The following is a 72,089-nucleotide window of genomic DNA, read 5'->3' as shown; positions in this document are numbered from 1 at the left end:
TAGACATATGAACAACTCAGATAAACTGCATCCTAGAAAAGCCTTTTCTTCTCTGTTTGGTATGAAAGAGTGATGATCTCACATGTAAATATTTATGAATAACTATAGCACTCTTAATGGTCTGTTACCATTTGAATCACATCCAAAATGTTTTTAGAAGGCAATGGGGCATCTATTGAAAGACTATCATAAAACTCAAACAGGTACCAGCATTGCTCAGAGCTGACAGTGCCAGTGAGGTAGCTGGGCGCTCTGTCAGATGGGCTAAGATATTGTCAAGCCCTAGATTAATTACAGATTAACCCTGCCTATCCCTGGTCAAAATATTAAGGAAGTCCAGGTTCCAGCAATATATATTCTTGCTTGTTCATATCTTTTTGGAAGATTAATGTAATTATAAATTACTTGAGAAACTCATGAGACACTAAGCCTGTATTTGTTACTTGTACTGCCAGACTATGTCACTATCTTAGATCTCTTCATGTCCATTAATAAGTCAGCAGGAAGTTTTCACAGCTATTCCAAGAGGAGCATTGGAGTAAAATACCTGTGAAGATAGAGCACTCTCAATATTGCTCTGAGAGCATCTGTCACCAAGAGGACAGGTTATCACAAACATAATTAAAATAGAAACAGCACAGTTTTGTAAAAAGAGCCAATCTACTGCTGAATGCAGTAATTAACAACTAGAAGTGCTGTGCCACTAGAGGACAGTGGGCCTTTCCCTGACCTCATTTAAACTGTGGAGTAATTGCACTGGAATAAATGCAGCCACAGCAGCAGCAAAGGTCTTGTAAGAACATGGATACCATTAGCTAGTCTTGCTATCACCTCTGCAGGTTTACTCAGAAAATGTAAGGGGTGTATTTCAGACAGCTGAGCTACTGAAGAAAAAAGAATCAATTAGAACAAGATACTAATAGACCTACTTAGCAGAGGGATCCGTATGATCCTTGGATATTTTGGTTTATTCATTTCTTTCTATCATCGTATCTAGGATTATTTATCACACAATAAAATATAGTAATGGTGACATAATTATTTCCTGTAAAATCTTCTACTTGGTAAAGAAAACATTTTATGTTGATATGGCAGCAAGGAGAAATCTCTAAAAATGCAATTTTACAGTTAATATTCTGTTAGTTTTGGTATTGTACCAGTTCTAACTTCCCTATTGATGGCAGTGTTCTACTCCCAGCTGCACTTAAAGTAAAAGAATAATTGTTTAAAACAAGAGGATGGAGAAATCTATCATATAAACAAAGATGAAAAAAAATTGGGACCATTTCAACTGGAGAGAGAATGGAGAGGGCATGATTTGTATATATAATATGCAGAAAGGAGATTGGAAACCTCTTCCTGTCTCCCTGTGCAAGAGCAATAGGATTAATTCATTATCCAAGAACAAAAGAACTGTCAGTCTGGAGCCTTCTAAGAACATTATATCCATTTCCAAAAATTGTTTTGAGTCTTAAGTCCAATCTTATAGCTGCTAATATATGTCATTTTGTATGATTTTGCACCTGTTTATTTATGTAAAACGTCCACGTCAAAGGAATTTACAACCCTGGATCCAGGTTCCCTATTTTGGGATGCATTTCCTTTATTCTTTACTCAAAAAGGGAAATAGTAAAAATGACTCATCTGATACAATATACACTTGCTACAGCACTCCTGTAGAGACAAACATTTCTTCTGCACTAAAGTGTTACAAACAAGGGAAATCACTCTGCCTGTCTGTATATAGGCAGTGCAATGTGCAACTTCAGAAGGTTTTACAAAGGCATCCGGAATTGCCTTAGGGTTTTTAGAAACTGTGTAGCAAATAGCAGATACAGCTCATTTCAGCAGAAATATTAGTTCAACTGCAACCAATTTCCTGCCCTTTGCCATGGGAGACTATTTTGCATGAATCTATTTTTTCCTTGGGTTATTTCTTTACTATGTTGTGACAGCTACAGAAGTACAGTTTTCAGTTTGCCAAAGTAAATGTCAGCTACAGAAAAAAGATCTATTCAGACAGTATGAAAGGGCAGAAATAATACTCCTGCCACTTACTTGAGAAACAGAAATCATAGCAAAAGATATATTGAAAATACAGGTGCAAAACCTATTGAAATGAAGATCTTATGGACCAACGAGGAAAACAAAACTAGAGAAGGACCATCTGTCTGCAAACCACTATGGAAGACATAACCTGCTGTGTTAACCACTTCAGCAACTATCAGCTTAAATGGAAGTCTTTCAGCTGAGCTCCTGATTTTACGTGGGGTGGATGAGAGGATACTTGCAACGAGTGCTCCTTTGGCCCTAATTTCAGCGGAGGGGCAGTAGGAGACTGGCACTGATGGTGGTTGAGGTCCCGCAAGCACTGCTGAAGTGTTCTTGTGACATTTTAAGTTGGAAGGTCGAAAAACCTTCTCTGAAATCAGCCTCTTGGAGCTCACACATCTTCAGATCTGCAGTTTCTCAGCACTATGTTTTGCCTCTAGAAGCAAACAGGAACACAGTACGTCTATACAGAGTTGTTTTAAGGAGGAGTAGATTTATCCAAACCAGGCTAGGAGGCCAGGTCTCCTTATCCTACACCAGCTGATACACCTGTATGAATGTCTTATGAATACCTTTCTAAAAGAGCTTCCCAGACTGCTGATGAGAACAATCAGAGGTATGGGAGAGGGAAAGGGTGGCAATATCCAAAATAACAAGGGATACAGGGTTCAGAAAATCTTGTACATCTATTGTTGCAGTTAGAGCATAGAGAAAGGAATATAAGATGAAATCTTAAAGCAGCAGATTAAAAACTGGTCAAAGATGCTTTAAAAAATGTATGAGCATAATTATACCATGGATTTCACTTTCTCTAAATATTGCAGAACCATATCAACTGAGCAAACATTTTAGTCTCAAAAAGGTGATCGAACCAATTTTAGGATGATTGAGAACAAATATATTTAAGAATAGATGGGATAAGTTTTTAAAATTAGAAGACACATGGAACCCTTTAACAGCTATCACAGGCCATTCTTCCACTGACTGCAATATTCATTAGGATCATAAGCATATTAACTGAGCAAGTTTAGTAAGAATTTCACTCTACTTGACTGAATATCCAGTGAAGTCATTTGGGTTGAAGAGCTCACTGACTTGAATATGGAGAAAACTTGAAATGTTCTTCTATATAAACAGTGCAAAAGCTTCCAGGAACTGAACAGCCTTATAATGAATATTCATATCAAAAAAGGTGGGTGAAAGCAAAGATCCTACAAAAAGAGAATATGTTTATTACCAGGTTCAGCTGTATTTTAGGTGTCAAGAGGCATAAGGATGAAATGAGAATGACTCCAAATCAAGCTGTGTTGGATATTGCAAAAGATTAAGACTAATAACAGGTAGCTCTTAAGCTGTACGGATAGAAAAGGAAAAAAGCAGCATGGCCCTTATGTATAATTGCCTCCATTAGAACTGCATAATGTAGTAACTAAATCAATACCTTGTCTCAGTTTTCTAGGAGGCTGATGATGTAACATATAGAAGAAAGATAGAATTACAAAAGGGACAGAAAGCATGGAAATGGAAATGACAACAGTCAAAGAGCTTGTGGGTTCAGCTCATATAATCTCTGTTCCAGAAAGGAAATGACATGTGCAATTCTGCCCAGAGGCAGCCAGTCTGAGATGCTCTGGATGCATGAGAGCATGTGATACGGTTTAGTTGGCAGAAAATAGAAATTATGAATAATTTTGGATGTGAAGGAACAGAAGTGACTCCATCTTATGTACTGGTGTGCATAGTTGAGGTGATCTTAGATTTATTTTACTGAATTCGTGGCAAGTGTAAGAAGAATAAGGAAAAAGTGTAATTAACATTCAGTTTGATAATCAATAAATTAATTTAATGAATTCTTCCTATATCAGCAAGAATTGAATTTTAAATCTCCAGGTTAAATAAAGTGAACCTTTCAATATATCCAGGGAATTTGTTTAAGGTTTCTGAGCAAATTTTCCCTGTTTGATGTTCTGTTGAAGCCAGTGGACTTATCCCAGGGAGAAACTTGACCTGCAAATCCAGAAAACAAATATATTAACTGATGTATACAAGACAGCAGGATCACCTCTGCCAGCGTAATATGTTTACAGACATTTCAGAATTAAATCTGTAGCTTCTTTAAATTCAGGCAGTGTATTGACCATATATGCAGTTCTTGTGTAAAGTTAGTGATTCATGACACTACTACATATGCCAGTACATCTTGCTACTACATATAAAGCAGATGTTCAGCTCAGAAATCATTATTTCATTGTTACCTTTATGCAGTACTGGAGCTCTTTTAGGACCAGTAATTTATAAATTACATACATATAAATACAAAATCGTAAATGACACAACACAGAGAATGTGTAGAGCACACAACATGACTTGTAAAGATTCAGTTGTGATTTGAAATATATTTTTCTAAGAAATGCTCCTATTTGATAGATACCCATCCCTTCGTTTTCTGCTATAGTTATACTTAGCGAGGTGGTGTAATGTGTAGGTTTTCTAAACACTTCTCTAAGGTTAATATTTTTTGTGTTAGTCTTTTACCTCAGTTGGCTGCTGTCTTCTCTTACGTCAGTTTGTAGTGATGCAAACTGCCTCTGTGCAAAATGTTGATCTGTGTATTCACAGAGGAAGTGAAGAGACTCCTAAGCAGCAAATAAAAGTAGCAATGGCTACGCAACCTGTAACCCCTATTCCATCCAAAGCAGTAAGAGTCATTTGAAGCAGAGAAGCTTTTCATGAATCTCTTTAGAACTGAGCATTGATCTTTTTCCTCTGCTGAGGGAAAAACTGTTAGTTAAAAAGATGAGTGAGAAACAAGAAAACAGAGAGCAAAATTTTTTTATTTTCTCTAAATGTACTTTCTCCACTAAAACAACTCAAAATTGAAATCCCTTGTCAGTTTTTGGGGAACTGGTTATGACTTATACAGAGTAAAGTGGGCCACAGGGAACAACATTTTGTAAAGTACTTTTTAAAAATTAACTTTCAAATTGAAGTAATGGAGTTTTTCTGTTGAATATAAATATTTTTTGCAGAAAGAGTGAGTATGGAAATTTAAACCATTATATGGTGTTTTTTTAATGCATTTATTAAAGCCTTGCTTTAACAGTATAACTGCTGTTTGACAATAGAGCTGTGACTAGACTTTCTGTATTGTGTAACTGCATGCGTATAGACATGCCTTAGGCTTACGAACACTGTTTGTCTTTTTATATTATTTATGTTAAAATACCAACAAACTATTTTCTTTTTCTGAACAGATTCCACCCTATCCTTCCTTTTCCCCCTTTCAAGATCAATATTCTTAAATCATACAGCATTTGAAAATGCTGGCAACTCTCCAATCAATTATGTTTAAAGAATTTTCTTATTAGCATCTGATTTCTGTTTGCTAGTGAGATGCTTGGCCTCCAGCCAAATACCAATACTTTGCTGAGACATAAGTTCGATGGGACAGTTTCTAAGCTACACGGAGGCTTTTCTGGATTCACGTTCTCCTTTTTTTTTTTTTTTTTTTTTTTTTCTGAGAATTTCTATGGCTTAGTGCATTTACAAGCGGATTCTGATGGAAACAAGCATTCCACTACTGCCCAAAAGTGAATATAGAACTTAAAGTCCATGAACCATAAAAATAAGTTTCCTACTTTAACAGCAAATTTTAGAGCATGGAGAAAATGTACTTACAGACAGTGTGGAGCTTGGAATAGGAATTTTTTCTGAAATTATATAATCACTTATTTTTAAATGATAAGCCTTTTTCCCTCCAGAATTAGAATAGTTGCTATACTTAGATGATGGAAAAACATTCACATTTTGGAGTAAGCTTTTTGTTGAGGGCATTTTGGAACAAGGACAATTGCCCTTGGCAATTTGATTAACGAAGAGATGTGTTTAAATCTCACTAAAACATACAGATAAGCATTACTGGGGGAGGGGGTCACCTTTAATTACAATTTTATCAAAGCACTTTCTTTGCAGAACATTTTGGGAAAGACCAAAGAATTCAGAAGAAGCTACACATGTCCATCTCTTCTTGGGATAATCTAGTCCATCTTCATGCCATTGGTACCAATACCAGCTCTCCAAAGTAAGTATCTATCAGAACTTCATTCCAGGGACAAAAACACTGATAAAGACTCCTTCCCAAGTCCAAACTCAAACTAGCTTTTGATACTCTAGGAAATGACATAATTCTGAGTTTGGAGCAAAGTCAGAAAGCTGTTGGATGATCCTTCTTTCACATTTTCTTTCTCATGCTTGTATCCCTTAATGTTTACTTGAGGGAGTTAAAGATGCTTTATAGAATCACAGAACAGTTGGGGTTGGAAGGGACCTCTGGAGGTCATCTGGTCCAACTCACCTGTTTAAGAAGGGACAACAGGTGCTGGCTGCCCAGTACCATGTCCAGTCAGGGTGGAGATTCTGCAACCTCTCTGGGCAGCCTGGTCCAGTGTTAAACCACCACCAAAGTGAAGTCTTCTTGGGTTCAGGTGGAATATCTCCAGGCTAAACAATCCCAGCTCTCTCAGCCTCTTTTCATATGAGAGATGCTCCAATCCCTTAATCATCTTTGTGCTCCTTCACTAGATTTGCTCCAGCAAATCCATGCCTCTCTTGTAATGGGGAGCCCAGAATTGGACACAGCACTCCAGATAAGACCTCTCTAGTACTGAATAGAGGGGAAAGATCAGCTCCCTTGACCTGCTGGATGCACTCTGCCTAATGCAGCCCAGGATAACATTGGCCATCTTTGCCATGAGGAGAACTTGCTGAACCATGCTCAATTTGGTCTACAAGGACCTCCAGGTTTTCCTCTGTTAAACTTCTCCAGCAGGTTGTTCCTGTCCCTGATGCTTCCAGTAGGTTATATCATGTAATGGTGCATAGGGTTACTTCTCCCTAGGTGCAGGACTTTACGCTTCCCATTTTTGAACTCATGCCTCAAGCATGTCGAGGTCCCTCTGAATGGCACCACAACCCTCTAGTGTATCAGCTGCTTCTCCCAGTCTTGTAATATCTGCAGACTTGCTAAGCGTGCATTCAATCCCATCATCCAGATCATTAATGAAGATATTAAACAATATAGTCCCTAGTATTGATCTCTGGGGTACATCGGTAGTGACTGGCCTCCAGCTGGACTTTGTGTCACTGATCACAACCCTCTGAGCCTGGCTATTCAGCCAGTTTTTAATCCACCACACTGACCACTTATCTAGCTTGTACATCATCAGCTTGTCTATGAGGATGTTATGGGAAACAGTGTCAAAAGCTTTACTTAAAGTGAATGATATCTACTGCTCTCCTTTCCCCCACCAAACCATCCAGAAGGCTGTCAGTTTGGTTAAGCATAAATTCCCCTTCATAAGTCCTCCTGACTCCTGATCCCCTTCCTGTCCTTCATATGTCTAGAGATAGTTTCTAGGATTAGTTGCTCCATCACCTCCCCAGGGACTGAGATGATGCTGATTGGCCTGTAATTCCATGGATCCCCCTCCTAGCGTTTCTTAAACATAGGAATGTCATTTTCTTTTTTTCCCAGTCCTCAGGAACCTCTCCTGATCACCATGACCTTTCAAAGGTAATCAAGAGTGTCTTTGCAAAGACAATGACTAGCCCCCTTAACACTCATGGGTGCATCCTGCTAAGGCCCGTGGACTTGTGTAAGTCCAGTAGGTTTAAGTATTCCCTAACCTGGTCCTCCTCCATGAAGCATAGTTCTTCCTTTCTCTAGACTTCCCCACTGGCCCACAGAACTTGGTACACCTCAAAGCCAGTCTTTCCACTAAGGCTGAGGTGATGAAGGCATGAAGCACCCTTGCCTTTTCTGTGTCCTTTGTCACCTGGGCCTGTGCACCATTTAGCGGTAGGTACACATTTTCCCCAGCTTTCCTTTTACTGCTGATTTACTTGTAGAAACCTTTCCTGCTTTTTCCTGCTGCCTCCTCACAAGATCCTGAACTGCATCATCTCATAGCTTCTGCAGCCAAGCTTCCCTCTGACTTCCATATCCCCAACCAATTCTTCCTTGTTTGTATGAGGTTTAGCAGAGCGCCTCCTCTCTTTGGTTTCTCAGCTATCTGTGTCAGGAAGTTGTCATCAATGCACTCCAGAAGCCTTCTAGACTGCTTGTGCCTTGCTATGTTGTCCCTCCAGTAGATACCAGTATATTTAGAGTCCATCATGAGGACCAGAGCTTGTAAACATGAATCTTCTTCCCGTTCTCTGAAGGTCATCTTCTTCCTGATGGGGTAATTTATAGCAGACACCCAATGCAATGTCACCTGTGTTCATGTGCCCACTAATCCTGACCCTCAAGCTCTCAGCTAACCTGTCACCATCCCCAGACAGAGCTCCATACATTCCAGTTGCTCTCTAACATAAAGGGCAGCTCTCCCTCTGTGCCTTCCCTTGCTAAAGAGCCTACAGCACTCTGGTTGTGTGAGCTGCCCTGCCACATCTCCATGATCCCAAAGAGATTATAGCCCTGTAACACAGACTTTTAATTCCTCCTGTTTGTTTCTAATGCTGTGTTAGCATAAAGGCACTTCAGAGAGGCATCCCAAGGGCACAAGAGCTTTCCTTGTAATGTGGTCCAGCAGATACTTCCTTATTTACCTGTGTAGGTTTCAGCCCTATTTTAACGATTAAGAGGTTCCTTCCCTTTACATCATCCTTTGAATGCTGACCCATCCACTACTTCCTTACTTGATCTTTGGTCATTCTCTCCTTCCTCCTGGCACTTATTTTACTTGCTTGTTCCCCACAACTGATGATTGGATGTGTTAGCTGATGGCTTCCCACGTAATGCTGTGATGGCCAGTTTTTATCAAGGATACATGCATCAGAAAGAAATGAAGGAGCAGACATTAAGTGTTTCTCTGGCCCACATCAATTTGTCATTGCATCCTGAAAGTCACTCTAAGAAGTCACTTTGACTTTAAAAAGCCAAGATTATCTGCAGAATTTATGAATAAAGTGTTGTAAGTTGACTAATATTTTATACAGAAATATAGGCCATTTGCAATATACCCTTCTAACCTGTCTTTGCTTCATGATGGTTGATCATCTAAGCTGTATGTAACACTAGTTCCTAAAACGGTGACTCAGTTTATAATTAAGATCAAGCACTTCCAGTTTGGATATGGCTTTTAAACCTGCATGTCTGGATTCACAAAAACAATCAATATGTCAGGGCTGTAGAAAACATTCAGTTAAATGCAGTAATTTAATTTTTAGAAAGAAAACCTGATGCCACAGGTGTACTGATATACAGTTTAAACAACAGCAGTCACTGATTTGCTGAAGTCTTCTCTTGACTGTGGAAAAAAAATATTGAGTGATTTACTTATTTATTTAAGAAAACACTATCTTTCTAGAGCAGAATCTCCTCAATGGGATTTTTTGCATTGCTGTGTAGAAAAGCTACTCTCCTTCTAGAGACAACATTTGCTTCAGCTGGAGCTCTATTTTCTCAGTCAAATACTAGCGAATGCATCAACTACCACTTCTCCCAAGACAACAGTGACTGTGATCACATTGGAAATTCAGTCTCCTTACAGACCTTTCCTTCTCTGCCTTTGTGACAAAGGATATTTAGAATGTGTGACCTTATTTAGATTGGTTTTTTTTTACAGATGGCTGATTTAGATGCTACAAAGTTAAAATTCATCAGTGCAATTAAACTTGAATAGACCTTGTTTTATTCCAAGAAAGAGGTAAAATAGTAGGAAAAAAAAAAAAAAGTTTAGATGATCTCTTCTCTTTTCTTCCCAGGTTTCTCTAGTGGGATAAGAAAGAAAACCAGTGTCTTCTGGTTACAATACCTAATCTTATAAGCTTTCTGCTACATTTCGGCATGGCCACATGGTGCTAGATAAATTGCTTTACTTGTTCACAGAAACTGCTTCCAGTGGAACTGAAATAATCAGAAATAGTTTCACTGAAAGAAGGCTTAAAAATACCGTTAGTGCTATCAAAATTGGGGATTGAACTTGACTTAACAGTGCCTCTGAAATACTTGAGCACATTGTATTTCAGGAACTCAATTTATCCTCTTGCATTAAACTGCACAGTTTCAGGTACAATTATGGGAATAGGAAAAGATCACTGGGAGCTAATAACAGTTATTGAACCAAATACCCAGCCAGAATCATTATTTTGGCCATGTAGTAGGCAGGCAGCTTTAGTTAGAAGCAAACCTTAAAACACTTAAACCATGCCACCCTAAATCAGAAAAGATGAGAGAGCAATGTAATGGCAAATAAAAAAAAAGAAGTAAAATCACCTGTTTATTGTTCACATCCAGGCAAAAAGAAGCAGATAAATTCTTTAATGCCCACATTAGAAGGAGCTAGATATCACTTGTCTGCATTTACTTTCAGCTATGTCACCAGTAAGTGAGCTCTCACTGGGAGAATAATCACAGCAACCTCAATTGCCTTGCAGGGAAATTCATCCATTATATGCACATGCATGAAATGCCCAACATGCCCTTATGGCAGCTCATTTGCTCAACCTGCTGTGTGCCAGATTTTCACACTCCTCTCTGAATGAGAAGCCAAGAACTAATTAGTTCACAGTTGTCTTGAACACCACAAAAGCACTCCTAGTACCCTTTCTGAAGTTGCCTCCAACACACGATGTGATTTACAGGACATGTCAGGGCAACTTATAGAGGTCTGTTCTGTCCACAAGCCCAAGCATTAACTATTTCCTTCATAGCATCTCACTTACCCTCCCAGTGCACAGGCTTATTGAAAAAATAGATGTAGCAATAAAGTTACTTGTGTGGTCTAAATTTTGTCAAATTGAAAGAAATGGGTCTGGCAAATCAAGTGATCTAAAAGCACCGTGTGATCAGTGATGATAAGAAGTGACCTAATGTATAATTTTTCTAAATTGCTAACTCTTCTACTACCTCACAGGCTAAGAAATCTGGAGCCTGTAACATTTTTGTGTTTGTTCTCCTTCCATTATCTGCCAACCAAAGATAATGAAAAAAAAGTGACATTTCTTTGGCCACTGAAATATCTATTTTGAGAGATTTTATAAAAGTGGGAGTGCTTCAGCAAAGGAGATTTGAAGATGACAGGATTTTTTCATACATGAGACATAAGTTTAGTATTACAATTCACCTTGTTCTTCAGGGAAAAAAAAAGTGTATGTAAGTTGGATGCCTGTGGTCTGAGTTAAGATTGATCTCAATGGCTCCCGCAGGATGGAAGGAGGGGGAGGCATGCACAGCAGTGCTGTCATCCTGTGGGAGAAAAAACAGAAAACCAAAAGCAGGCCTGAAGCATGTTTGCTTTATATTTTATAAATGACCATACTCCGAGGCCTTTCTATTAAAAACAAGCAAATAAAAAATATTATACAATTGTAGATAAGGGTAAGGCTTGCCAGATATACTGAAGTACAGAAGGGGCACATGGTGGCCTGGTGGAGGCCTTGCAGCCTACCAAGACAAGGGAGGGGAGCTGTAAGAAAGGAGGCTGCCTTTACAATTACCCCTCCAAGAAGTTAAAATGGAGGACTTTAAATGGTAAATGCCATACTTTAAGAAAATAATAGTTGGTTGTTGGGTATCTCTTGTGGTCTTTTCTCCCTTTGAAGTCCTGCTACCTTATTCAATTTAGTTGGGGTAGGGGGATATAATGCAATGAGTAGCTGGATTTTTCCATACTTTTATTTGGGAAGGGTGTCAAGCTCATAATTATTCTGAATTCCTAAATCGTTCTCCCTTTAACTCTTTGTTCTTAAAAATCAGAAGAAGAACATCTAGGGAAGCCATGTGTGCTGCTGAGCTAGGTAGTCTAAATACAGCTGACAGGCACCGCACAGGCAAGTGTGTGACTCCGAATGGCGTAACCCGTAGAAGAGAGGTTTGCTCCAGGGTGCGCACCAAGTGTTAACAAGCCACGGGTGCACCACTGCTAGTGCTGTCATGCTGTGGGGTTGCTCCAACCCCACAACTGACAAGTCCAGACAAAGGAGAAGTGATACCGCAGACCCACACCGTAGACATCCAGGTGCTGTGGAGCCATTCCCCACAGAACGACCTGTTCATGGGCGCGTTGTTACCAGCCAAGCAATGTTGTGGGCTGAGCGCTGGGTCACCTGCTGATGTGCACGCTGGTATTGACTGGAGCTGCACAGGTTTTGTGTGACTGTGGGCTGGCCTTGTTTTCACTGGCTATAAAAGAGAGTCAGCCATATACGTTTGTTGTGGACTTGGACCTGCAGTCAGGGGGCCCTCAGACCTGAGGACTCACCTGTCAGTGGGGATGTCCCTGATGTCAGCAACGTGGTGAGGAGAAACTGGGGAAAATTAGACCAGAAGGGTGGCCCATAAGGGGTGCGAGCAGTCACTGTACCATGAACCTGTAATTTAACTGTAGAGCTCTGATATGTATATATATTTTCAATTCTATTATGTTTCTAGCTATACTACACTTCTAGCTTTGTTATAATCTCTTATCTCGAATAAATTTTCATACTTGACAAATGATGATCTCTTGAGTTTAGTATAACTAATCCCAGAACCTATCACAAGAGAGTGTTTTTGCTACAATTGATAGTTCATACAAATCGAAATCTCTCTTTAAAAAAAAAGTGATGTATGTCTTAAAGCGGGTTTATTGCAGAAGTGTGATTTCTCTGCAATTTTTACTGTGCAAAGAAAATAGGTCATTCATAGGCGATACTATAAACTTGTTTCTTAAGGGCAAGTTATCCAAGAACTTCTTTATCTAGCAGCTTTGCTAGTTTGCAGAGGCTGGATCTGAGAGAGTAGCAGTGTGCTATCGCAACACCATGCAACACACATTTGTATTATTACTAATGCAGCTAAAAATACTCCAGAAGAATAAACAATTTATGCAACGTTTCTGTGCCGATAGATGTCACTGTTGCATGCGTTATGCAGCCTTATTTCTGGCAAACGGATGTAGCTATGCTAGAAAAGGTCATATATGTGTCCCATTCTCTAGACTTTTGTCAAAGTTTTATACATACATACATATATATATATATATATAAGCCTCTCTGCATGACACGGAGCAAGTAAACTGGAGCATTTACTAGCTACTGCTTAATCAGGAATTCTTAAAATGAGTTTTACCTTTTGCATAATGGAAAAAAATAGACCTTTACCACTGATCCTTTTGAATTTACAAGCTTGGCAATTAGTAATATCATTTCTGGTACAGTTGAAAATTAGATTTCACAGAGATAATAAAGGTGAAACAAATGAGATACAGAACAGCACGTAACAGCTGACAGCCTCCCCAGTGTCTCAGTTAGTGCTGAAATAGCATCTGCTCACATGCTGTGTTTCTGTGGGCACATGTAGCTGAGAGCAATGCTTGGCACCAAACACTTTGGCAACCTCTGTATCTGACTTATGCTCAGAAAAAAAGCTACCAGAATACTTCTGTTAAAGTACTAGGAAACTTGCATCTTCCTCATTCAGGTTATCAACTGGAGGCTTCACTTTACTGAGAAGAGACTTTTTTTTGAGGGGAGTTTATTCTCTCCCTAGAGGCTTACTTTCCTTTACTTGCAAGATCATTCTGGCCATCTCATTTCCCACGGTGTCCCCCTTCGTGCTGCTGCATCTCTGGTTACGTAGCAGGGGAATCCCAATGTTTCTATAATTAACGTACCACTTCAGAGTCCTGTCCTGCTTGCTCTCATTCTTGGCTAATGACTTGTCCCTTCTTTTCTTTGCCCCTTAGAGCAATCAATGTGCATCAGCCCTTCTACCCCAAATGGTAATGTTTTTATTAAGGACATCAAACATCCCTTGCTCAGGGATGCCAGGTAGAACACAAGTGGTTTTGGTCCTGCCAGCATAACCAGAAAATCTGAAGAGATTTTTTTTGGCCTCTGAATTTCCTGTGTCTCATTAGACTGTCCATTCCACATCTGTAATAGCTCACAACCAGGCTTGTCAGCACATGGCTCAGTAAGAAAACCCTGACTGCCAGCTTCTTTTGGCTGAAATCCTTCCCTTTGCAGCATAATACAAATACTAGTCTGTGTGCTGAGTACCTTCATGGGAGCTTGAGGGAGACAAAAGCAATACCAGATAATTTGGCTTTCTGTGGAAGTTAGCATATGCTGATGTGCTATAGCCTCTGCCCTTCTGATGAGTGAGGATGTGGAAAATCCCCATGGATGACACTTCAACATTAGGAATTTGCCTTGTAAATTACACAGAAGAGTTCAGGAAGCTTTTGTTTTGACCTCCTGCACTTTTTTTTTTCATTCTCTCCCCCCTTATCATTTCAAATGATGTATGACATGCAAGGTATATTTAAAAATAAAAGGGAAAATGAGGATTTATATCGGAGTTATTACTATTTCCACTTCCCCTTCACTTTTTCCTAATTAAAAAACCTCTTCTGGTAAACGATTACAGAAGTTAATCCTGAAATATGTGAACTACTAACTTTATGTCAAAAGCTAGAATGTCTCAAACTTGAAAGCTGCCTTCAAACCTTTTTCTCCCAGTAACAAAAGCTGGAGGTCCAAAACTACTGAGTATCATCACCTTGTCTGTTAATGCTGCTTTTCCTCAGGAATCTTAGACATTTCCTGTATTAGGGATTCTGAAAATTTCTCATGAAAACATTGCTCAAGACCTATTTTGGCTAAAAACATCCTGATTTATGGCAACTTAAATATTTTCATCTATCTGTTGAAGCATTGCAATACATTGTGAGATTTGCGGACATGTTTTAAGGAAAGAGGAAGCTTTTCATGCTTGGCTTTTTATTTAATATTAGCAAGTTTTCCTTTTCTTTTTAATAATTTTAAAATTGAGGAATCAAACCAAACCCAAGTGAAAACACAGGTGACGTACCTCTGCTTTCTTCTCTGGACTCAATTTGTACCGTGGGTGAGTACTTCAAAAGAAAAGAGCTCATGCTAATAGGGCCTGGTAGGTGCATACAGGACACTACAAGCCCCCCAAAACAGTTATTTACTGTGGGAGGCAGGGATTGGAAGATACATCCTACCTGGATCGGAAAACCATATAGCGCTTTAGAGAGGTCACCTGAAGTGGATGCAGGGCAGTCCCTGTGGTGGACAGGCACAGAACAGCATGGCCTGTCCTTGTGAGGCAGTAATGAGTGTCTGTGCTACAAACGCCCCAAGTCATGTAGCAGGAGACCTAGTAAAAACTGTCAGCCCATATGACCACAGGTCATGGCAACACTGGGCAAAGCACTTGAAGAAAAGAAGTTATAATTTCTTGTCAGTGTCCTCTGTTCTTTCTTTAACACATCCTTCATTCTGACCTCAGACTCCATCCATTTTCCATACTCTCCTGTTTCACTTCTATCTTCACGACCAAGAGACTATATGTGGGGCTACTATCACCATGCCAAGCGCTATGCATTTTGGCTTCACAAGAAGGGGTCTGCAATGTGCACAAGCTTCTGCTCCACATGCTTCTCATGACGTTTCCTGCTGGCCCAATCTTCCCAAAGCCTCTTTAGGTACTTTCCTCCTAGGCCTGCTTTCTTAATTTGAATTATTCCCCTGAATGAGACCGGCCTACCTAGGGATGTAATGGGTTTCCTCTGCACAGTGTTCTCAAGCTCAGACCCTCCTGCAGGAGTCAGGCCTGCAGACCTCCTTCCACCAATGCTCCTCTCAGCTGAGCACACCCAGCTCTTACAGGAGACAGTTTTGCATAGCGTCTTTCTACCTGATCAGAGCTGCCTGGATGCCAGCCCCACTGCCCTTCAGGAAATAAGATGGTGCTATGTGATGCACTGCAGAGCATAACCAAACACGAAGTCCTCTTTCTTAACGGCTGTACCTCTCCTCAGCCTTTCTTCCCTAGCAGATACCTCTTGTCACAGCAGTCACCTGCCATAATTACATCTGCAGTCTGTTAGCATCAGCACTAGATGAACAGCTTTGGATGCATCATTAGCTCAGTCAGCAGAGATTAAAACTATTCATGACTAAATCTGGAAAATGATCTTAGACGGGAAAAAATAGAGAGGATTGAAGCTTCTCATCTCAAATTTTCTAAAACAAAAAGAAAGATTTTACATCTGGAAAAAAATAATTTCCAATAAAAATTAAAAAATAGAAATAGAACATTCAGTTTTTACTTGAACAAAATCTTCAAAATACTTGGGTAGCCAAGTCTTACATCCTTAGTAATTTTTTAGTGAATGTATTTTCATTCTGCATTTCCCCTCTGAACAATTCGAGTGGGAATTTCTTTGTAATGGTTTTGCAACTGTAATTTGTTATGGTAAGAACTTGCTGTGGCAGAACTAACACTGTCAGACAAGGCCCTGAGCTGCTCTTGGAAACCTTCCGATACATAGTCCAGTACTGACTGTGACATGTCTAACAGAATGACGGGTCCTGCAGACAGCGTTGTTGCTTTCCTCAAGGCTCTCTTGGTGCAGCACTTGTCCATTTCCTGCTGGGACCACGGCAGGGTCAGGGAGAACAGTATGAGAGAAGCTGACCGGCTCTCGTGCTCCAAAACCTGGAGCTGCACGAGCAGATTGCTCATCTCGGCTGTCACTGAATGCAGAAAATCCCGTCTTATGATCTAAGCATAACAAGGCTTCTTCATGTATGACCTTTTAAAATCTCTACTACTACTCATTCAGAGAGCAATGACATCCAACAAGTATTTGATTTGTTAGCTTTCTGTAGCATCATTATTCACCACTTTTGGAGGTTTTTAAAGTATATGTTTATTTGAAGGACTTTGAGACACTTATTTTGTGTTCCATGTGTTTGAAAGTATTCAGGCTGGACTAAAGCTGAACTGTGCTTCTCATTTTATAAATACTTGGAGAAATACCTCTCTTTTCTGACAGGGTTGCCATTTAATCTGAAGTAAGATATGATAAGTGAATGTGATGAGCTGAAGGAGGGAAGGCCATATGAAAGATATATGGCTAATATCCTTGTGGCACATAATCTACCTCTCATGCCTCATGGAATATCTCCCAAAAATGCACATTTGACAGTCATTGAATCTGGCATTTAATGGTTGCCAAGTGTTTTGGAAGGCTAAAATAGTGCAGAGTTCTGAGGAAAGATTTTGAGATGTTTCTACTTGTGTGTGTATATTCATTCATGTATTTTAAATGTTTGACTTTTGGCTTTGCATGTTTTGTGTGTGTGTGTTTGTGGACAAAATTGTTCCTGCCTCCTCAGAAAGTGGCTAGCACAGTTTAGAGGTCATCATCTAAATAAATATGATAGCAATTACAGTAAAGCCCATTCTGACTTTGACATGCCATCAAACTGAGGTTGCTATATATAAATATAGCATCTATTTCAATATTTGAAGTTCTAGACATCTATTCAGATGGACCATATTTATCTTTTCCAAGTAGATGCAACTTAGCAAGTCATTTTTTTGTGTACTTCTGTTTCCAGGGAAGCATTATTCCAAGTAATGATCTCTTAGACCTGGGCCTAACCAGGGGTGGCAGCAAATGTCTAATTTTAAGGACTGTCCTTTGGGCTGCACTGCTGTGCTCTGGTGTGATACCAAACATGCCCTTACTGGTCTTAGCTCAGCTCAGTCTTTTGCTATCAGAGTAGCTTAGTTTCTTCATCCATGGCAACAGTTGTAGCTGAGGCATTACCATGTGTGGCAATCTGAGATGGAATGAGGAGATTGAAGGAAAATGCATCAAATTCAAGGAAAAAAAATAGAACTATGGAATGTATTTTAAAAAAATATATAAAATGTACCAGATAGATAGTTTTAAACAAAATGTTGTCTATAGATCACACAAATAACACATGCAGTGTTAAAGAAATCACTTATCAATTCCTATTTTCCTTTACTTGTGTTATTTTGAAAAACTGAGATTTGGATTAAATACGATTTGTTTTAGCACAAGTTTATTATAAACATATGTGAATGTTTATGTGAATGTGCCATCCTGGGAGCATTGTGTTTGAATGTAATTAACAGGAAATGAGGGTAAAATACATTTTTGGATGTACTATGTTCACCATGAAGATGAAAACAAACTGAAGAAGTCATGGCAAATGTTGAACTTTAATGAAATGCATTTTAAATGTCACCCACATAATAGAGTCCTTTAGTGACGCTTGGCAATAACTATGTAATTACAACCAGGGTGGTATGAGAGCTGTACTCCGGTTAGCTTGGCTACTTTTTAAGGACATTCAAGTTTTCAGGTTTTGGCTTGTGGTGTGCAGCAGTTCTAGGCTACTTCTGTGCTGGGCATTTTCCCTGCTCTTCCTGGGGTTCTGCAAAGGTCCCAGCTGAGCAGCAGGGGATCAGTGTTGTGCCTGTTCTGTTTGTGGGATGGCTGGAGGGAGAATAAAAAACACGAAGCTTCACAGGAAAGTTACACTTTCTGGAAGAAAGCAGGCCTGTGGCAAGGCAGCGAGACCACAAGTGATTTTTCGCTGGGAGAAATGTTTTCAGAAAAGCTCGTTTGGATTCTGCAGCTTTTCATTACACTGATTCTCATGAAAACCAAGGGACAGCTTCTGGGGTCCCGACAGATCTGGTGCCGCTTTCATAAAGTCTGGGCTTTTCAAGTGCAAGGAGTTTAATTGCTTTCCCAGGAGGAATGGCTAAAAGGCCTAGACATAAAAGCTAACAGAGGCTTATCTGCTGAAAAATGGAATAAATCTTCATGAGTAACTACATTATGTGGGCAAATGCAATATGTGAGTCGAGAGTGGTGGCTTATGTGTCTGACTAAGCTGAATAGACAAATTATATCATCAAAACTTGAAGACTGTCAAAAAAAGCTACTATTGACTCTCCACAAGGTTGAACTAAAATGCTGAAATGGGATTTTCCTGTGATTCATCTAATTTTTCATTTAGATTCTTCTCAAACTTCTCATATGGAGCAATCTTTAATAGTATTTAAATACATATAAATACACTTATATATTAAATATATCCTTAAGTATATTCATATGTATTGCAATGTGCATTTCCTCCTTTCCATAAAAGGGCTAATTTAGACATTTTCTCTGAGGAAAAATGCATCTATAACTGAGATTATTTGCAAGAATTAATTAACTGATAGATGCAAAGAACTTATAATGATGGTAGACACATATAATCTTTATCCGAGTCAATATGCATTATGACATTATGCAACTTACAATTTACATAAATATAAAATAATTATTGCAAGGTACAAAGATTTAACAGAAAGAAAGAAAACTTAAAACATAACACTGAATATGCCCCAAAAGTATTGGCATAAATTCATGGAAAAAAGTGCTCCAGGTCTTGAAGTATGTGTGAAATAAATTGAAGAAAATAATTCATGTGAGTCTTTATAGGGAAGCCTGTTTATTCCAACTAAAACTACTTTACTGAATATTAAAAAGTAAATCATATTACAGATGTCTCTTCACATTCCTCTAACATCATAAAAGCGACTCCTTAAAGCTTAGTTTTCGTATTCATTGTTGCTGATGTACACAACATTTACCATAAATAAACATATGTACTAGGTTTAGAATGGAGCCCATTAGTGCTGTATAAAGCGGTTATTTATTTGGTTGAGCTTTTGTCTGAAGCAGCATACACTATACTGCCAGGTGTATGTTCCTATGAATAGCAGATGTGAAAATAAGAACTCCACTTACAATTTTTAGTGTAGTTTCTTTAGGGGAGGGGAAAAAACACCAAATAACTCCCCCTCCAAAGGTGGGATTGTCAAAGAGGCCATTTATTTTGATTGCTCAAAATTTTAAGTTGACTCCTTATTTAAAATTCCCCTCATCCCATCCAGAAGAAGAGAGGGGGAAAAAAAGGGAGGGACAAGGACATTCTACTTATTCACTCGTTATAAACCCTTTTGGATGCTGCAGCTTCTCTAACTTTCTCTTCCATTTTGCACATTCAGCATAAATAATTCCTATTCCCTGAATTTCTGTCCTTTACTTAAGGAGTTAGCTAAACATTGTCTCGTGTAGTTGGGACTGAGGCCGTCAGTGCTAGTTAACCGTCTGGTTATTCTTCTTCACAATGCTCATGGCAGCTCATCGTAGGGGTGAGGTCCGTGGTGATGCTTGCAGATATTAGCCATATTTTGGGCACGTTTGGAAACTACTTCACAATTCACAATACTTATTTCAACATTCTTGCACTCCTTGTACTCAAACTGAGAAACTTCAGCTCGCAGTGCTGCAGAAGCACTCCTTTTCCCCCAAAGCACTCCTTGTCTATAAGAATGCCCTCCCCATTGCCCCTGTGGTGAGAATCTCTAAATGATATTTGTAGGACTGTTAAGATAGCCTAGCAGTCCCTTTCAGAGAAATCAAGCGCTCAAGGTGGAACTCCCTTCACCTATGTGTAGACATTATGAATGAAAATTGAGACTCCTCATTTAGATTTACGGTAAGAAATAGACACTTCTTTGGTGCCGTTTATCATGTTCTAATGCGGACATCTGAAAACAGATGACTTGCATCACAGAGGTACTTTAAAAGTAATCTAAATGATTGCTTCAAACTGAGATGTCTAAAGTGGAGTGAGATGTATCCCATTCCAGTGTCTACTTGCTGCTTTTTTCCCTCTTCCTCAAATGCCATGTGCTTTCTCCAAGATGCCTACCCTTAGTGGATCAAATACTGTGGATGTCCTTTTGCAAACAGAAGTCAATTTAAACCATTATTTCCACAAAAATAGCCACATTCAAGTCATTCCTTAGGACAGTGAGGACTGTACTAAAAGGAACTATTCTAGTGATGGTTAACACCAAGGCATTTTTTGCCTTGGATTATGGCACCTAAATGTCCCAATGATTAAAAAGAAATGAACAGGTTATGTCTATGGAAACCAGAGAGCAAGGAAATATATGATGGCCAATTCAAGCTTATCAACAAAAACTACATACTAGGCTAATGGGACTTAAAATATATTGTTCTGTAAAAGGATTCAGCAAAATAAAGCCTTACATCTTCACGAGAACTACAGCAAAGTTTAGTGAATTTATTTTGAACTATGTGATACTAGTGTTGGACAAGTTGGTGATAACTAGAGTGGATGTGTTAGCTTCCCTAGAGGCTGAGCAAACTATTATTTCTAGATAAAAGGCATGGTTTCTGGCTATACCTGCTTGTAAGCCAGGTAGGAAATAAATGCTAAAATGAAAAAACACCTGCTAAGTTCTCAGGTGGATAAGAGCTGCCTGTGGTCACGATGTTGTGCTATGTCAGACAGAAAGAGAGAAAGAATCCACTTACAGAGTGCAATAACCAGTCTCCCACTGAGGAAGTTTTCTTAATTTTAGAAAATAATCCTTTTGCATCTCAAATGCTTTTGGCATTTCCCTCTTGTCTCCATCTATCATTTTAGGTTTGATCATGTAGTACAGCGTACAGCATCTGCTGCGTGTGCTAGGACAGGCGCTTATAGAGGAAAAGCACCCAAGGCAACTGGAAGGGAACAGTCTAGGAAGAGTGACAAGTAGATGAGCAGTCTGAGATAACATTTATAGGGAGGCTGGAGGCTTTTAAAGAGTAGCAGGGCAAACAAATTCTTCTACCATTGCATGAAACTGTCAATGCTTTACAAACATGTAAGGATCAAGACTTAACGAAATAAGCCTATCAATTTTGATGGCCTCATTGCCTCGCTTTATCTCTTCTTGCCTGACTGTGCCCTGTGTCTTGGAAATGCCTTGACAGCTTCTCAGAACTTACATAGATGGAGATAATGTGTTTTACAGAACTCGTTTGTCCTACATGTAGCAATATGAACATATGGAAATAGGTCAAGTAACATACTGGCTTTTACCCACTCCTTTGCTTGGCCAGTTCATGTAGATTGTGTGGATATAGCAGTAGCATTCGCCAGACCACATTTCTTGAATTTAGTCCAAGCCCATTTCCAGACAGAAACACTTTTCCTCAGAAAAACTGTCACTCTACTTCCTTCTCCAGCAAGACACATAACCGTGTCTTTCATTAAGCTATATGAACTCTTCTGCTTTTGGCTTTTTCTCCTTGGAAAAATTAGTTACCTAGGTAAAGCTCCATTGGTAGCAGTCTCTGTACTGAGCCATGTCTCAGGCATTGCTATGATGATGCTATAAAATGCTGCTTTGTGAAAGGGAAGGTCTGAGCCTCACCCAGAAATGACACTTAACCCTTGGACAGATGCACAAACTCTTGCTGTTGGATGTGTAAATTGATTCCCTAAAGGTTACTGTGCTAGGTTGTCAGTGTAGTTGCTATTCATATCCGTATGGGAAGAACTTGTACAATCTTCTGATTGTATGTAGTTTATTTTTCTTTCTTTCCTTTTTTTTTTTTTTTTTTTTTTTTTTTGGTAACCAGTGTCACAAGGGTAGCTAGTTTCCTGGAGTAGGGTCGTGGAGAGAGCAGTTTCGCTTCAAACCCTCCAGCAATGTCAGGTGAACAGACCTTAACGATCCTGCATAGTTTCTTAACATTTCCCTTACTAATTAGGTGAAATCACCTACTATTAACATTTAAATAGGCCTGCTCCCAAGTGTGACAGGAATTTTCCTAGAGCCTAGTATGACAAGAGCCCTGTGAGCTCTATGTTAGTCAAATATATTTACACTTGAAAACACGTAAGTGAAAAGTCATCTGTACAATGTGTGTCGATTATAGTCAAGAGAGGACAGTTAGTTATTGCATGTCACAGATGATTTAATAGAATTTTACAAACTTTCAGAATTTTAATTAAACTCATAAATCTAATCCCAGCACAAAAATAAATGAAAGGACATATTGATTTAGTATTTCAGTTCACTTAAATAAACTCCAATTGTTCTTTTCTCTGCACTTCTCAGAAAAGAAGATACTAAGAAGAAAAAAAGAAGTTTCTAAAAGTACAAGGGGTGTGAATTGCAATTTTAATGAAAGCTTTCCTTCTTGCCATACAACCAGCATTATCAAGTAAAGTATTTATGAGGCTGTTCACTTTATAATTTTTAGATGAATATAAATAGATATTTTATAGTTTGCAGATAAAATCAGATATTTGGGCAAAATACATGATGATAAACACTACATTCATTTACTGCTTTACAAATAGCATTGTTCCTGACCTATTGACAGGTATTCCAAACTGAAATAAGACATCCAAGAATAGGAAATGTCCACGCCCTTTGGGGCTGTTGCACTCTGGTGCAATGAAAAGGCAATTAACTCTTTGAAGCCTAAGGATAATTTCTGTCAACCACTTATCCCATCTCTGGGGTTTCAGTTTGCGTTAGTAATTGGCAGTTCAAACTAGACTCCTGATTCCAAAGTTTTAATTAAATGTAACCATTATATATGGCACTACAGCAAAGCAAAGTGATTAAGACACTGTCAACTCTTTCTCCAAAATCCCTTATGAATGTCTTCTCTGAATTCTTGGCTCTCTTCTTCAGGACATCACACATTAGTAATTCCTTTGCAGGCTTAGATTAGTGCTGGTGTAGTGCAAGTATATGGGCTAGGTGCTTCTCGCGTAGCTGGGACGGAGGCTGTCAGTGCTAGTTAACCTGCTGGCTTTTCTTCTTCGCAATGCTCACGGCAGCTCATCTTAAGGGTGAGCTGGTGATACTTGCAGATATTAGCCATATTTTGGGCACGTTTGGAAACTGCTTGCCTCTACTTGGGCAGGGATGAGGGAAGTGGCTTTAATGGTGGCACCTGGGGTACACGGCAGCACAGGGCAAAAAGTTATGGGGCTAACGAACACTTGCTTGTGAATGCTCTTAAAATGTGCCCTTGTATGCATTTATTTTTTTTGTCAGGGCTAATTCTTTTGATCTCAGCACCAGGATGGAGTTTGGTGCTGAAAAAGTGCTTTTAACATGCATTTGGCTCTGAACTTAAGCCTGCTTTTAATTGGAACACAGCCAGCCTGCAAGCTGTAAGGGCACATCCAGATGTGGAAGGTGACTTAGATGAGCTAAAACAAGCTGTCAGGGCAGGGAGTTTGTTACTAGTGCCTACAGGCTGAGTGTATCAACCTATTTATATCTCATGGGGACAGTAAAATCATCCAACTCGGTTTTAACAAGCATTCAGTGGTATGCTCTTTTGGTGTTCTTATAGATGATCGTGATTTTGTTCTATTTCCATGCTGACCGTCTTGTATGTGTTGGGTAGGATTTGCTTTTGTTCAACGGGTTTCTCAGTTCTGCAGATGATCTTTTTAACTAGGCTCTGATATTAGTGTCTTTTAATATTGAGATGAATTGGAAAAATATGTGCTTATATTTTGTAACATCTCACTTGCAAACTGAAATAAATGAATCCTATTTACTTCAGCTGTATTTTCTATTTTTTAGTCACAGAAGAGAAGAGACGTTTCTAAGGAGCACCCATAGGGCACTGATCTTTCCCAAGATCTGCTCTTGCAGCCCAGAGCAGCACATGCTCCCTCAGTCACAAATTCACAGCACCTGCTTGTTCTGATCCCGACAGAAATCCAAGCCCACTTTTCCATCAGGAATGATGTGACACCGTTGCTGCTAGATGTTTTACTTCAATGTCACTATTTATCCTCAACATATGTAGATGGTATTGAGCCTATCCAGCTCTTGTGGCATGAGACTGCTCTGTATAAACAGGGAGCGAGGAACATGTCCCAGTTATCCCAGAACTTATTTTTCTGGACTGATCATGCCACAGTTCCGGTCAAATAGTGCAGATTTTCTCACCCATCTGTGGTACTAAGTGATTCCAGAGTAGGAAGTATGCTGCATAATCCTACATTTTGGATTCTTCTCTGTTGTCTCCATGGATATAATTGTGATATTTCCACAAAGATCTTCCATTAACTAAGCACAGATGTTACTTGATTCATTAAATATGCTAGGATAGCATAATGTGTGCTACCTCTGTTTATATTTGTTTTAATTTCCTATTTTTATTTTATTTTTCTTCGCTATTACTGCAACAGATTTAACAATTGTAATGAATAATAGTTGGTTTTGTGATGAAAAGCAAATATATATCAAAATCAAAATACAAAAATCAATCCCTCTTTTCTTCCCAAAAGGATTTCTGGTGTAGGAAAGAAGATATTTTATTTTCAAAACTGAGAATCAAAGCCTACTGCTTGTAATTTTAATTGTAGTGCAGAAACAAAACAGAGAAAAGGGAATTTAATTGGATTCCACTTTGGATAATGGGGAATGTAATGAGGACAGCAGCTCTTGTGGTATTTTCCTGTAATGAGGAAGTGAAAAGGTCACCCAACAGGGGTGCCTGAATGAGTGATAACTCTTCCTGGTAATGGTCTCTGGGAAAAACTGTGGGGGGGAGAGTGACTGTATTTATTCTGGCAAAGCTGAGACCTGATCTTTTTTTTTTTTTTTTTTTTTTTTTTTTGTATTCTATTACCCTCATAGATTTTTGATGCCCCCAAACAATTAAAATGAGCAAAGGAGATGGTCAATACTTTTGATTTTGTTTGTCACAAATTGAGGAGGGTTATCTGGAAATTATAAATACTGTATATTGCTCCAGGCCATAAGTTCTAAACCAAAACCACATGCAAAGACTTGGAAAATTAAAATGCTGCAGCTGGGTTTAGCCAGCCAAAAACATGGCTGTTGAGCCACTCTCTGAGATTACACAATATGTATTTTTCAATTACTGAAGGATGCATTAAGACATCCTGAGACTATATCAGAAGAATAACTAATTATTAAAGAAAATGTGTGTAAACAAACTACCAATTTTGCAATACTTCAAACAGTCTTCAAAATCATCCAAAATAAAGGATCACACATTGAAAAAAACACTTAAAGAAAGCAGCTATTTACATGGCTAACAGGAATCAGCTGCAAAGGAACAATCCTAGGCCACAGAAGACTTTATTTGAAATGACCCTGATGATGGCAAAGAGTGATTAAGTTTTGTTAGATCAACTATTGAAAAATACTAAACAAAACAATGGTATCTTTTATGTCAGTTTATCTACATGGAAGGCAAACAATTATTACAATTAGTGCTTGAAATAGAACACTGAATTTCCGAGAAATGTGTGTAATATCAAAAATGTGCAATAAAGTGGAAAAACCCTACCCTTCTTTCTAAATTTAGTATAAATGCCTTTATTTTGAACCTCTGCAGTGAGATACAACAGTCATCATTATCAAATCAAGGAGACTTTATGGCTGCATCTAGCTGGTGAGAAACACCACAGGGGCAAGCAAGAGCACTGGGCCATCGCTGACTGATGGTATTAACCGTTGTTGTACTCCCTGGTACCAGTTTAGCCTGTGCCAGCAGGCATGGGTCAGGATCTGGTCACAGCCAGAGCTGGGTGCCCTACCCAAGTCACAGCATGGATGCAACTGGATCAGGTCTGACTCCCACAGCTTACGTGATGCCCCACAACTCTTCCATCAGATTTTGCCGTGACTGTCCTGTGTGCTTTCACAACCCATTCTTAGGTGTGCAACTCATCCTCATGGGTATGTTGGCCAAGGACAATGCCATGTGGCCAGGCTGTGACACATGGTTTCAGGGCTAGAAAACAGTCCCTGGCTCGTGCTCTATTTATCAGCATAGACACAGCCAACGTTACTTCATTGTAAGCTTTTCCTCTCTTCCCATAAACGTTTCTTCAAACAGAGCTAATTAGAGACTTGTGCATTCACAAGCGCATAGTAATGTCCTTCCATCGCCAGCAGCTGGCTGTGAGTGCCCTGCTCCACCACCCTGCCGTTATGAATCACCGCAATGATGTCTGCTGTCTGCACAGTCGTCAGGCGGTGAGCAATGACGATGCAGGTTCGACCTTGCCGGGCGTTATCCAGAGCTTTCTGGACGATCTGCACACAGATGTAAATAAAGTGCTGTTATCACCTAGAAATCTCATTTGTCATAGGAACAACATTCGATTTTGTATTATTGGTTATCACTTGTTTGTCTTCCATAGGTATATGAGTCAATACATGTATGAGACACCATTACTCAACGCAGTGGCTCACTGAGGTCAATAAGACTGATCATATGAGCATGAGTCACTTGAGAACTGGGTTCTTGGGCATCCAGTTTGGGTCAGAACACCAGTTCAGTATTTATCATCAAATACAGCTAATAAAAAGATATCTGAGGAGCATCAACTCTCCATGGTGTGTATTAACTAAAGTGGTAGTTTTTGTTTGTTTTTAAATACTTAATACATACACACTGTTTCCTAGTGTTTTTAAATTCAAAGCTTGTAATTGGAAAAGCTACAGTGATACACCTGCCTGGTTGTTTCACAGGTGAACATTTGCACTATGTTTCAATTGATTCTAAATTTTGTTTTAGAGAGAGCAACTAACCATGCACATAGCCATAAATATTCTGCATAATAATCATCACTCACCTTTTCACTTTCTGTGTCAAGTGCAGAAGTAGCTTCATCTAGAAGCAGAACAGCAGGCTTACGAACTAGAGCACGGGCAATTGCTATTCTTTGTTTCTGACCTCCAGAAAGCTGTGTTCCTTTCTCACCCACTCGGGTATTATATTTCTGGGTATTAATATGAAAAAAAAAAAGAAAGTTTGTGAATACTCTCTATGAAGAAAGGTTAGAAAAGTAAAGCTTAATACTTGGCTAAAAAGATGATTAGGTATTTCCATCTTGAAAGATGGATGAAAAAAAAAGAATAGCACAAGTGTTTTTAATAAAGCTAAGGCTTTATAAACACTTTTTATATAAATGCTTATATATATATATGCAGCCATTCATATTGATATCTGCACTGAAAATTTACTTCCCTGAAGAGTAGAATAGCTCTTGAATGGTACCACTAGTGATATAGTTTTCTACAGACATCTGTCCATGACCATATGATCACTACAGTAACTGTAGATTTAATATTTTTTGAAGTCTACACAAAGAACTTGATCCTAGGTTTCTTGTGTATAGTAAAAATATATATATATATAAATAAAAGACTCTCAAAAAACAAAATCCCAAACCTTCTTTGAATGCATTTTCAAATATCAGTAGTAATGAAAGTGAAAAAAATTTTCAGCAGCATTGCATCTTTTTCAGTTGTCGGGAACTTTAGTGAAAACCAAATATTAAAGCATTTTTCCTGCTTCCTGTTAGAATGCCTTGTCATTCATTTATCTGCACGTCTTACTTTTTAAGAAACACTCTCTATGCTTGCCCACCCAATTAAAATTAGTTTTACTGAAATATTTTAGTATAATTCACCTTTCTTTGAGAGTAACTTGAGAAGCTGCAGCCAGAAAAAGAGAAAAAAATAAAAAAGGAAGTGCATGTATATAATAAAATGTCCTCCTACTTATTTTTTTCCTCATATTCTGCTTTGGACACACTATTAACTTGTGTCTTTTTTGAATGACCTAACAAGGATTTTAAACTTAAACACACCGACTGACATGTTTAAAGAGCAATTCTATATTGTTCTCCTTAAAGGAAACAAAAATGTTCTTTTTCATTTTATATTTGTAAATGATTTCTCCATGTCATTCCAAGTATCTACTGTCACTCTGAATGGAAGATCACCATCTCTTACCTCTGGCAGTTTTTCAATGAAGGCATGAATATTTGCTGCTTTAGCTGCTTCTTCAATTTCCTCCTGACTTACAACCCTACTGTTGTCTCCATATTGAATATTTTCAGCGATGCTGCAGTCAAACAAAATGGGCTCCTGTGACACGAGACCCAGTCTGGACCTTAGCCATTGTAAATGCAAAGTCTTGGTATCAAATCCATCTGCAAACTAGAAAAAGCAACAGAAAAATGATGCCAAGTTGAGCAAAGAGCTCATCCACACATACACAGTGTAAACAGGAAACACCAATTGTAACAGGAAACCTGGTATGTATTAGATTCCCAGCTGAAATAAAGCAAATTTCTCATAAAAAGTGGAACTGAACCAACACTATGGATAAATATTTCCTTTCATTAGTTTTTAATTTTGTATGTGTTTCACTTTTGTTTCCCAGCAGACAGAAATGTGGAGTGCAAATCACAGGCTGTTCCTACAGTTCTCCCAACCTCACTGCACACAAGAAGTACCAGGAACCTCATGGGAAAGCATATTCCTTAGGATGATGAACACACCAACAAATATGCTCTGCAACCTTAAAACCTCCGAGGAGATGTCACTGGACCTCCTATAACCACTCCTGAGGATTGCAACACAGAGTTCATTGCACCCCTCTGACAGCGACACAGTAATATCCCCACGGGATTACGTTCATATCATCTGAGGCATATACTGGTGTCTCTAATATGAGAATTCAGATTAATGAGATGGTTTACTGATAAGTAAGTATGATAAGCATTATGGTCCTGTGCAAGCAGGCTGTGAACTGCTTTGAGGAGGCAATGCCATCTGCCTTCTTCATTCTTTCCCCTGGAGGGATCAACTCCTTGAGCCAGATTATCATGTAAACGTGTGTGCCATTGCTGGCATGCAAGGCAAATGCACGTGGGCAGGCAATGACAAGGGTCTTAAGATTAGCTCCAGGGGTCTACAACCTCAGTAATTCACACTTCTAACACAGAGGCATCTCTGGAGACATTGCCAGGATCATTGAAGGTCTCTGAAATACCTGAACAACAAAGAGCTCTATAGATTTAACTGTTACTAATAACCATACAAATCTTTTCTTACCACTTGTCCTTCCACAGGGTCATAAAATCTCTCTAAGAGCTGAATGGATGTGCTTTTGCCACAGCCACTGCTTCCTACTAAGGCCAGAGTCTGTCCTTTATTAACCTTCATGTTGAGTCCTTGCAAAACTTGAACTTCTGGTCTTGATGGATACACAAAATGGATGTTTCTGAATTCAATGTTGCCTTCAAAATTACTCTGAAAGCAATAGAAAGTTCATGTACTTACATTAATATTTATTTGCTTTAAATGAGAAAAAAACAGTTGTAAGCCTTGTTTAAGTACGAGAATTGACAAAGACATTTGGGATGGTGTTTTCAAAACTGTTGTTGATGTTTTTCTCCTTTTTAATTACAGATTGGATTGAGTGTAATATTGTTATTTATGGGGCGATCTGCAGATATAAATAGCTAGAACCTTCTGGAGAAATCACTTTCTGCATTTCTGTCTCTCTCCTACTTCATTTCACTTCAGCTTTGAAAAGAGTACTTAACATTTTTCATTTGGGCTACTTATATTTGAAATTGAGGCATTTTTATTCTTGGTATAATATAAGGAACTTTTACTTTATTGATTTCACATTCCAGGTACAATCTGAGTATCTGATATACAGAATGAATATACCAAAGATCAGATTTTAAAATAATAGACATAAGTTATTTGGTTAGTAATTTAGAGGCATCCAGGACAAGCTGTGTTTTAAAGAGCAATTATAGTTGCTGCTTAGCCATTCTGCATCAGCATGATTGGAAGAAATGCATTAAGACAATTGTGTGTCCTACTGTTTGGGGTATGAGACAGCCCACGCACGTACTAGCAGCACTGCTAGTACAGTGCGATCACAGCAGCTAAAGATCTGATTTAATGGACTTAAATCTTTGCTCTGCTAATGTCACAGGTATCCATGGCATTTGAGCTGGCCTGCTCAATGAGCTGGCCTGAAATATTTTAACTCAAATCTTACTTTATCAAAGGACATTCTACCAAATCTTTCAAAGTCTGTGCCTGAGGGCCCTAGTTCAAGAAAATACATGAGCATGCATGTAATGTTAAAGGCTGAATAGCTTGCATATAAGTTTAAAGTTATAGAAACTTCCTGAGTTGGGGCTTCTTAGAGGGAAGGTTCATTTTGAACTAGATGTGCAAATGTAATCCTTCTAATCCATCAAATTTCCATACGAAATAATTTTGGTTTACAAGTGCTAAGATCAGTTTCCCTCCTGACAAAATTGGCTTAGAGGTGAGAGGATTGCTTTTGTTTGTTTGTTAGTTTGTTTTTGTTTTAAACAGAGATTCTTCATTAGGTTAATTTTGACTCTATAAGAGCTCATTTTTACTTGAATAAGTTTCCACTATTCTGAGACAATGGATTTTGGCAAAACTGTTCTGTCTCTGAAGGAACTAGTCTACACCTCTTAGACAAGGGTATTTTTATCACTTTTTTTTGTTGTTTTATATCTCTTGTATACCCTCTTCAAAGCCAATATGGCTGTGAGTGTAACGGAGTTTGTTTTTTCCTCAGAGCAGAATTATTCACTTCTGACTGAAATACTGAAATAATAAAATGAGCCATTAAAAAAAAAAAAAAAAAAAAAAAAAGACAATGCAGTACCAGTACTTTGCAGTGTCTTTCTTTTGTGACATCTAAAAGAATATGAAACTATGTGAATACAGTTCTGGGCAATAAAGCATTACTAATTAATTTGCTTTAAGTTTTTTCTGAGAAACCTTACCAGTTTTTCACCTTCTTCACTGTAACTGTCAATTAGAGGTTTTCTGTCCAAAAGTTGAAAGATTCTTTGAGCTGAAATTTTAGCTTTGCCATAATCTGGTGCCAGGGAAGCAGACTGACCAACATTCATAGCTGCAAATACGACTGAAGAAAAAACTCTAAAAGTGAAAGAAAGAGCATCACTCATTTCAAGTGAAACAATATATTATTTTCCTCATTTATAAAATACATCTCAAAATAAAAAGTTTCCTGTATCTTCAGACTGTGACATTTCTAGCGCTCCTCTCCCAGAAATATTTTGTACAGTATTAGAACTTGCTGTTTGTTCCTCTAAGTACTTTATAAAGTAACGTGATGTCACTTCTCTGTGCAAAATCCTCTGCCTGGAAGAAATGCCAAATAGTGAAAGTTTCTCCACAATAAATGCTCTCTGCATGGCAACACACTTGCTGCTTCCCTGCCTGAATATGCAGCTTTCCCAGAAACAGCCCTTCTGCCCAAACTGAACTCCCAACCAGAGTGCGGGTTCCTGAATCTCTACGCCCTTAGTTCCGTGATTAGATTAAACAATTACCGTGCATTGAAGCCACTACCCCATGTATCAATCTTTACCTTCATAAAATATACTCACATTAATACATTTTCAAAGTTGCTCATGCAGTGGGCAATAAGCCATGCCCCAAATCTGAAGACTGCTGCATTAATAAAGTAGTTCGCGCACTGAGCTACTCCATAGGTAAATCCATAGAAAGGGGCTTTTTTCAGAGAATCTCTGATAAAAGAAGAGACTTTCTATAAATAATACATAATAAAAACTCAATCTAATAATAAATAATAAGAACTTGTATTGGGTGTAATAAGAGCAGACACTGGCTGAAGGGTGGCCAGATTTCTGGGTTAAAAAGTTCAAGCAAAACAGCTCACCCCCCAAAACACAGAACATGCATGCACTCACAGGAAAAAAAAAACTGCCTGACCCTAAGAGCTCCCTGTATGGCGACCTGGAAGTGCCCTAAGGACAGAAAATTATAGCAGTGAGAACTTTCATCCTCTGTTTTGTTATCTTGAATCTCTTCCTCCATCTCTTCTAAGGCAGGACAGGTCACTGGAGCAGTTAAAAAAACATTTTAATAACTGCTACATATGACCCATCTGACTAAGAAAAGAGAGAGGCTTCAGCCCTGCCTAAGAGCTGCCTGAGGGCTTCTGCCAGGTCTTTGTCTTCTCCTCTGAGCAGAGCTCTCTCATCCCCAAGCTGGAGCAGGGATATTATGCTGGGTATTCCTGCTGGGACTTAGAATTAGCCTCTCTCAATCCATCTTTCCGGAGAAGTTTCATTCTGTGTAGATAACTGAATACACGCTGAATCAGAGTTAAGAGAACTGGCTTTGCCCTCATGGTTTAGGACGATCTGAGGAAACAGAAGTCTCCTTACTAGTCCAAGTTGTAAATCAGGAACCTTTGACATCCAGGCAAGCATCCAGGTCATATCCTGGATATTGCTAGTTCACCCAATATTAAATTTTAATGTTGTTTTGGCTGAGAACAGATTATACAATGCCTTATTTTCAATCCCTTCTGTTTCCTCCCTAGGGAGGAAAGAAACAAATCATATTTTAGACTATTTTGTTTAAACAATATGGGATTAGAAAAAAATGATGTTTATGGTTATTGGAATGAGGTTCACCTGAGACAAAGATGTCAGTTGAGATGTAGCAGGCCAAACAAGGCAAACATGAAATTTGTTTCAAGGTTTCAAGGTCATATGTTTGGAATAAAACTGGTTTGAAGGGTGTGGTACAGCAGTTACTGTCAGTTCCTAAATTATATCATTTTATTCCATGATATACAGTATACGCTATACTAAAACAGAGTGAACTGATGTCTGATATTTTATGTATACATAAGCAAACACAATATTCTGTAACATACATGGAGAATACAGTATATGAAGTGCTTGTATAATGAAAAGGCAAGTCACACAAATGCCATTTTTCATTCTACAAACATCTAAGCAAGTACTTTAAAACACACAAAGTAAAAAAATTTCAGACTTATTAAAAAAGCTATCGGTATCCTTCCCAATCATGTAGGTATTGCATAATTTACAAGAAATGTATTTATAATAAATCCAGAAGATTCAATAGGTACAAAAAAGAATTATTAAAGAAAAAAAAATCCCACCTATATGGACCATTCAAACTTGCAATGTATCTTTCATAAAATGCATCTTCCTTGGTCAGTGAAGCTACAGTTCTTATATTTTCAACTGATTCTGTTGAAATCTAAATTGAGAGATAAAAGAGATAAGAGGTAACCTCTTGTAACTGGAATCTGCAATGCATTTCTTAAACGTTTCTCTTCTCTAACTTCTATTATTTTGAATTGGAAACTCATTACTTCAGAAGAGAGACTGAGGTCTGTTAGCAGGTGAGTTGCACAGAGCATTGAAGTTATTCACCCCAGCATTACAAAGCAAGGTGAGGGTGAAGTTGACAACGTATTCCAGTTCTGAACCTCGGGTTAGGACACAGGGAACATCGCACCTGTCCCATAGGTTGCTGTCCCTGTGAATTAAGCCCAATTTAATGCCGTGGACTACCCTTGTGTCCCAGAAGAACATTATCAAGTAAATGAAGGCACCATGCTTCAGCTCCAGAGCATGCTCCTGGTTTGCACGTTATGATGGAGGCTGAAAATGGCTACGTCAGGGCTTGGCCCCGCTACACGCCTGACTGCAGCATGGAGCAGGGTGGAGCTGCACCACTTGCACGAGGCCCAAAGCGCACCAGCACTCGAGTTGCTGCCATTTTAGCTGTCCCTCCTCTCTATAGAAACCTGGTATGGAAGCTTTCAAATGCACTTTTATAGTCCAATTTACAGATGTTTTGTGTTATCGATGTTTTGCTTTTCCTGGGGATATATAAACATTCCCTTCTTCCCCCACCCTGTCCTTTCCTCTCCCCCTTTTATTTATCTTGGATAATTGAGTCTGCTGTAAGAGAGCTACAATGTTGTCCTTAAAAATGATCTCACACCATAACCCTGCAGTTAAAATTGGAGAACTTACTCTTCCAGCCTCTTCCAAAGCTTTTTGATCTTTTGCTGCATGACCAGACATAGAGCGAATGCTTATTGCATTTGTAGCAATAACGAAAGGAATGCAGGCCAGGATAAGCAAAGTTAACTGCCAGCCATATACAAAAGCAATAATGATGGCAGTCAGAAGGGTACAGACAGTCATAGTCATCAGTCCAAGTCGAGTTCCAGTTGCCTAAGAAAACCCCAGAAACACCCCAAACATCCATCATTAGTTTTCTTTTTGTCAATTATTTTGTTAATTATTATAATTTCATTATTTGAAATTACTGTTTACTGAAGGCCAGAATTTCATCTGGAAAACGTAATCATGCATGGTCATGACAATAGACATACACTTAAGTAACTGTTCTTAGACATTTCTGCTATCTGTCAGCATTCAGACCTTCAAGTAAGGTTAAAGAAGCCTAAAAAGTTGGTAACAGCAGACGTCTAATCGAATATATACCTGGACTTCCTTTGCTACCCAAGGCACAGGAAGAAGCCTGTGGCCATGTTGATCAGCAATACTGTCCTGGGGCTCTTTGTTTTGGGGCAGCTTGGCTGTCACGAACCCAGCAGCAGGTGAGGAGGGCTTCATGCTCACGACAGCTGTCCAGCGACCTTTCCCACTAATGCTAATGGAAACTACTCATCCTCAGGTTCTCACACAGCTGCATCTAGGACTGGGTGCTCAGAAGAACCCTGATCCCATCCTGCAGAAATGCTTCATCTCAGCAGAGCTACCATGTGGGAAAGGTGAGTGCACACTGAATAACTGTCTCCTCCCTGCTTGTATAAACTTTTTGTCATGAACTTCTAAAACAAGAGATGACTGGCATCCAGGATGCAGGTGCTCTTTCAGGACTGCAGAAGAAAAAGACCTGCAAAAAGCCCCGTGGAAATAAATAGTCCATCTTCCAAAATTTGTTTTAGTGGAAAAAATGAAAATCTGTGTGCGATGTGAATTTCTTCCCCTTTTTTGCCAAAGATTTCCCTGCCCTGAAAAGACATTTCTTGTTCAACACAATTTAAAACAGTAATAACTAAATCAATGCCAAGGTGAATTGCTGCCATATGTTTTAGGAGCCGCTCATGAACGTGATCTGGAAACTTCACCCAGCATGAGGCAGGGCACTTACCTACTGACACTTTATAGCACTGCAGAGAATGCAACAGCTTTGGAGAGCATTTCCTGCCCTAAGTTTGCTTTTACAGACAAGGAACCCTCTCTGCACCTCTCCATTCTACTTGTGTCCTAACAGGGTTATATAGTTTGATAACACTGAAACAAAATGGAATTTTAAAAGATTCAAATGACTAAGTTCTGTCAAAGATTATTTTCCTGGTATTGATACATAAGGAGGAGTGATGAACAAAATCTATCTGAGGCTGAAAAATGTAGATTTTTGGTTTACAAGTTTGAAAGAAACTGAAAAAGTCCTCTTAAAACAAACCAGTAAACTTTTTTTCCCCTATGAATCCTGCAGTGATTTTATTTTATTTTTTTGTGAGGAGAAGGGGAAGAACAGAGAGGCTTTTTGCTTTTCTTTTTCCTTTCTTTTTTCTTTTTTTCCCCCAGTCTGGCAGATTTTCAAGAACTGCTGATGAGGTGAGGAGTAGGTGGAATTCTGAAAAACTTGCCATATTCTCCTGGTGGGTTTAGAGTGGCCACCTCTCTCATGCCAGTGCCTTGAGTCATCCCATCCCTTGGGCATCATCTTCTCTAGGGCTCTTTATTAATAACAAGTCATTTCTTCCTGTTTGGCCTGCTTGTGTGAAAAGTACGTTTGATGGGGATGGGAAGAATCCTGTTCATTAAGGTTTATAAGGAGCTGCATTATCTGCAAGCGTAACCTCTTCATGTCACTCAATGGAGGCTCTAGAGGCACTCTGAAGTCTTCACTCTATCGTTGGGTGTAAAACTGGGTTCTACTGATTCTTGTCCCCAGCATATATACAGATTTCATTTTGTATGGTGAAATAGTTCATAGCTGTCATTATATACTTAGCTTAAAGACTTGCAGCAAGGGAATGAAAGGTATATGAACATCTGCTGAATTTTTGATAGTCCTCATAAATTATCAGCTGGGAAGCCATTTCCAAGACGTCAACAGCATGCTATTTAAATGCATCTCCAAGTCTGTGGGGTAGATTTATTACCTTGTTTTCTGAAATAATCTCAGTGTCCCTTGCCAATTGCAATCAATATTTGTAAGAAAAATATGAAAACATAAAGATAAAAAAAGAATCTGCATACCCCTTTGACTTGGGAAGCATCTGTAGCGAGCCGGGTTAACAGAATACCAACAGCATTTTTTTGATCATCGTACCATCCAATCTCCTGCAAGGGAAGATGCATTTACTAATCTTTTGTTTCAAAAAAATATATATTCTTCTTATATTTCATTTTTATCAGGATCATTAGTAAAATGAACAAATACTTCCAGTTCATCTAGCATATGAGGAAATGGCAGTGACTTCACTGCCAGCACTAACTGCAATAAGCTACAATAGTCTTCTTCTGTAGTAAATATCTTCTAAGTAAACTAAAACAAAAAACTTAAAGAGTGGTATTCTGCTCTGAACATGTAATTGTTCACAAACAATGTGCTGTCACAGCTGCAATGTTCTTTAGAATGTATCTATTCAAAAATTCTTGTTATAAACCCCATTTATTCCTTCGGCCTGAAGAAAGGTAAGTCTTTTCTTCTCACAGCAGTTACCTACTCCATTAACTACAGAGGAGCAATTTCTGATCTATAGTTGTCCATACAGAATGGAAACAGGCCCTTTTACCTCCAAAAGGTTATAGGAATTATTTTCTAAAATACTTATAATATTTTCCCTTCTAGGCCCTTTCAGATGTTTCCATGAACATACAGGTCCTTGTCAATTTTTCTCAGTGGCTGCATGGGGTGCCAAGTTATTCACCCTCAAAACTCCTATGTAAATAACAATCATTTGTTTAAAATTTCATGAATCCATTAACAGAAAGGGTTAAATTTAAGAACTTTTCTCGCAAATAATTCTTGATGCAATAGTGCAATTTGATTTCTTTAAAAAAGTTACCAGACAGTTTGTTTGGACTGTAATATATAGATTTAAACTTGAACAGCTAAACAGATTAGACTTAAATCTATGTGCAAGTGCAGATTAATTTTATATGGTCCTCCCTGAAGCTCTCGTTGTTCACCCAGGTTCTTGTCAAATGTGCATGTTAGCATGTCAGAAATGTGCACATGTGCAATGATACTCCTTCAAATTTAGACTATTTTCAGTAGCAGCACTGGGCTAAATTGCCCATGAGATAGGAGACTTCCACAAAAACAGTATTCTTTTCTAAGCCGTTGGTAGAAAAGACAGCTTTTTGTTTGTCTTTTCTCCAGACCACACAACTGAAACTAAACATATATCTTGTAAGAGTCTGAAAAAGCCATCTGGCTCTCATGAAATTCTAGCTGCATAACTCATACCTGCTGAAGCAATGCTCTGAAGGACAAAGAACGCAGTCTCATTGTCAGTATTTCCCCAGACTTTCCAAACATAAATCCCTGTGTGTGGAAGGGAGTAGAGAGAAACAGTCACATTTTATACACTGAGCTAAAGCAACAGATTAGAAAAATCACACCATAAAAGCAATGACACCAAGAAATCTCTTGCAATCCTCTGTGTATTTGTAAAACTTGGAAAAGCTGCTATTCACATTCCTGGAGCCCAAAACTCTGTTTTCCCACAGAAAAGGAGCAACATGGCAAAGAAAGTAGGAGCTTTGTTGTAATGTCTTTTTCACACACCTCAACAATGTCAAAAGATAAACCAACCACAAGACCCAATCCGCTGTTGGCCATCCTACTCAGATTGCTACCAGAGGTGTCCACCAGCACCAGTCATGCCAATGGATTTGGGGATACAGGCATCAATGTACAATAACCATTTCCTGAAAGCTACGAAAATAGGAGGATGGAAAATTGTGGACTTTGTTGGAAGATATGAAAAAGACCATCTGCACGTCTCTATTCAGTGCCAGCCATTCACCAACTTTCCTTGGAAAAAGTCTATAGACTATCAGTGGGACATGTAAGTTTGAACTACAGCTTTTATGGCCAGGCCCTCAGCTTTGATTTCAGTCATGTTGAATTCACCGTCATCTTCAATGGAGCCATGCTTTTTTAAAGACATATCTTCTGCTTACTTAGATTTAAGTAAACACATAGATAAATCACATACGTCAGAAAGAACCCTGGCGCTTATACATGGTTTTGTAAGGCCCGTCTTGCTCCTTAAGCTGAACTGATAGCAATTATACCTGCAGCTTGGTGGGGAGTTATGGACTTTTTAGCATTTTGGTTACGCTTACTTGGATTATGTATGCGGCTAGGGTAATCACTCCAAGTAAAAGAAACATTAGACAAAGCACCAAAGTTTTGTTATTCTTTTTTTCTGGATCTATTTCTTGGAAAGCCTGTATAAGAAAAAAACACAAAAATTAGCACATAGTGATTGCCAGTTACATAAACCAAACTTCTTCTCAAGAAACTATTCTATTGCATTTGTATTTGTCTCCAGCATCCTGAGCTCAGTCTGCACTCAGCTCACTGCTGTGGGCCAGAAGGAAGTCCAGTTTTCCATTTAACCTACATTGTGTTGACGTTCCTCCATCTCCAACTATTTGTCATTTCCTCTGCTGATTAGCTGCAATTCTGTGGTGACTCTGCCTCTAGACAGTAAGTTCACCGGGTTTTATCTATTTTACTTTGGAACCTGTCTCTACCAGACAAATCCATATCCCTTTGAGCTGCTTGGAAATCCTGTCACGTTCTTTCAAGTTTTCCCTCTAGTCTCCTTTCTTTTTCTGGATGATACCCCATCATCCTACTTCAGCACCATGGTATAGGAACTGTTTGGTACAGGAACCCCACAGGAGACTCCTCACCCCTTGCGGGAGGGTGATGTGGGAAACAAAGGAGCAACTGTTTATGAAGTCCAATAGCTCTGAATGGCACTGACAACACAAGGCATCTTGAAAGACTTTTAAGATTTAATACACAAAAGCTCTAGGGCAAGTATAGGCAAGTAGCGCATTCACTTTGGTTCACGTGGTGTATTTTTAAGACTAACCTGAGGACTAGAAGAAAATTATTTGTTTTATATGAGGTATGAGGATGGAAAATAGACAAAATACTTGAGAGAAATTCTGATCCAGACCGTCTGGACTGATGAAAAGACCCTAGCCTTCAGGCTGCAGAGATCGACATCTTCCCCATATCTTCATGTAATTCTGTTGTCTAAACATAGGCATCTAGTGGCCTTCTATATGCTGTAGGATGTCTGAGACACCTGAAGGGAGCTAATGGGGGCTACATTTACCTGAGTAGAGTACATTTACACCACCCAGAGTCTCCCATGGAGAGAATTGGCTGGGATGAAGGAAGCTCAGGAATCCAATGTCCATTTGCAGAACTTACCGCGATGATTTTTCCAAATATAACTGCAAATGCAGGATGGACTCCACCTAAGATGGCAGCAGAAATCACTCCTAGCACTACATACAGGCATTCAGGTTTGTTTAGAGCCAGGATTCTGGAGTATGACACAGCAGGGAGATTTTCTTCCTAGATGAAAGGGAAATTTGTAATTTTTCCTCGGAAAGCTGCAGAACACAAAAATCCCCATAGAGGAGGACTTAATTGGGCACTGAGTAGTGAACTGTATTAGTAAACTGCTGAAAGCCCTCTATGTGCTCTCTGAATGAACAAACATGCTGGAGATCTGCAGCTTTGCTGTTTCATATCCTAGGACTTCAATTACACTGTACAAATCCGGAGACAAAAATATAAAGGGCTAGGTCATGAGGGGAGAAGGGTCAGTACAGCTCACTGAAAGTCAGATAGGACTGGTCATCATGAATGGCAACTTTAACACTCAAATCATTATAAAGATCTCACTGTCTAGAGCAGAGAAAAGATCTAGTTCAGCTTCAGCTAAATGCTAGTGAGTTGGCAGTAATACAACTGGGTATAGATGTCTTTTTCTTTTACAAAATGCAGCCTATGCATCATTATCAGAAGCATGAAACAGGCATGTTTAACAGTGATTTAGCCTGCATCTACTCTAAAAATACACAAATACTCTGTTGTGTTTTACTGATTTACTCATATGTTTATGCCTCCACTGGTCTGGAAAAGCAAAAAATGAAAACACTGGAAATGAGACAAAATATTAGATGGGATTATTGCTTCTGCCTCCTGGCTATCTTATCCTGTGATTCAGAGGCATCGAGCGGTTGAGCTTCAACCATGAAAGTGAGTTGAACTTTTTGAAATAAAAAATTACAAAAGCTAGATGCTTCATTTCGCAATTTTTTTGCCAATGTGATGAGTACTAAGCCATGAGTACGTACACTCACTTTCTCTAAGATCTTAAGCTTGAATATAGTAATAATAAACAGATAAAAAGTACGTTTTAAAGTCACACATTTCTATGATAATACAAATAGATCCATCCTGTGTACTGTTTGCATTGTGTATTAGCTGGAAACCATATTCTAGTGAAAAGAGACATAGATAAATACAAAGCACACCATGGCTTCCAAAAGCATGCTAAATAATCAGATGCTGTATTACAGATGAAATCCCAATTTCCATAGATTTCAAAGGATCCAGGTTTTTACTTCAGAATATGTATTTTATTTCTTCACATTGAAGGTCCTGAAGTCAGATTAAAATAATAATAAAAAAATTTGGCAACTCTTTTGCCAGCACATTTAATACCTAAAATGCGAAGAATTGTTACATGCAGTTCAAATAGTACAAAATGGGATCAAAACTAAAGTTATGCCGAGCTTTCTAGACCAAGCAGAACCCAGAATCCACTAGGAGTGTTCTCCTACTGATTGCAATGAGCAACTTTTGCTCAACTTTGACAAAAAAGAGTTCAATCTCTAAAACATGACTTCTCTCTTCTTCTGCTCAATGAAAGTGTCTTACTAGAATAAATAAGAACCTCCAGAACTATATAGATATATTGATATATACATTAAGACAGAGAGAAGTGGTTCTTTTCTTTAGGTTAAACTTAAAAAAATCAGAGTTTTGGTACCTTTTTTCCATTTCATATATATGTATATATCCCAAAGTGACTTAAAACTTGCTATACACACCCTGGGGATTATATTATCCTCAAGTTTGTGAAACACTTCACAGTAGGAAGTAAAGAATAATACAAATGAAATCTCACAATTATTACTTTAACTAGACAGAATTAGAACTTGCCAAGGACATTGAAATTAATACAGCTACTTTTATGTAGTGTGGCAAAACTTGAGACTTAGTATTTATTTAACTGATTATAATAAATCTCTAACAGCACAGATTTTCCCACATTTTGTGTCAATAGTGTCCAAATGGAATTTGTGGTATCTGAAATGTATGTTTCCCTTATATTCCTGAGGGCAAGTATTCACCATAGCTTGTACTCCCTATAATAGCACCAGAGTAAAGGCTGTCAGCTATCTAGAAATAATTAAAATAACGTGCTTGATGATTATGCTTACAAGCTATCACTAAACCTCTGAACTAAAATTTTAGTACCAACCTCCAGGTCCTTCTCTTTCTTTTTTTTAGAAGATTTCTTCTTAGAAGAGCACCTCTTGCTCTTATATCTGCTGGATCTTCTACGAATGCTGCCTTTCTTAAAGATCCCCAGATCCTCAAAATCAGCTTGACCAGTCAATTCCTGCACAAGATCATTTCTGTTGTTGTCGTCACATTCCTCAGCTTCTGTATCTTCATCTTCTTCTGACGTCCCATCATCTTGAACATTATTGCTACAACCCTAGTGACAGTTCAGGATATACAATAACAAGACATTTTGAGTGGAGAGAAGGAAGAGTGAAACTTGTTTCTCATGAATATTACTACTTCAATCATGTGAGCACAGTTGCTTCAATAGTTCTGAAATGGAAGTAATAATAGAGAATTTGGCTCTTTCTTTTTTTTGTAATCTTTTTTGTAAGCACTTTGTGTAAGTGGGATCTGGAATCTACTAATTCTGTGATTATGTCATAATTTTGTAGTCTATGTCTTCCAGTCAGTTACGTTTTTGACATATTAGATCACGTCAATGTGAAACTGTTACAGGTAAAAAAAACGAGTATCCAAGCCTGTGCCCTTGTCTTAGGCTAGACTGATTGACCAGCTTTCAGCTGGACGACATGCAGGAACTACAGAGAGAAAGCACATGTCAGCATGTGTCTTAAGCGTCGTCTTAATATGTTACACGTATAACTTCATCGTGCAATGATAGAAAATCAATCATTTGCCATTACCTGCTGCGTTACAAGAGAATGGTAGACTCCCTTCTGCAACATGAGCTCACTGTGTGTACCTTGTTCAACCACAACGCCCTTCTCAAATGCAGCGATGGTGTCAGCAGTGCGGATGGTAGACAGTCTGTGAGCGATCACAATGGTGGTACGCCCATTCCGAGCCTTTTAGAAAAACAAAGGAAGCAATTTACATTTAAATGTACACGTAAATAACAAAACCAACACAAAGTTATTTTTAAGTATTTATTCTCTTTCTACATATAGCTCTAGATAAACCCCTCCCTTCTAAAAAAAATCACCACTCTTTTCCCTGGTTTCACGTCTCTTGCTTATCAGTCTAAGAACACGTCCAATTACTGAATTCAGGAAGATAAAGTCAGATTAATCTTATTAGATTGGCAATGACGGTATTAAAGCCCATAATTAAGGTTATTTGACTTTTTTAAATCGAACTGTTCAAGCTAAAGTTGCACATAAGGTGTTTGTACAGCTACATGTGTGGGTAAATGAAAATTATATAAATATTTTTCCAAATAAAGCGAAAAAATACATGTTATTTACATAATCTCTGTGGTAGTATAACATTAGCATGACTTCTGATAAGACTTAGCAGGAAAGTATAAAGGAGTGGAGCACGTCTAAGCCAGAAATGTGACCCTGAAATTCTCTCCAAGTCCTTCTAAATTAGCTGTGTCTCAAATCGATATGCTCTCGGCAGGGCTTTGCCAGTATTTGGCAGCTAGAGCCTCCGAAGTCTCTGTTGGCAGGTTACACGCTCCACCCCTTGCCCGCTCCCACATATAGACTAGTGACACACACAGGCCTTCAATCAGTGACCAAACATGCTCCAGCTTGTGACTGCTGGAGAAAATCGTGACTGCCTCCTCCCTGAAGCCTGCAGCAGACATTGGCTCGGGAGCAGGAAGAGAAAACTGAAATCTCTTGCGATAAATGAGAGATTTGCAGACCGGGAGCCTGCAGGATGAGGACAGAGCATATAGAGCAGTCCCTGTGCAGTGCTCTCCCTCTATGTTATGCACTAAATGAAGCAGTAAACTTCTGGGAAAAAAGTTATTATTTGGTCATGAGATTAAAGAATAGGGTACATGCAGACAAAGACTAAATTATGGCAACCTTTTTAGTGCCTTACACTGCAGCAATAATATATCATTTATAGACAAATTAGAAGAATATTATCTTTGAATTCATGTTACCTCAATACTAGAAATATCGGTACAGTCCTGTGAGTATAACTGACAGCTACATTTGACCTCATAGATTTAAACTGACTGATGATGAAAGTGCTAAGTTATGTATTTCCCTTGAGACCTACATGTGATTCATAAAGCTGTATTCAGGACCACTGAAATTAAAAGTAATGCATTTTTTAAAAAGCTTAGTGAAAAATCCTAAAATGCACATCAGAGACGTGATACGACATTCTAGACCAACTGTGTCGTTCTTAATTAACGAAAGGCTCCAGACTTCATTTCATCTGAGTGGAAACTGCTGATGTAGGAGGGCCATGCTACGGAGTGGACCATGAGCTGGAGGCACTGGTGTGAACTCTGACAGCTCTGCTCCGCAATAGCATCCCCCCTATAGCTGTGATGCTGGTAACAAATGGGAGGCAGAGACTTAGTGTTAGTAACTAGCTCAGGTTTTTGTTCAGTGAAGGATCTGATTTACGAATGTCTGTATTTGTGAAAAAGAGAATGACTAAATTCCAAGAGCTGTCTGAAGATTATGAAGTGACTGTTCAGTGAAGAACCAGTACAAGGAATATCATACTGTATGTTTCTATTAATTCTGAAAGGCCATTCAGTCCTCATGCTTTGCCTTGATAATGTACTATCCATACTTAACCAGCAAATGAACAATTGCGATCTGAGGAAAGAAGAACAGGAGACCTAAGTTATACTTCATATAAGTGCAAATGTTTTGATAATTAGTAATGATACTAAAAAAATAAATAGATGTGATTCCCAAGTGGAGTTGTGATTAATTACTATAAACTTACTATTATAACACTGAAATTGAAACATCCATCCAAATTTTATTTTCCAGTGTCCTTGATTCAGAAAGCTGCACTGAACCGTGCATGTTAATTTTTCTCAAATGCTGTTGCAATGCACTATTTCATGGTGACTGGTAGCTTTAATAACAAAATTGATACCTTATCAAGAGCTGCTTGCACGATGGATTCACTCTGAGTATCTAATGCCGATGTAGCTTCATCCAGAAGAAGAATCTTAGGATTCCTTGCCAGGGCACGGGCAATAGCTATTCGCTGTTTCTGTCCTCCACTCAGCTGAGCCCCTCTTTCCCCTACCATGGTGTTAAATTTCTGAGAAAAAGAGAAAATAAAATAAAAGCTATGGAATGTCTCAAACAAACTTCACACTTCTCTGCCGGTGTGACAGACAATATGTACAATGTTGTGCTCACACTCAACTTCAGGACAAGAGGTTATTCTGGTTGACCTGCTGCAGGTATCATCTATGCAGATAGTGCAAACATGCAACTACACCTGTCCAACTAGCCATTAGATAAGCTCCCCTACCCCCGTTATGTACTTTATATGCCTAAATTTGAACTTTAAAGTCTTGATAATTACTGTTTGCTCTCAGAGTGCTCCAAATCCTGGGTTTTCTGAAGTCAGTAAAATTAGGTACATGCATTTGCGCTCTACATTTGCTGAGGACTATCTACCTTTTCAACAGGGCTGAGACTGTAGGGAACCAAGTCATATCAATGTCACATCAGGACCTCTAATATTGCCTCCTCTGATCCCAGGACACGTCCCTGGTGTCACAACTTGGATCTTGCTGACCCAGTCACTCACTCCAAAGGAGCAAGTCCTAAGCTACACTATATTACAGCTGTTTAATCAGAAAATACAATCTAATAACCATTGCTGACAAGAAAGACTTAAATTCCTGGCTCTCATCTGGTTAGCTCCCTCAGCCTCTGGGGTCCAGTTCCGCTTTCCTGTCCCTCTGACCCAGGAAAATCATGCAAGTACAATGGCTTTAGAAGAGGACATCGTGAACTTTTCCCATCTTGGAATAGGCTTTTTCATGCTAGAAATGGCACACTCCTGAGAGATGCGGCTTGAATTCTCTCTGATAGTAGAAGAATTGGAAATCGGAAAAAAGAATTACCTTGTGCCTAGTGGGCACTTTTCCACCTCTTTTAACTGCAGGACCAAAAGGGAGGGGCATACTATTATCTATTCTTGAGGATGTGTTTTTAGTGATTGATCTTGTTCTTTTTTGTTTCTTTTCTTTTTCTTTTCTTTTTTTCTTTTTTTTTTCCACTGAAGGAAAAGCATTAATGCATCTACTACTAGGAGAGTATTCAAAGTAGTGAATCTCAGGTGGAAGGAGATGCCTCTCTCCAATCCAGATTAAGCTCCCAGAAATACCCTGGGTTCAGGGCACATTTCCCTAGTTCCCCATTTCCTATTGATCTGGGCAGATGACTCTCCATGCAGAGCTTTGGATTTCTGTATCTTCTAATGAAAAGCCCGACTCTCCTCACACTGCGCGAGTTCAGTGGGGATGGTAATACAGCCATACAGCTTCTGTTCTCCTGAGTTAAAATGTCTAAATTTCTTCCAAACATAGGAACAAGTCCATTGAGGGCAACCACACAAAGGTTGTGAGCCAGAAAGTCCCTGAACCGAAAGCTGCTGGAGGCTATAAGTTTATTTGGGGAAGTTACACTATAGCTTGATTTCCCATGCTCTCCCTGTCAGAAAAAGGACACTGGCCTAAACAGACCTTTGATTATTATAGTAAAAAAGTTCATGAACTCACATCAGGTAGTCTTGATATAAAATCAAAAGCATTGGCTTCTTTAGCTGCTTGCTCAATTTCAGCATCAGAAATATCTTCTCTGCCATAGCGAATGTTCTCAGCTATTGTCGTTGCAAACAAAACGGGCTCTTGACTCACAATACCAATATTTTCTCTTAGCCACTTTACATTAAGTGTCCGAATATCCTGTCCATCTAAGGTAACCTGAGAGGACAAGCATATGTCAAAGGTGACAAGGAAATTAATTCTATTGAATCATGAATTGAAATAGGCAAATGATTATTACCTGACTTCATTATCAGATGCAGTGATGAAAATTATAAGTATTTTTTTTATTGTTCTCTTTAGTAGAAAACTAATGCAAGGGAGACATTTTTTGCAGTTTTTCCATGTACTGCATGAACTAAAAATTGGAGAGGAGCAGTATAAACAGGGAAGACATCAAGGTTTGTTCAATAAATATGTGGTCTGAGAACAAAGCTGGTTTAAGAGATTTCCTTCTTCTTCCCTGATTACTTTTTTCCCTGTTTTCATGTCCCTGTGCCAGAGCTCACTGTCCTCTCAACTGTGGCTACACACTCTATGGCTGCTCCTTACATCAGATCGAAGAAACAGTCCAAATCCATCAAAAAGAATGAGGGAGATTATTTTTAAGCCAGATCATTTGCCACGTGGTCCTATGAACATTTACACTGGCACAGCAGAAAAACAGCATACCGACACATGTACAGCCATGGAAACAATAGCCAAAAAAAAAAACTTGTTGATAATTGATAGCTACCTAGATACATTATATAGTAGTAGTTTACTCTTTAATACTTAAAAATACTTACCAAGTTCCAAAAAAGAGTAATAATTATTAAGTAGCATTCTTTAAATATTGTTTAATATAAAAATAACGTTTTCCTTAAATATATATTTTTCCTTTCAAAATTTCTCATGAGAAACACTGACCATTTACTGACCAGATCCACTGTTTAGGAGCAGTAAAGCAGACATACAATGTATAATGATGCAAAGTTTTGTTGCGGGCTAGCAGATTCAGAAAAGTGAGCTAAGAACACAATTATTTAAAATATGAAGAACTCTAGGTTTTTGTTTATGTTCAGTGGAAATGAAGAAAAACATTACAGAGTACTGTTGAATTATGTTTTTTTTAAGAGACAGAAAGTCAAATTTACAGACTACTAGAAACCAGTTGCTAATAAGAACTTTAATTTCATATCTTTGCATCACTTGAAAGGTTTGTGGTATTTACTACTTCTGGTAAGCTACCATAAGAAGGAGAAACATAATGAAGAAAAAAATCAGACCATCAGAAAAAGACAGTTAATTTGAAGTTTAAATGGTGGAATTACAAAACTATGCAGAGACGTACTTGAATTCAATCAATAACAAAATTTCAGTCAACATGGAAAATTCATGCTTATCGTAATAGCTTTCAGTTTTTGTAGTTCACTTGTAGGAACTTACTTCTCCTTGAACGGGATCATAGAATCTCTGTAGCAACTGAATGGTAGTGCTTTTTCCACAACCACTGGCACCAACTAGAGCAATGGTCTTCCCGGTTTGAACTTTCAGGTTTAGGCCTTTGAGAATCTGGAAAAAAGCCAATATTTATATTTCAGTTTGACAAATTTGAAGTTATTTAAATTGGTAGACTGATTATAAGATAGTCTGTGAAAATAATTATAGCAATAATCGAGAAAGTAGTGTGGGGTGTCACCTGACAGCTTACTGCAATTGTAGTAATTTAAATGTATCTGGGAATGTTCTGGGGCACTGATCTGGAACAGCCTACACTATGCTTTTAAAGTGTATTAGCCTCCAAAGCAGGATGGCAGTAGGCAACCTGCCTTTGGGGAATGGTCCCTGGATCATTCTGGCTACCAAACCAAGCCTGGGAATTATCTGAGAAGATTGATGGCTGGAACAGGCCAAGTTCATGCCAAGAAACATTTTAACAGCTTCCCTGCATAGACCATTGCATTCCAGTGCCTGGGAAAATTCCCTAGAACACTCAAATCAACCAATATAGACACAGCCACAGTACTCAAAACTTAATGGCTCATTTTCTCTGATTTGTGTGACATTGTAGCGTATGTTCTACTGCCCTCCTCCTTTTTCAGGGCTTAGAAAATATAAAACTTAGTTATGAATCTCACAGAAAAAATATTTCAAAGGTGCTAAGCATTATTGCTGAGAAACAAGCTCGGTTTGTTCCATTTTTAGTCTACAAATGATTGTTTTGAAAAGGTAACTGCTGGAAGGTCCTTAAGAAATCACAACCCTTATTGTTAAGGGCCTGAGCAACCTTGGGAATAATAGTTCAGATAACGGCATCTTTGTTGCCATTTTCACATTTAGGAACATTTTACCTCAAAAGATGTCCTTTACATATATGAGTAATACTGTACAGTTGCCAAAATATTTTGCTGCTATGGGAACTCTTTTTGTTTATATCAGGTTGATTTACAGTTTTGCCTACACATGTTTTTGCAATGAGAGATTAAAATAGTTGCAATTTTGCGCTTTTCTCCCTGTGTTACATCCAGTGAAGTTCACATCTCCAGGATGCTGATATCCTGGTGTCCACATATCAAGCAAGAATTATATTCTGGATACTGTAAGTTCTTCTGATGCCAATAGTCACACTCACCTAATAGGCTGTTTCTAACTTGCTGTTATCAGGAAAGGTGTTGTCAAGATTAACATTGACAGTAGCTATATTTGATCTGTTTTAGTCTAGACACTGGAGATTACACTGTATTGCATCAATTGCTTGGGAGATTGTGCATAACTTCCACATATTTTTGCTGATTCTTTATGGTTCTATTAATATTATTTGACACTATTAGTAGGGAGAGCTGCTGACTCAGTAGATTTGAGAGGGATAACAAAATATTTCTTATTTCCCTCCCATTTGTCCTCCAGACCTGCAACATAGCTCATCTCCTGGAGAGGTCATTAAGAGAAAGGATGAAGAGCTCTGCCCTGTCACCTTTGATTTCTGAGCTGAGAAAGCACTGAGGAGTAACGATAACAAAAGGATTAAAGAAAGAATACATATATAGGCTGCAGAATTTCATTGCACTAGATACAACCACAGTGAATACTTACTTTAATATCTGGTCTGGATGGGTAATTGAAATGGATGTTTCTGAACTCAATTTCTCCTATGAGCTTGTCTGGTTTGTAGCCTTCTTGAGAACTGCTATCTATAAGCCGTTTCTGGAAAGAGGTATTTTAAAATTACTGGAAAGAGGTAATTTAAAATTACTGCTCATTACTATACTTTTGGAACTGCTGTTTCAGCTGAATACACTGTTCTCTACAGTCTTAGCTGCTGGTTTACATTGCAGCACATCATTGCAGAGCTGTTGCATTTTACTTGGGGGGTGCTGCACATCATTGAAGTGCTATTCTTACCAAGCCTTTTGACTTTAAAAACGTAACACAAATTTCAAGGGAAAAATGGCATGGAATTACTAGGCACACCCAGCTGACCTAAGGATTTTTAGTCTTTTTGGAGATGAATACAGGGGAACAATTAAATGTGTGAATTTTAATTCTACAAATACAACACATTCACAAATGCAACAAAATATTTGGCAGAAAATCTGCAAGTGTAGAACTTAAGTGACTGTACAATCCCATGGCCAAAATGATGACCTCAGATACACATATAGGAGGGTTTCATGCTCAGGAAAGGGAAAAATGCAGCCATTTCTATATTAGCTTTCTAGTACTATTGGTTTAAAATATTTCATATACGTAGATAAACAATTGTTCCACAAAACAATAAGGCTAACATAATAATAATGTGGAAATATTCTTTCATAGCAACATTGTCACTGTAAATTTGTATTATTATAGCTTTCAATAGCACTATTATGCTCAAATATAAAAACCAAACAGTTCAGCTGAAATTGTACATATAGGCATTAAAAAAACCTGATGTAGTTTCACTTTACTTGCTACTTTCCTTATATTACTGAAAATCTAATCTTAGAAAAAGACCTTATGCACAAGTCTCAGATACACATCCCAGGATTCCCCAAATTCATTGTAGCAAAAAAGAACTAGTTTCCATCCCATGAATCGCGATATCTTACTATTGGTTTCAGCAGTAGGCACCTTTACAGAGTTCATGGTTTCGGGCTTCAGGGATTTTTTTTTTTTTACATCCCTCAAGAACAAAGATGGAAAACGTAAACCTAGTTGAAAAGCTTAATTTTTAAGCACCTTATTGATAATTCTGTACACTTCATAGGCAGCCCCACGTGCATTAGCCACACTCTCAAGGTTGGGAGCTGCCTGTCCCAGCGAGAAGGCACCGATAAGCACAGAGAAGAAGACCTGCATCAGAAAAAGAGAAGGCACGAGGTAAGTGGCGATTACAGATCCACCAGTGCTTTGGTCATTTCCAAGTCAATGCCCGAGACCTTCTGCTGCATACTTTCCAGGAAAATCAAATGTAAAAGTGAAAGGTGAGTTTTATAATAGCTCCTGGCCACTCTAAGTTTTTCAACAGTGAATAGTAACTACTAATATGTGTTTTTGTGGCATGATTGGCTTTTCCTTTCTATATGTTTGCTTTCTCTTTCATCTGCAATCAGAACAAACATTTTTCCCTGTTTCTTTCCAGATGTTCCCAAAGGTACAAGGCTCCCAAACATAGTCCAGAGTTTCCTAACTGAAATCCCAGCTGTGGGACTGACGTACTCAATTAGCTTCACTGCACTTCACTTGCTGTGAAGAACCACACTGAGGAGAACTCATCAGAAGTCACTCAAAGCCTGAAAGGTAAGCATGCAGCCAAACTTTTGAAGAAGATAGCCAAACACCTGCAAATCAATAGAAACCTAAACATATTGCTAAGACTGCAATATAATGTTACTTGCAAGTGAAAAGTAACAATAACAATACCCCACAAAAAAGACATCTTGGCCAAATGAGATCTTGAGGACTTCAGAGTACACATTGACCCCACCAGTGGGATTCATTTAATGGCAGTCCAAATTATTTGTTTTTGCTGCCTAGATAGCAGCTCTAGGTTGTTCATCTTGCCCTACAATAGTGGGAGAAGTGGGAAAAATTATACTCTATGGGTACTTTTACCCCAACGTTGATTACAGTGGAAATTCAAGTGTCCTGTTCAAACTAGATACCTACCCTTTAACACTAAAGTTAGGTAAAACAAATGCCCTCCCCTCAGTTATTTTAAACCGAGTAAGTCTTTAACAGCTACTTTAGCATGCCTCTTGTGGCTGAGGAGAAAGTAGGGATAATTATATAGACAGCTTGTGTAATAGAGTATTTGCTTGAAATTACAGAGCATTTTTCAAGGCTGCACTGCTGTACTTACAATTAACACACGACCAATGTCATAATTTTCTTTATCCTCCACAGTGAGTTTGGTTCCATACCAAAACGCAAGCGCATAGGATCCAAAGATCAAAAAATTTGAAACACCTAGAGATGTGTTGGTGGTAATGGATTTTTTCACTCCAACACTTCTAGCTAGCTCCAGGTTAGCATCATATCTGAAAATGGATGAGGAAACAATTAATTTGTCAGGTTCCACACGCCACTCTGATTGACATTTCTCAATGCCCTTCTTAATTAAAAGCTTTTTTGGCTATAAAAGTAATGAACCAGATTCTAATCCAGTGTGCAGAATATTTTTTGACAGAAGGCTAGCAGGAATATAATTCTTTTGAATAAATCTGCTCTGACATATTCTGAAAACATCTAAACACATCATTCACAACTGAATTACCATTGTGAAAGACAAAGTTAGAAAACAATTGAGTACAATGACTTCATTTGCATGATGAAAGACAAGATACCACTGTTGAACAATTTGTTGTTCTTAGCTCTGAAAGGAAATCTTAAAAAGGCGTTATCAACAATTTTTTGAAAAAAATAGGCACTATGGATGAAGCCAGATAAATGACAGGAAGCCAGAGCTCCCACTAACTACCAGAGTTGTTCTCTTGCTGACCATTCTGGAAGTTGTAAGTCTTTCACTTAGGTTAATTTACTGATTATCATGACAATATAGCAAGTAAGTGAACACATAAGACCAGCATAAAGACTGATGAGTTCAGTGAAAGAATTATTTTTTCTAAGGATGCTTCAGGTTCATTCATCTCTAGTTTCCAACTAATAGCTTTCACTTTCTCAAGCTCTTTATGGAAAATATAACCTAAGGATCACAGATATCATTTTACTTGTCAGTCAGTGGCATGGCTCAGCAATTTGTAGTTTCCTCCTAGCACATATTTTTTGCACACCAATTCCCCATAGTAGGAAGATCTGAAGTGAAGGGTCAAGTTTAGCCATTTGGGAAGGAATCTTAAAATGACGCAAACTAATTTTGATTATGTAAGTTGCTGCATTCTACTAATTCTGTATTCGCTACTCAAATATATTGAAATGTTTTGGCTTGGTTACCTTCTTAAGACCAACCAATACCCCAAATCAGCAGCATCATAGATCCTCCAAGAATAGAGAATGAGAATTGGATTTAAGTATGGGTTACAAGTATAATTCATCACAGTGGAAGCACTGAGCCTCTGCCAGAAACAGATGACTTAAGGTCTCTGGCAAGTGCAAACATTTGCAGCCAGCGGAGACTCTGTACAGCGAATCACTATGGTGGCTTTTCCTAACTCCTTGAGACTATCTTTCAAGAGCTGTATAGGAAACCTACAGTTTTCAAAATGTCCCACTCAGTCCCTGGGTAGGGATGTTCCCAGGAAAGCCACACAGGAGAGCCACCTGTTCCACATGAGAATGAAGTAGAGCTGTGGAAGATGCTGACTGGTCAACAGCAGAGGGAGAAAAAGGTCTTAATGGTATGAAGTTACCTGGATATCAGTTATTTTGTCTCTAGAACTCAGGAATAAGGGAAAAGTAGTTTGAAGGGTCTCCTATCATAGGACACTCAGACTCTAGTCTTGGTAGGGCATGACTAATCTAGGCCAGTTTCAGGGTTTTTGCCTTCATCATGCAAGAGAAAAGGGTTTAGACTCTAGAAAAAGAAAGAAAGGAAAAAAAAGGATCTCAAAACCGTTGCAATTTAAGGGCAAAACCCAGTAAGCTGAGACCAGTAACATAAGATAGCCAGACTTCAGCCCTTAGAAGCAGACGAATACAGAAGCAGACTGTGGGACCCAGAGCTAGAGCTTACACCATTTAAGAACATTTACACAAGAGCAGGGCAATCATGACAGCGGAGCAAGATGGAAAAGATTTATGGATGCTGTAGATTAGGTCTTTGCATTCCCCAGCTGGATGACACTAGCAACGCCCTGTATCATGCACAGATTTTTTTTCATTTGCTTGCTTATTGGGTTATTTGACAGATAAGTGAAAGAAGTTCTGGCCTGCCATTTCCAGCTCACACCAAGTGACTCACCTTCTACATGTGACTAGGGCCAACACTGGATTAGGTCAACTACAAGTGTTATTTGCAAAGCATTAAAATAATAAAAGTCAGTGATGCGATTTTACTTAAGGCCTTTATCCAGTGAAGCTTAAAAATAAGCTCATTAATCAAAGATCAGAACAGCAGTGCACATGTTCTAGAAGTTAAGCAATTAATCACATGTTTTGCTGTATTTGAGTACTAGACAAAGGTAACCCTTCCTTAGCTTTGATTTCTGAATTCAACTGCAGATCTCTTTCAGAAGAGAAATTTGGACCACGCTGCAGTGATAAAACTGAATAGTTGTGCTCATGGATTCAGTCTGTTTACACATCTTTATTTTCAGGTGAGCTATTCACTTAAAAAAGGATAAACTGAGTCCAAAGATAATTTGCCATCTCCTCCTCTCACCCCTCTCCAATACTCTACACCCAAAATTCTTTTGCATATATGAAGTAGAATTATTATTAATTCAAAAACTTACTTTGCTATTGCCTTTTTTTGTCCATTGAAAGCCATAACAGTCCTCACAGCTGTCAAGATTTCTTCTGCTACAGCCCCTGCTTTAGCATAAGCAGACAGCTCTTTAGCAGTAAGTGATGCCAGGAGCTGGAAAGTTGGAAAACAGATTTTATTGCAGCCTATCAAAAGTATATGCACACTGTATTGGTGAAGAAGCGTAATCAATGGTCAAGGCACAAGAATAAATTTTAGGAAATCTGGGATCAACTCCTCCATCTGCCATGAACTTCCCCAAACTCTCTAGCTTTTTTGATTGTGTCCAAATCACAGTAGAGTGATTCCTCACAGAGTAAACTCTACTCTTTAGAGATGACTTTAACAGGCAATGTAAGTAGTTCTGATCTCCATCCAACGAGGATAAACAGTACTTTTTTACATAATGGTGCTCAGAGCACAGAAATATTGCAAGCTGGGGTGTTCAGAAACTAGAGCAATAACAGACACTGAAGAAAGCAAACTCATTACATTACAGCTTCTAATTCTCTTTTTCCGTACGTATTATTCCTTTGCAGTACTTCAAGGTGAACATTCCCATATTACAACTAAAGAATACAAGCAGTGACCATTAATGTGACTACAAGATATTGACAAGAGAAAAATCTCTCCCCATCTGTAAGGGAAACTTCTCCAGATATTTCACTGATTTGTATCACGCCATTCTGTGGTAGCTGTATATATGTTCCCATGTCAACTCTGTACTTGGCATGAAACTTGGTAAAGTATTTCCAAGAAGTATAGTACTATGCCTGCATTAACAGAAAGAGCTTGAAAGGCATTTGTATTAACAGGGAAGTATGAGGGGTATGAGCACATGCCTGGCTTTCCTCAGGCAATGCTCTGTACGAGGAAGATGCAAATTATCCTCCTGCTACATGGCATAAAGGTAGAGTAGGTAGATTGAAGGCACATGACATGCAAGGGCATGCTTATGCTTTTTTGGGGCACCCAAAGTAACAAAGCCACAGGAAGAGGGGAATAAATGATAAAGTAACTATGGGACCAGCCTCCCAACTTAAGAGCCCTTGCAAGGATTTTTCCTTTCTCTTCCCTTTTCCTATGTATGAGAAGAATTGTGATGTTTTTCTGGTTTGCTTTCTTTATTAGTTCCGCACACTTACAGTTGACCAAACTGCTGCTGATGCAGCAAGCAGAGGGCTGACTGACAAAATCACTAATGTCAGCTTCCAGCCGTGGATGAATCCTATAATAATCCCTGCCAGAAATGTGGCAAAAAATTGTACAAATATACAGATTTTGTCTCCGATGCCTTCATGGATGGTGTTGATGTCACTTAAAAAAAAAAAAAAAAAAAGGTTGTTAATTTGGAGTGCTTCTTATTTTAAACCTTTCCCTGTCCTCCACTTTCATGATATATAAGAAATTTTGCAATTTCTTAATGGCACAGGGTAAAATTTCTAACTACAGCTACTGAATGGTGCCATTAGTCTGTTGTATGGCCAAAGTACAGTGGAAACCTATTTTCTACAACTCATTTTCTGTACTTTCCATCATTCTCTGTTGTTTCTGTGTCCTGTCACTAGGTCACAAATTACCTAGGTTCCATATCCAGTAACCAAATGAAATAATACAAGTAAACAGTCTAACAACCCTCTCACTTTCTATGACCTCCTCTAAATGGCTTTTTCCTCTGGGCTTTCTAATGCATTTTGTATTCTTAAATCACATCCTCAGATCAAGGCTTATCTCTATCAGAAAATTGTTATTTGTAAGAACCTCTGTTTTTTATACCATTTTCCTTCCCCCTTTTCTCTTCCCAAGAAGTGCAGATATTATAGTTGTGAGTGGTTTCATTTAAGTCTCACAGCTTTCAGGCTACAGCTTTGTTCAAAGCTATCTTAAAACCCAGAAAAGGTCTGTGTTCATCTATATAGTCTCTACCGCATCCTGGGGTATGCCGTCCTCACTCCCAAACCCATTGAAGTCTATGGAAAAGCTCCAAAAGTCTTCAACTGACTTTGGATCAAGTCGAGACTGAGATCTGTGTGGATATAAATGTGAGTTCTTACCCATTCAATAAAGTGTCAGAGCTTTCAGTGTTTGTAAACTAGTTGGAGACAGCAGAGCTGTTTGTCTAGTACTGTCTGCCATGTACTTCATAAATATTGCAAAGCCAATGTCAGACAGGCAGAATATAGTATTCCACATAGCAGAAACCCTTCTAATGCATATATCACAGAAACTGCACAAATGAAGTGGAAAAGGATAATGAATTCCTCCCTCAAAGAGCTGCAATATTTCACACTTCAGTTCAAAGTTTTCTTCAAAACTCTCTATAGGTAATTCCATAGAAGACAAATGGCAATTTTCTTTTAGATATCACATTTAGGGGGCCAAAAATAAATAGAGCCCTCACTCTGTCAGTCTAGTGTTCAGCGTTCCAATCTGGATAGTATCGAACCAAGCCATCTCCTGATGAAGTACTGCAAAAAAGAACTTTTGCCGGATTCTTGCTGTCTGCCTTGTAGCAGCGATCAAAAATGTCCACACTTGGATGATGCTTAGTATCAACACAGCACAGCCAATTCCAACATAATAGTAAGCAAACCTGGGAGAAGGGAACAAAAAGGCCATCTAATCACTCTATATCCGGAGAGAGAAGTGACATCTACAAAGCTACAATTAGTCTTAATTTACTCCACTAAGGTAAATAGCAAAGCTTGTGATGAATTATTGTAAAGCCCTTCTGAGAAGGTAAAATTTGGCATCTACTCAAAGGGATAATAATAATAATAATAATTTATTGTAAGAGAGTAATTACAAAGATTCTTACTTTGTCATTTCAGCTTCTATATCTATCCCTGGAATTGATGGACAACTGGACTCATTTACTGAAGTATCTGCAAAAAAATTAGCTATGAATTATACAACTAATATATATAGAAAATAAATCATGGTAGTCTAGGGTCATCTTTTTTTGAGTGTTCTACATTTAGCAAATGGTGTCAGACACTAGGCAGATACAGATTCACCTTTTCTGAATTTATTGCTCTAAGGGCACAACATTGCCCAATAACTGGTGATACAAAAGGTGGCCATGCTCCTGCCTGTCCCATCAATGCTGAAACTCATTCATAAAGACCACAGTCAAAGGACTGCTTTTGTCCTGTCCAAGCCATCAAAGGTTGATTTAAATGATCTGGTAACTCACAGAAGGATGAATTTTGCTCATCATACTCTTTTTCAGATGCTCAGTCTGGGGAATATCTTAGCCTCTGAAGCAAAACATAACTGATGTGTAGAGAAGTCTATTCACTTACCTTCTGATGCATTTGATTTCATGCCGTTTAGCACAAAACTATTTGTCATGTCTCCAAAGACAATGATCATAAGTGGTAATCCAGTACCATTTGTAGCCGCGGCTATCAAGCCAACTATCATCAAAAGTATATCCACCCAATCCGCATAGCGAAACTGTGTGAATATTAAAAAAAAAAAAAAAAAAAGTGAAGTTATATCTGATAATTCACATACTTGGTACAGTACTGCATATTTCCAGGATATACTTTGCTTTTACATATATGTTCTAAGAAGCAACAATACTAAAACTGTAGGTAAACAGAATATAAGAAGAATTTTGTAATAGGTCACATACATCTTTAAATCAATATTCAGTAAGGTTGTTGTAAGGATGCATGGTTATTTCCTCATCAACAGGAAAAGAAAAAAAAGTATGTGTTCTGTATGTTTCTAAGTGATGATCTCTGTAAAATTTATTACATATTACATTCTACCAAGTTACATATTTACTAAGATAATGCCTTTGAAATGTAAACAAGAGTTATCAACCAGCATCTGGCTTATATCTACCAGTAGAAATTGTTTGCATCAGTGGTTGTATATTAAGATTTGTCCATCCTTGAACATTTGTTTGGCTTAAAAATTGATGTGAATTTAAAATGCAATGGCTATTCCTGGATGCGGCAAAGCTGAAAGCAGAACCTGTTATTCCTACGTGTCCTAACCTACCTCCGAAGCGTAAATGGCCATAGAATAAACCAGAAAGGAACAACAGTTCTCTCAGTCCAAAATAATCATGTCTATGCACAGGGGTATTTGGGAATAGCGGTTGTAGAAAACTGACATGAAAACAGGCCACTAGTTGTCTCAGGCAGTAAATCCCTCAGAGGTCAAGCACAGGATAAATCCTTTATAAATGGAGCTAAGGCAAGGGCCTGTGCAGTGTATATGTCCTAGAGCAACCTCAACATGGGTGAGCTTCATTCTGCATCAGCACTAACACTGAACTACTTCCAGTACTACTCTCTGGTGGGAACCTGACATAGCACTCCAAATTTTAAAGAGGATTTAGCATTTCATGGGTCTCGGACGTCTTCCCCAGTTTTTGATGGCCTATTAACTGTTATACATACATAAATGATTCACAGTGACAGATAGAGAAAAGGAAATGTAAAGTAGACCATCAAACCGGGCACTCACCAGTTCAAAAATACTAACCACCTTTTTTTCTGTCTTCTCATTTTCCTTCCTAGCAGGAAATACAAAAGACTAAATTAAGATATGCTCCTTATGGCAAAGCAATAAAAAACAACAGCCAATACATTAAGTTCAGAGAACCTCCTACTTTTTTTTCTTAGTCTTTAACTGGTCACTCTGTTGAAGATTTTCATCATATTGGAAAGAGGGATTGTCATATCCATTGCTTGCAGGTTCTATGGAACAAAAAGCAGACTTTGTTTTAACAGTCTTATCCCATCTTTATCTAGTCTTTTGTACCACTTTCTTACATCTTTCCCTGCTCTTTCTTTTGCAGTTTAAAGCTTAAAGGCTAGTTATTCTCATATTCTTGAAACGACCCAGCTTATTTTTCTTGAAACTTCCTTTCTCTTCAGTTCATTTCCTCCTCGCCAGAAAAAGTGTCCAGTTCCATTTTTGTGAAGAAAACAACCTTCTTTTTTCACCATTAAAACATACTTGTACAGAAAAGGTATCAAAGACTAAAAGCAAAATTAGACAATGTTTCTACAAATACCTACACAATTCAATGCAAAAAAAGAGGAGAAGCCCTACTTATTAAGTGAAATTGCTTATAGTAAAGATTATAATTGCTGTAGGTAACACTGAATGTGTGCGAGTTAACTGCAGAATTGTGTCTTTGCCCGCAACAGCCATCTTTATTTTTTTCTTTGTATTGCTGTAGTTTCCACAGAGCCCAGCTTCTTTGTACTAAAGACTTTAGAAATCCATACAAAAGAGGAATCTCACCCCAAACATTTTATGATTATAACAGCATAAGATGAGGTGTAACAAGTGGATAAAGAAACTGATGAGCAAAACCACAACAAGGAGCCAGTTGCAAATCTCACATGGGGAGAAACGGTCTCAACGTAGTACCCATCCCCAATCTGCTTTGACCTTAATTATAACTACTGATTCACTGTGTATAGAATTTTCCACGTGCTGTTTTTATGCATCTTTGTCAGGCAGTCTGTAAAGATTTGTTTAAATAACCATTCAAAGGCAACAGCATATGTCTACCTTATTGGGCTCATCTTATTTGCATGCCCAGGCCAGTATCGCCTAAATAACTTTACTCATGTGAATGAATGTAGTTCAGCTCAGTGTAATGACTCTTACGCATGAACATTTTCTGGGTAATCACTTTAGTTATTTTAAACTGACTAGAAACTTACTGAACTGGAAGAATATGAAGCAGAAAACAGGGTATGTCCAGCAAATTGCTATAGAATAGTATACTCAAAGCCTGCTAATATGCTATCTCCTATAAAATCACTACAGCAATCAAGCCAGATGTATTGGGAGCTGTGAAATATATTCTCAAACACATACAACATTTTCAGGTACATAGCTTACCAGCATCAGAGAGGTCCGGTTTTACATGATTTACAAAATCATCTCTCATGATTTTTCCTTTGTTGTACACTTATGAGATGCAAAGATGAAAGACGCATTAGGCAAAACCTGCATACAAAATAACAAAAGCTCCCCACACCACCACCTTTGGAAATAGTCGATAAGTAAAGAGTTCTCATGAAAATTATGTTTTTTTCATAACTCAGTACATTTTAGTATCAATATTGCCCCTACTGACAAAGAAGGACTAAAAGAAATTTATAACAGCATGATAAAACAGTACTTTTGTATGGAGATAGTAAATCAGTACAAACTAGAACAATACCACTGAACCCAGTTATCGTCTTAAGTAGTCCTTTGTGCTATATCATATAAATACTAAATCATCTAGATTATTCATAATAGATCATCCAGGATAATTCATACAATATAGAATAGAAGATCTCCCTTAATAATTTATGTTTGATTAAAACTTACTGAGCAGTTATAACTGACCACAGTCATCAAGATGAAGACTAAAGATACTTGTATGCGTCATGCCATGCACCAACTAAGTGATATTCTGAGACAGTAAATGACTGACTGTCCAAGTTCCCCTACGCTTTGCTCTGTATGTCATGTATATACGTTAAAAAAAAGAATTTGAGTCACTGAGGTGGGTTAAAATAATAATTACAGTAAGATATATAATCAGTCTGACATAACTTCTAAGCAAGTGAAAAAAATCTGTTTTTTTTCAGTCATCCTTTTTGATGTATTTCTAGTTGTGTTTTTCTCTTGTTATTTCATCTTTAAAACTTATGCTATGCCCATAAATTTAGGAGACTGTGGGACTGTCCTGATGGATATACTGGTAGAAGGACAACCCTCGTGAGGTTAAAATCCACCATCATTCGCCACAGCCTTTCTACAAGACCCCCCATCATCCTCGACAGAAGAATAAAGGGGAGCGGTTTAGGCCATAACCCTTTCCCCCCTGCCCACCGTCACTCCCCACACTCCTCAAAAACACGCGTGCCGATTTGCTAGAGTTACGGGCAGCAGCGGAACGGCAGCACCCCAAAGAAAGCAGCTGGAGCAAAGGCAAAGCGCTCCACGCAAACCTGCGACGCCGGCGCGCCGCGGCTTCGCGCACCGGCGCAGGCGGCAGCGAGCCCGACGCGCGGGGAGCCGCGGCGCAGCCCGGCCCCGGCCCCTACTCACGGCCGCTCCGGCAGCGCGGCTCCCCGAGCCCCGCGGCCGCCACCTGCGCGGCGCCGCCGAGCGCCCCGCTCCCTCGGCCCGCGGGTGCGCCCGCTCCGCGCCTTCCTTGCCCTGCGCGCCCGCCGCCTCCGCAGCCGCGCAGCGAGAGCTCGCCGGGTCCGTCGCGGCGCGCTGCCGGCGCTGCTCGGGCACTGCCGCCCGAAGAGAGCCCCGCGGAGGTGTGTCGTGGCCTGGGCACACCCTTGCGCTGTGCCGCCTCCTTGGGAGCAGCCTGCAGGTGTCCTGCCCGGCAGACCCCGCGCTGGGGACCGCTCAGAAAGCGGCCCCCCCCCCCCCCCCCCGTGGTTCTCATCGTTACTGAAACTAGAAGGATTTGGGATTGGAAAAGCACCTGATGGATCGTCCCCCGCAGGGGAACCCCGTCCTATCGCCCGTTCCGATAAACAGCGGTGAGGCAATGGTTTAAGAAAAGCCAGTTGTCCAGTGAAAAATTCAGGTTGGTGAAAGCTATCTGCAAGGTCACACCGAATTTGGTGAATTTCAACTATGAATAAAGATATATTTGTGAATTTCACCTAAGAATTAATATTTTTTTTTTTTAAAAAAGGGTGAATTTTCTCACATCAAGAGCAAAGCCTACTGAATTTATTTATTTATTTATTTTATTTCATTTTTTATTTTTTAGAAAGAAAGCCCTGCACAACAGCTAAACAACACACTTTATTTAATTTCCACCCAACCTCCAACAACTTGTGTGGGGTTACAGTCTCCTGAAAACAGCTTACAAGATTCACCATCATCTTCTTCTGCCCACTGGGACCCTGTATGTTCGCTTGAATCCAATCTTCCGCATGTCTGGCGTTTTTTAGTGCTTTCTTGTCTCCTTATCCATTATTTATTGTTTATATTACAGACTCAGAGAGCTAAGCTCCATTATCTTAAAGCCTGTATAACACGCATTAGTAGGTGCACTCTCTATTCCAGAGAATTTACAAAAAGTTTCAGGTTCTGCATGTGAAGAATCTGCATGTACAGATTTTAGCAGAAGGAAAAGAATGGTGAGATGCACTAATTAGCTGTCGCAATCCCAAAACTCGCAGTGTTATGAGGTATTGTCTTCACTGAAGACAATAGGGCTTTTGTTTTTTTGAACCATTTCAATGGAAGAAAGAGCAAACCTTCACCGTATCTCATTTTTTGTTGAAATATATTGTTAGCTGTAGATTTCAGAAGATTGTACCACCATGTCTGAAATAATTGACAAATTTTAGGGACATCCCCCTAAGAAAAACATTAAATGCCTGACATGGATTTTTTTGATAGGCAAAGGGTTGAGGGAGTGCAGAGATAGTAGAGTGGAAGGGTAGAAATGGAACAAACCCGAAACTCTCTTGGGCCAGTTTTCAGCGCTGCTGGGTACCCAGAAGTCTGTCTTGGGATAACTAGCAGCTACTGAATGTTTGATACCTCCAAAATACAGGCAGTTCCACTTTTCAGGGCGTCATTATCATTTATTCACATTGTGGCACTAAAGCGCAAATAAGATTCACATCATTGTGGTAGTTACGGCACACCAGGTAAGAAACAGCCTCCAAGTTTCTCTGCGTAGATGAGACAGTCCAAAAAGCATATATGAGATGAGTAGAGCAATCCCACCTGGTAACACAGAAGAGAAAAGACTGGAGTCTTGAGAAGAAAGTTGTTTTCTGCTTCCCCTCCTCCCGTCCATCTCTTCCTTTTGTTCCTTCGGAAGACATGTTAAACTCAACACAGGTTAATGAGCATCTCCCCACCAAACAAACAAACAAAAAACTAAAGAAAGGGAAGGAGAAAGAAGGAATTTTCTAGAAAAGATTCCCTATACCAGCTTACTGAAAAAAATAGACCCCCCCTCCTTCCTACCATTGAAGTCTAATTACTGCTACTTAAATTACTTAAATTGCTGTACTTAATTATTGTATTTAATTACTGTACTTAAAAATAACAAGTTAGCATCATCTCACATTTTTGCAGGAGTGGCAAACTGTGGGCTAAAACACGTACGTGTCAAACAGGGAGGACTCCAAACAGTAACCAAAAGGTACAGGAACAATAAAAGAAATGGTGGTTTACAGCAATACCCTTAGAATTTTTTGGAGGCCATTATGGTAAAATATGCATGATTTGAAAGATAAAGTGCTATTTCCTTTTTTATCCAAAAATATTTTCATAATTTAGGAAAATACTGCATCTGAAAAATACTTTTTTTTTTTATTACAAATAGACAATATTCACGCATAACTTCATGTACTTGCTTGATCTTCCCAGAACCAGTCAGTGACAGGAAAGGCAAAACTAAATTAAACACAGTCAAGCTGGATTAATTAACAGCAACCATAGCTGACTAAACTAGAAAAGATACCTTCTTAAAAGAAGTGTTAGTCATACTAGAAAAGATACCTTCTTAAAAGAAGTGTTAGTCATAAGCAGTGTAATAAAAACAAATCTGGAAAAAAAGAACTCATTTCCCCTACAAAGCATTAGTACTAAAGAGAATACCTTGGGTGGTGTGTAAAAGTAGTAGACATCCAGTTTTACTGGAACATCTCAAAATAGTGGTCAAATACAAACAAGACGCATCGTGTTTTACCAGTGTCATAACCGTTCACCACTTTTTGACTGCTGCAACAGAGCTGAGGAACGCAGGCGGCCTGCACCGGTGAATCACATCTGAGGAGTCTGATGTAACCCTTGGCTCAGTACCCTAATCGGAGCTGATCGGTGGAAATCATCTACCTTTCCCATGCAGCCGAGGGCTGGCCAAAAGGAAGGAGCTGTAACAGAGCTTTATCTTCCCTCACTCTTGTGTGGCGTGTTAGTTGCTTTGCAACTTTTGTATTCTTATCACAGCTGTGATTCAGCCAGAAAATACTTTTCAGAACTTCTTTTTTAAAAAAAAATCATTTGTTTCAATATTTACCTATCAGAAGTCAGACCAAAAAAGGCAATATTAACACTTACAGGATTCAAGCCCTGCAGACTCATTCCCTTGTTACAGTCAGCTCATACATTTCTACAGCTGTACAGCCACACAAGTATTGTACTCAAGCTCAATAATAATTAATTAGTTATTTGTAGTAGCTGTGGTCATGCGAGAGTATGTGCAGCCCCACTGTAAAAGAGGGTTATGTTTTGGTGGGCATATGCAAAGTAACTCATTATCATCCTAAGTTCTTCCTGAAAACACTAAGAAGTTATGTTGATTATTGGGGGTCATCTGGGGGAATGAGAGTGGGGTAAATTCTGTTTACTAAGGAAAGCTTGACAACACAGTTGTTTAGGCCAGTAGACTGTTTTTAAATGCAAAAGGAAAAGCTCACCTGCTGATGTGTCCTTCACTTCAATTATTTCAGGCTGTTTGCATGATTGTAAAAAGTCCCGCAACGCCTATAGAAGAGGATTATATGTGCTTGTCTATCAGGCTTGAGAAAGACTGCGACACCTTTTGTTTTGCTTCATGCAAAGAAGCACTGCATGAGGCAGAGCTGTAACTGCACATGCTTCTAAGTTGCTCTAAGTCACTCTAAGTACTAAGCTGAAAGGTTTGAGGCTATTCATCACACTTGCAAACTAGAAGGAAAGAACTTTGCTTGTTTCTTTATGGGGAGCAGCTAACTAAAAGGCTGTAATTCTTCAAACCAAGACAAGGTCATATATACTACTACTACACTACAACACTGACCACTGCAAAGCTGTCAGGGATTTGATGCAATGGATGGCAGGGCATGGAAAATCTGGGTAGCAGTGAGGGCTGGAGGCAGGAAAAAAGAAGTAGAGGCACAAGAGGAAAAAATGTCTCTTAAATTCTTTTTTTCAAGAGATCTAGCTAGCTAGAGACTGGCTTTCTACATTTCATCCGGAGAAGTACAATGTGATAGAGGAAGAAAATCTGAATGAAAAAGACAGTCAAATTATAGAGTTAATGATTTAGTTAGAAAAGAGAGGGGAACAACAGCACAGTAAAGAAAAGAGATGTGGATATGGAAAGGCAATAAATAGGTTACAGCTCATCTTAAACTTTCTGAGATAGACTGAGTTTTTTAGCTATGTTGTCCAAAAGTCATGATGCTGTGACCAATGAAACCAGTTATTTGTGGTTTTCCTGAAATCAGGAAGTGGTAACATATCCGACTCTTTTAAGTAAACAGAGTTATATTGGAGATATCTATTTCAGCATATTTTTTTCTAACTAGAACAGCTTGCAAGAATTTATCAAAGCTGAAATGGTTTTGCAGGTTTTCTGTAGTTCATGCTTGCTCAAAAGAGGGAAAACTCAGAAATGCACTTTATTCTTTCTTATGAAGTTGGTAGGTATGTTTTAGGAGAGACTGATAAATGCAGAGAGTTTACAGATTTCTCAGATAATTGTGATAATTCTTCCTTCCCCAGGAAAAAAAAACACCAAGTCAATATGGTTCATTGCTTTCTGTAAAAAAAAAAATCACTTTTTAACTAATGAAGTGATATAAGTAGTAAAATCATAAGAAACACAGAAGCTAGTCATTCTGATGAATACTTTATATACCTAAACAAACAGGAAGACTTCATGCATTATCAGATTGATGTAACTTACTTGGCCTGATAACAATCCATAGAGATAAAAATAATTCCTTGAGCTGGAATGTGAAGTTATATACCTTCCTCAGGAAGAAAGGGAGCAGAGAAAGGTAAAAGGAGGAGGAATTGCCTTGAATAAGAAAGTTTTTTTTAGCCTGAGGCCCACAGTGTAGAAGGAGACAGACAAACCAACTGTATTTGCTTCGTCAGATCAGGAGCATTGGGAAGCTGATGTTAGCTAAATGAAAGAACTAGAGAGACCATAAGAGCCTAGACATCTGTTGGGCAAAAGACATAAGGGAAAAAATGTCTCTGAAATTCTTGAACTGTTCTAGGGCCAATATTTTTTTTCAAGAGATCTAGTTAACTGGAGACTGGCATTTCATCCTGAGAAGTAGAATGTGATAGGGGAAGAAAATTTGGATGAAAAAGACAGTGAAATTATAGAGTTAATGATTTAGTTAGAAAAGAGAGGGGAGCAGCAATAGAGTAAAGGAAAGAGATCTGGATACGAGAAGATTATTGTTACTCATAGAAAAGCAGTCCAAGGGCAAAAGGAAATAAAAAGAGTTGGTAGTTCATACAAACTTGTTATGGAGTGAAACACAAATTACCCTGGTATAAAGAAAAGATAAGAAGTATGGTAAAAAGATTAGCTTTGTGAACTGTTGAGTGACCTGAAACTGGAGAGGAAAATCTTCTAGAAGTGTAAAAAAGGTCAAATTACTAAAGATAGTAAAAGCAAAAGGACATAGCGACACTGTGGTCAATGGGACAGGCATATTGACAAACTCAGACAAACGCCATTCTTTCACCCAGAAGCACAGGATACTACCCTTGTGTAGGAATAATTGATCAATAAGCAGAGGCTGGGAATGACTTTGTAGGTAGCTTTTCTGATTAGAGCATCTAGGAGATGCACTGGATGGCAAACTAAACAGGAGCCAAAAGCATCAAACTGCTGTGAAAAAAAGCAAAATTCACCAATGCACAAAAACAAAATCAAGTCATATGGGAAACACATGGAGTAATGCTTGCTCTGCTTAGCACTTCTAAGTCCTCAGCTGGAGTACTGTGTCCGTTTTTTTTTTTTTTTTTTTTTTTTTTTTCCAAGAAAGATGTAGGTGAAAGGAAGTATGAAAGAAAGTAAAATTAAAAGAGAGTAGAAGATACGACCTACAAAAAAAGACTGAAGGAATTGGGTGTGGTGGAAAACACGCAAATAGATTTTTAAAAAATGAAAGATTGCTGCAAAAAATGTAGTATAGTGCTTTGCTTATCTGCTGTGCTGCTGAATTGCAGTAAGAAAGAAAAAACGTATATATTAGGAAAATGTTATTAGCATTTAAGCACTGAAGCAGATTACTGAGAGAGGTTGTTGGATTATTGATTTTTTTCCAGGTCAAATCAAGTAACCATCTACAAGGAATGGTTTTGTATCAATGATTTTCCCCAGAGGCTTGGTGGAAGATTAGATCATCCTTTGAGTTCCTTCTCTGTTGCACTGATAAGCATACTGAAGGGCAGAACAGAACAGAGTTGGTACATCTTTTAATTCGGTGAAAGACAGGAGGTCAGCTGTAAACAGACTCTGTGGAATTTGGCACCACTTGGAAGACTGGCACCAGTCTTGGCAAAAGTTTTTGTTGGTGACAGTTGGGAAACTGGATAAATGGCAGAGCACTTAGAAAAGGTGATATTAAATACTGTGACTTGAGGGCCATGGACCTCCTCAGGAGCTGGATACTGCTTCCATTGTACGCATAACAACTGTAATGGTTTGTAATGGTTTGCTCACTGGTTAAATTTATTTCATAGTGTCCTTCCGACACAACCAAGGGCTGAATGAAGCACTTTGAGTAGAAACCACAGTACATTCTGCTTCCCAAAAGTCATATTCCAGGAGTGAATCCTATCCTACATCACAAATTGATGTGATGGTGGATTACCAGTAGTTTGCATACTAACATGTAAAGAAAATATCTATATCTTTATCACAAGTGTAGCTCTGGCCAAGCCCCTTACTCTGTCCTGAAAGCCATTGTTTTGAACATGCTAGGCAATGCTGGACAGGGTGCAAGCAGCACCGGAAATTTCAGTTCATTTATCATTTAGCCTCAGATTCTCAGAGGGAGTTACCATGTTACTGTAGTAAAGACAATTAATTGTCTTTAAATATTTTTTCTCAACACAATGTTAAATTTTGAGGAGAAGGATCTATCTCTTTTGCTCTAGCTTCTCCCTCTCCAACAATCTAGCATTTTGTAGTTTTTATATGAATACATATATAGCAAAAAAAAAAAAAAGGGCTGTCTGAATGAAGCGAGAGTTATACAGGCAATGTGTTCTCACTACTGAATGACGTTCACATTGAATGCTTATATATTCTCAAGGATCAGCGAATTGGGTACCTTTCTTCTAAAGGAATCAGTGTAAAAATCCTTGCCCACTGAGGTTATTCCTGTGTGCTTCATGAATATTATGAGAAAGTGACTGAGCGTTTCCTTTGTCAGAACAGACCACAATAAAAACGGAATGTTCTTTCTTGTAAAGATGCTCATGGACAATGACCTTCCTTTGATACTATCTAATCTAGGAAAAGGAATGTTTAAAAAGAAGGGACAGAAGGTAAATCTACATTATGTACCCCAAGTGCTCTCCATATCATTTAAAGAGGTAGGAAATTTAACCTTAATTAAAATAAAACTGTTAAGACTAATACAAAAGGAGCTCTCTGTTTCGCTAATATATAGGATGGCTGCTGACTGACAAAGATGATGGCTATCACAGGACTGAGCTGGTGCTGACACTATGCAGGTCACAATCACAGCCACTCCTAAATCTCTTGCTACAGATTCTCTCCCCATGTCCTCTTCCTCGCCATGGTTGCCCCATCTCCTGAGAGCTGCAGAATCTGCTCATGCAACCGGAATCATCACTTTGCTCTCTCTAAAACCATATTGGCTCTTTCCTTAGAAGTTCTCAATCCTTCTTCCATGCCTTGAGTGTGGAAAACCCTAGCCTAATGTCCCCTGACATTATATCTTATAGTCACCTCCAAATTGCATGGTACTAAGAGAGTTGGTTGCAAGAGAGCAAGAAAAGGAAATGACATCCTAGGATTAATGATGGAATTAACTTGAAATATGGGAGATGGGGCAAATTTATGAAGGTATCTGCCTAGTGCAATGGTGTACAAACTGCTGTCAATCACAGGCAGAAATTACCCCTGCTGCAAACCCGGGTTAAATCTCTTTGGTCAGGGAAGATGTTACTTCTGTTCATGGAGTTGCACTATGTCGTCCCTTGGGGTAGCTTTCCCTTGCTTTCCCTTGGGGTAGCTGACTTTTATTTTTTTCGTGATAGCTTATACATGACCTTAGCCTTTCTCTCTGCTGAGGAAAAATGTTTTGGAACTTCAGACAACAGTAGGATTCCTGCCAAATTTTGGTTACTGTTTTTTGGACTACCATGTTTGTGATTGTTAATCCTTATGTTAGATTCCGCAGAACCAAATTCAGATGAAATGGAACAGACTGACAAGGCAAAAGGAAGAAGAAAAGTATTGTATTTGTCTGATTCTTGTGATCAGAGGCAGGTCAAAACAGATTAAGTCAAACACCAGCATTTAAAAGGAAGACACTAGCATCTTTGAAATACGCACGCCTTTGTGTACCGTGCAGTAGATGCTCAGCACTACAGTTACCACTACAGTCTCTTTTTCCTACTTCTTGCTCCTTCCATATGAGAAGAGTCAGTATTCACAGACCTTAGTTATTAATGTTATCTTCATACTCTGCAGGTTGGGATATAAACCTTATAAACTCCTTTTTCCTTAAGCTTCTGTGCCAGTCCTTCAGCTGACAGATAAGGGGCGTTGTTTGTCCAGTGACATCTTTCATGTACCAGTGACTATTTACTCTTGCAAGAGTGAGAGAAACCCTGCACATAGACCATAGAGTGCTCAGGCAGCTAAAGGGGCTACTAAGACAAAGATAATTTTATTGTTTCCACCATGTTTTACGTCCTGTTGACAAAGTCTGTATTAGAATAGTCTGTACTGTTTTAATGAAGTGCTGAACTTTTAGCTCTAACTATATTTGCACTATTAAACAAGTTATGTAACTTTATACTTCTGTATGCATCACTGCACAACCATGCTTAGGCTTTCGTCAAAATTTCCTGCTGTTGTACTACTTTCTGAACAGATAACCAGAACTCTAATGAACTTCTCATTGGATCTAAATTAACGTGGACATCAACAAGGTCAACAGAAAGATATTTCCTTTTAAGGAGATAATAGTTACTCCAAGGAACACAAAAGAATATGCCTGAATAGCTCTTAAACATTCAGGAAAGTACTAGGTTTTTCTACTTAGTGACAGCTTGCCAGTGAAGATTAGTCTTTACTAAAGACTTTGGAAATATACTAATCTTCTACTACTGCACCTATGACTATAAAAGAAAGGGTAGGAACACTGAGGAATAACTGGAATTGGTGCCACGTATTTCTCAGTTCCTCTTTTTCCTTTTCAGAAGGGTGCCAAATGATCTGGGCTATGCTGCCAAAACTATCTGGAGCTCCTGAACAGTCTCATAATTTTCTAATAAATGACAGTACAGGCATGAATTCAGGCACGTCAATTAATTAAATGGCCTATCATAAACTTATATTCAGAGAAACAATAGTTTGTTTTTAAGAATCTTTAGCTACATTACAGAATAATAGTAAAATAGACATTTTAAACAGTGACAATTTGAGATCAGTTACACCAAAAGTACATTCAAAGGAAAAAGCGCCTGTATTTTAAAACTGATGCAATTCAAACATTATTTTGATTTATTAATGGATACAAATTTGTTCAGGTCAGCAAAAAGGACAAAAAACAAAAGGTATTTTTCCATCCTGTTGGTCCTTATAACAATCTGTATCATTCACTGGGATCTATTTGTACTGTTTTGATGAACACTTAGATATTTACATAAATAATTGGAAATGCCCAGCTGCACAACTCATTACTAAATATCTTCAAAGTCAATATGCACTGTGCACTTCCCCTTGTGATGTCATTCACAAAAGCTTTTAATGAATTACCCAGAAAATCATACCATATATCCAAAACAGCAATTGGGTGGAGCATTCAGACAGTATCATGGTGAATATATCAGGATTTTTATAATCTGTTTGATGCTATCCTATACCCAGTAAGAAGGCACAATCTGAATATTTATCCTTCACTTTTCTACCATAGTGCTATGAAATAGCAATATTTCCCTACCTCTAAATCTGGTAGAAAATGAATCTAGCACTAAGAATCCCCATTATTTCTCCTGAGAGTTGTGAGATTTTTCTTTTTTTTTCTTTATCAAGAAAGCTATTACCCTTTCTTCTGGTCCTGTTCTCCAGCATGAGCTTATGATAGCTTTAACCAGAGTCCAATGGGGAGCAATCCTTCCTTCTCCTAAAGTGCATAAAAATTGTACCATCGAACAGGACAAAGCCAAAACTCACTGAAGTGCTGAGAGAGAAAGGGAGAGACAGACAGATGGACAGACAAACAGACTTCTTCACAGGCAGTTCAGAATTCGAAGCACTTTAACACTACAGGACACACAATATTTAAATTCACATTCTGCTGGATTTATGTCGTGGGTTTGTCTCTGAGTTTCTTACAGAAAAGGTGAGTGCACAAGCACCAGGACGCAGGCAATGTTACAGCAGGAGAGAGGAACCACAATCTTGCTGATGGGACATTCCAACAGCCGGTAGGGCTCTTTGGTTCCAGTTTTTCATGAAAATTAATGCCTAATTACCTACACAGCATGAAGCAGTTTTGCAAGCA

The 72,089-nt window shown here is 38.6% G+C and overlaps 1 protein-coding gene across 1 annotated transcript; it reads right to left on the bottom strand.

Moving 5' to 3' along the window:
* Positions 1 to 26,665: 26,665 nt before the first annotated feature.
* On the bottom strand, positions 26,666 to 60,496 carry ABCB5 (ATP binding cassette subfamily B member 5). Its single transcript, XM_062567801.1, has 28 exons — positions 60,448 to 60,496; positions 59,198 to 59,285; positions 59,053 to 59,101; positions 57,873 to 58,026; positions 57,386 to 57,452; positions 56,969 to 57,160; positions 55,713 to 55,884; positions 54,557 to 54,681; positions 52,006 to 52,183; positions 50,883 to 50,996; positions 49,758 to 49,868; positions 48,111 to 48,236; positions 46,638 to 46,841; positions 44,993 to 45,163; positions 42,817 to 42,978; positions 42,084 to 42,323; positions 39,956 to 40,102; positions 38,848 to 38,952; positions 37,964 to 38,041; positions 36,748 to 36,831; positions 34,480 to 34,683; positions 33,594 to 33,694; positions 32,041 to 32,181; positions 31,411 to 31,567; positions 29,678 to 29,875; positions 28,571 to 28,777; positions 27,406 to 27,552; positions 26,666 to 26,863 (listed from the first exon to the last, which is right to left on the bottom strand). The coding sequence occupies exons 1-28, from the start codon at positions 60,494 to 60,496 to the stop codon at positions 26,666 to 26,668; spliced, it is 3,969 nt and encodes a 1,322-aa protein (XP_062423785.1).
* Between the last annotated feature and the right edge of the window lie 11,593 nt (positions 60,497 to 72,089).

This window comes from Rhea pennata, chromosome 2 (assembly GCF_028389875.1).
Source record: "Rhea pennata isolate bPtePen1 chromosome 2, bPtePen1.pri, whole genome shotgun sequence".
In the NCBI taxonomy this organism is placed as follows: domain Eukaryota; kingdom Metazoa; phylum Chordata; class Aves; order Rheiformes; family Rheidae; genus Rhea; species Rhea pennata.
This window is presented reverse-complemented; position numbering and strand designations above follow the sequence as displayed.

Coding starts and splice junctions, on each gene's coding strand:
- ABCB5 (XM_062567801.1), bottom strand. CDS start 60,496: ATGAGAGATGATTTTGTAAATCATGTAAAACCGGACCTCTCTGATGCT. Junction 54,682..55,712: donor CAGCAGCAGTTTGGTCAACT/GTAAGTGTGCGG, acceptor CCAACTTTCCAG/CTCCTGGCATCACTTACTGC. Junction 48,237..49,757: donor CATCCAGACCAGATATTAAA/GTAAGTATTCAC, acceptor GCTTTTTTCCAG/ATTCTCAAAGGCCTAAACCT.